General features: G+C 41.7%; 2 protein-coding genes across 10 annotated transcripts; one reads left to right on the top strand and one right to left on the bottom strand.

Annotated features, from left to right (window-relative positions):
* Positions 1 to 1,082: 1,082 nt before the first annotated feature.
* On the bottom strand, positions 1,083 to 40,046 carry LOC127482742 (uncharacterized). 9 transcript variants are annotated; one of them, XM_089304222.1, is made up of 7 exons: positions 39,837 to 39,951; positions 33,797 to 33,902; positions 24,626 to 24,718; positions 15,025 to 15,130; positions 13,001 to 13,092; positions 2,271 to 2,392; positions 1,936 to 2,074 (listed from the first exon to the last, which is right to left on the bottom strand). In XM_089304222.1, exons 2-6 carry the CDS (start codon positions 33,839 to 33,841, stop codon positions 2,297 to 2,299), a joined length of 432 nt encoding a protein of 143 aa, XP_089160348.1. In that variant the 5' UTR covers positions 33,842 to 33,902; positions 39,837 to 39,951; the 3' UTR covers positions 1,936 to 2,074; positions 2,271 to 2,296. The 9 variants fall into 9 exon arrangements, 3 of the variants coding, with proteins under 3 accessions (XP_089160348.1, XP_051687714.1, XP_089160349.1); XR_016213324.1 differs by lacking the exon at positions 13,001 to 13,092 and having other exon boundaries at positions 1,083 to 2,074; XM_051831754.3 differs by lacking the exon at positions 1,936 to 2,074 and having other exon boundaries at positions 2,106 to 2,392.
* Positions 39,964 to 47,909, top strand: LOC103352315 (uncharacterized). Its single transcript, XM_051831752.3, has 3 exons — positions 39,964 to 40,157; positions 40,570 to 40,902; positions 47,775 to 47,909. The coding sequence occupies exons 1-3, from the start codon at positions 40,080 to 40,082 to the stop codon at positions 47,784 to 47,786; spliced, it is 423 nt and encodes a 140-aa protein (XP_051687712.1). The 5' UTR covers positions 39,964 to 40,079; the 3' UTR covers positions 47,787 to 47,909.
* Positions 47,910 to 54,191: the final 6,282 nt, after the last annotated feature.

The following is a 54,191-nucleotide window of genomic DNA, read 5'->3' as shown; positions in this document are numbered from 1 at the left end:
AAGACTGGGAGAAAATATTTCTAAGCTACTTATCCAGCAAGGGCTAGTATCTAAAATAGACCAGCAACTCTAAAAACTCAACAATAAGAAAACAACCAATTCATTGAAGAAATGGGCAGAGGATTTGAATAAACAGTTTTCAAAAAAGTACAAATGGCCAACAAATAAGTGAAAAAATGCTCAACATTACTAGCCATTAGGGAAATGCAAATCAGCACCACAATGAGACATCACCTCACCTCTTTCATAATGGCTGTTATCCAAAAGAAAGAAAACAACAATGTTGGTGATGTTGACAGAAGGGAACTATTTTATGCTGTTGGTGAGAATGTGATTAGTGCAGCCACCGTGAAAAATGTATGGAAATTTCCATAGAAACTAGAAATAGACTTGCCGTAGGAACCAGCAATCCCAACTCCTGGATATATACCTCAAAAACATTAAATCATTTTATCAGAGATACATGTTCCACCATATTTATGGCAGCCCTGTTCACAGTAGCCAAAATATGCAGTCAACCAGGGTGTCCATTATTAGGTGACTGGATATAGAAAATGTGATAAACACACATGCATATACCCACAATGGAATACTATTCCCCTATTAAAAAAAGAATGAAATTCTATCATTTGCAGCAAAATGGTTTGAACTGAAAGACATGTTGATCAAAATCAGCTGGACATAGAAAGATAAATACCACATGTTTGCCCTTATACGTGGGAGCTAAAGTTAAAAAAAAAAAAAAAAAGGATGGAGGAGGAAGGAAAGTAAAGGGAAATGGAAAGGATTAAAAGAAAAATATACCTGTGTGTATTAGTCCAGTTGCAAATACAGTGTTTTGTCAAAGTTTGTATTAAACAGATCGATAAGAATTAAATGCTCCGATAGTATGAATGCTTCTGTGACTTTTAAAATTTGCTTTATATGAGTGAAGTTGGACATCTTTTCACTTGGTTATTGATTATAGATCTCGCCTATTTTTCTGCTGGACTATGGTCTGTCTATTTTTTTATTTTTTGAACTTTTTATTCAGTAGAACATTAAACCTTTGTAATATAAATTTAAAATGTCATCTCAAAAACTTTTAATAAAAATGAATTTTAATAAAAGTACTTTAAGTAACAGCAGTGAAGAAAATGTGATTCCCTGTGGCCACAGGGCTGTCTTCTTTATGGAGTTCCCCAGGCATGGATGAAGCTGGTCTGCGCAGGGCTGATGGATTTTAAAACAATTCCGATTATTCAGTATTTCTTTTGTCTTTTGTGTGCAAAAAGAAGTTACTGATAATTCTTTATTCTCTGTGTTTACCAAGATTCTATTACTCTCCTGCTGTGTGTGTGTGTGTGTGTGTGTGTGTGTGTGTGTAACTGAAGTTTGTCACATAAGCTACCTGTGCAGTGCTTGGAACAGGAGAACAGTGTGTCAGTGCTGGGGACTGGTGTGTGAAACATTTCTCTCCCCTGGGTTTAAATTTTAGTCTTTGCTGCTGAGCTGATGTTTGGTAACAGAGAGTTTGCAGATCAAGTAGAGGAAGAAAATAGAAATTAGCTTTTTGAAAATCTGAAGTTACAAATGTGAAACAAAGCAGTGTTAAATACTTTCCCAAAAACATGTAAGTAAATACATATTGATGAGACAATAAAATCAATCATTTGATATAAGAATTTGGTATCTCAAAGTTATCCAGAATTATAACCTAATGTTCCTTTGCCCTCTGTCCAACATTTATCTCATCATAAGGTGGAAACTTCTCATGAAGTATATTACTTAAAAAGGAAAGAAATAGTCAGCATTGTGGTGAGGCCGGTGAAGCCATTGCTTGTAACTGGTGTCCCCTGTTGGAGTGCAGATTAAGTCCCAGCTGCTCCGCTTCTGATCCACCTTCCTCTTAATGTGCCTGAGAAGGGAATGAAGATGGCTGAAGTGCCTGGACCCCTGCCATCCATGTAGGAGATCTGGAAGGAGTACTGGGCTCCTGGCCTTGGTCCTGTGGCCATTTGAGCAGTGAACCAGTGGATGGAAGATATGCTCTCTCTCCTTTTTTCTTTTGCATACTCACTCACTCTCAGTTGCTCTGTATTTCAAATAAATAAATTAAAAAAAAATCACCATTGACACTTTAATGTTTAATTTCTCAACTGTATACAATTATACACATACACTTACATTGGTATATGTGCCTACAAATAGATAACTTCAGAAAACATGTGTGGTACCAATTAGGAAGCATATGATGTGTGTTATAAGAGGAGGTACACTAAAAAGAGTACCAGGTACAGGATGATTAGCTCATGTCTTATTGCAATACATCTCGACTGCAAAACGTGGGCCGTAGATTTTCCAGGCTTTTCGTTTGTGTGGGTTGTCCAATTCGTTTTGTCTTAGATACAGCCTAGTGGGGGGAAAAGCAAGCACACATTACATTTTATTTTAGGGCTAATAGTCAAGCCCTGCAGTAGGCCTCCCTTGGCCTTCATGAAAAGCCTTGCTCACCACATTTAGAACCTCAGCCTTTTTTTGTGTCTTCCTTGGCTTCCTCCACATCTCTCACAGAATACCTTCATCTTCACTAACAAGTACCTCAGTGACAACATACTACCAAATCTTGTAGTATCTCTTTTTATGGAATTAATGACATCCAAGATTGATAAAGCATCTGTTTGCATAGATGACAAGTCCACCAGAGGCTTGATGTGTAATAAGATCCAATAAGAGTGCCAGCATTGTGGTGTAGTGGATTAAGTTGCCACTTGCAATGCTGGCATCCCATATTGGAGTGCTGGTTTGAGTTCTGGCTGCTCCACTTTTGATCCAACTCCCTGCTGATGACCTGGGAAGGCAGCAGAAGATGGCCCAATGGCTTGGACATTTGTTGCCTACACCATGCCTCTCCCTCTCCCTCTCTGTCTCCCTCTCCCTCTTGCTCTCCCTCTATGTCTCCATCTCCCTCTCCATCCTCTCTCTCCTCTCCCTCTCAATCCCCCCTCTCTCTCCCTTACTCCTCTCTCCCTCTCCCTCCTTTCCATCTCTCCCTCTCCCTCCTTTCCATCTCTCCCTCTCCCTCCGGCTCCTCTCCCTCTCCCTCCTCTCCCTCTCCCTGGCAGAGGCTTTAACCCACTGTGCCACTGTGCTCTCAACTTTCAAATAAATGAATCTTTAAACAATAATAAAATCCAATAATGCTGTGTTTTTTTTTTTAAGAATAACATTGGTGTTTTTGGCTAAACAACATCATGATAGTTATAAAATCTGCTTTGCCAAGTAATGTGTACATGTAAAGCTTACAGAAATCTTTAGAAACTTACATAAAAATGATCTAATGTTGCTTCTCCAATATGAACACATTGTTTCAAAGGACAAAACTGTACACTGTAGTAACAGCCGTTTTTCAGGAGTAGCACCAGGTTTCTCTATTTGAGGGACTTTGCTCATGTAATGAATCAAAGTTTATTGTTTGTTTACATCCAGATATATATGGATAAAAATTATCCATGTAATCCAACATTCACTCTCAAAATCCAATAATTGTGTGTTCATCACAGGAGTGTGTGTGAGATGTTCCCTCTGCTGTCTTCTTATAGGACTTGGGATGCCACTAGAGCCAGTTCAGATTTGCAGCAGAGTAGGGTTGGATGTGATGAATATCAAATTGAGCCACATGCAATTGCAACCACCTTAACTCTAACCTGAATAATTTTCAAAATATCTTTTCCTTTGTGTTGTAGGGTATGTTGATATCATCTTTTCACCCCCACAGAACAAAACCCCCAAATAGAGCACTTATAGATTCAGGAATGAGTTTCCAGATATGGGTAAAAAGTTCTTTGGCATAATAACCTTCAAATCCATTTAATAAATGCTTTTTAATAAAAAGTTTCCTGATTGAGTTGTTAGAGAAATGTGTAATTGGGAGACTATTAAATTATTTCTTGTCTCTCTTATGCTCTCCTCCTCTCTTACCCTCTTTCCCTCTCTCCCCAGCCCATCTGGATCCCCCCCACCCAATAATAAACCTTTCCTCTAACTCTGGTGTCTGGTGTGTTTTGTGGCAGCCTTACATCAGTACCATGACTCGGATCTAGCCTCCCCCATTGAACTTGCTCTCCCTTTGGGAGAGCCTCCAGAAATTGTGCCTTAGATTAGCACAGGTTGATGATTGCTCCTAAGTGGACCAGCACTTATTGGGGACCTGCCATATTTTGAATTCAAGGTACTGTGCATAATCATATTGAATTTCACTGGGAGTACATTATCACCACACTCAGGATCTGATATTAATCCTTTGTAACTTAAAACACAGTCCTCTGGCATGGCCCAGGAGGATTATGCAACAGTTGAATCTCACATAGTTTTTAAATAATCCCATTGAGTAAGTGCAATGAAGAGATTATAACAATTGGCAAAAGAATTGCCATTATACCTTTCACACATGCATTGAAGATTAAGCTGTTTCTATTGGATTTATATTATATCCATGACTGTTATTTTGTATGAAAGATGTATTGAACCAAAAGAAGAATGCACATTTGTTGTAGTATTTGGGGAGATTCTAAAAAGACATGTTTAAAGAAAAAATGGTTATTTTCATAGTAAAATTGATACCAAGAACTAGTTCCAGAGGATATTCCCTTTGGATTCTTTCCTTTATTCTTCTATATGATGCTCTAACAACTGTATCCATTAAGTAGGCAGCACTCTACCCCTGATAATACACCTAGAGACACAAGGAGGAGACTAATAGAATGTTCTTGCTTTGTCTTTTTGTTTCTATCAGGAATTTCAAGGATGGCATGGGCTTTGGGCATAGCAGTGAAGATGCCGCTTGGGACACCCACATCCTACATAAGAGTGCCTGGATTCAAGTCCAGCTCAGCTCCTGACTCCACCCTCCTGTTAGTGCACTCCCTGGAGGCAGCAGGTGATGGGTCCCTGCAACCCACATGGGAGACCAGATTTGAATTCCTGGCTCCCAGCTTCAGTTCTCCCCAGCCATGGCTCTTGTGGGGAATTGAGGCATAAACTAGCTGATGGGCTGTCTCTTCTCTCTGCCTTTTTTGTTTTTAATTTATTTTTTAGGAATACAAATTTCATAAGTACAATGTTAGAAATAGTTATTCTTCCCACCATACCCACCCTTCCACCCATACTCCCACCCATCTCCCGCTCCCCTTGTCAGTCTCATTCTCCATTAAGATTCATTTTCACTTAACTTTGTACGTAGACCTACCATATGACCTATACTTAGTAAATATTTCAACAGTTTGCACACACACACAAACTGAGAACTAGTATTATAGTTAACTCATAATGAAACTCATTGAGGGCAGAGGTCCTACATGGGGTGTTAGTGCACAGTGACTCCTATTGTTAATTTAACAACTAACATGCATATGTATGATATCAATGACCACCTGAAGCTCTTTTTTTTTAAACTATTTTTTATTTTATTTTATTTTTATTTTTTTACAGACAGAGTGGACAGTGAGAGAGAGAGACAGAGAGAAAGGTCTTCCTTTGCCTTTGGTTCACCCTCCAATGGCCACCGTGGCTGGTGCACTGCAGCCGGCGCACCACGCTGATCCGAAGCCAGGAGCCAGGTACTTATCCTGGTATCCCATGGGGTGGCACTTGGGCCATCCTCCACTGCACTCCCAGGCCATAGCAGAGAGCTGGCTTGGAAGAGGGGCAACTGGGACAGAATCTGGCACCCCTACTGGGACTAGAACCTGGTGTGCCAGCGCCGCAAGGTGGAGGATTAGCCTATTGAGCTGTGGCGCTGGCCCACCTGAAGCTCTTGACATGATCTGCCTAGGCTATGGAAACCTTTTAAGTCCACTAACTGTCAGTATTTGGACAAGGGCATAAGCAAAGTGGAAGTTTTCTCCTTCTGTTAGAGAAAAGTACATCCTTTTATGATGGTCAATTCTTTCTTCTGGGGTCTCACTCACTGAGTTCCTTAATGTAGAACATTTTTTGCCAAAGTGTATTAGCTTTCCATGCCTGAAATGCTCTCATGTGCTTTTCAGCCAGACAGGAACCTTAAGGGCTTAATCTGATGTCAGAGTGTTATTCAAGTGATTGTCATTCTGTTAGTCTACTGTGTGGGCTGCATCTCATGTTGGAACATTCTCTCTCTCTCTTTTTTTGACAGTCAGGAGCCAGGTGCTTCCTCCTGGTCTCTCATGCGGGTGCAGGACCCAAGGACTTGGGCCATCCTCCACTGCACTCCCGGGCCACAGCAGAGAGCTGGCCTAGAAGAGGGGCAACTGGGACAGAATCCGGTGCCCCGACCGGGACTAGAATCCAGTGTGCCGGCGCCACAGGCGGAGGATTAACCTATTGAGCTGCGGTGCTGGCCATATTCTCTCTTTTTTAATTCTATCTATTATTATTACTAGGCACTTGATTATATATATATAATCACTTTAACACTTAATATGATTACTTTAACAACTAAGATGGCATTTTTTCCATCAAGCTTAATGGGATTTAGAGTCCCATGACAAGTTTTTAAACTGTACCCTTAGAATTAAGTCCACAGGAATATATGCAGAATTATAGAGCTTTACAGTTACAAACTTCCTCCTCCCTCTGTTATTCCCAATCTTATTTTTTACTGAGATCTATTTTCAAATGACTTTATATATATATATACACACATATATATGTACATATGTGTATATATATATATACATACACACACACACACACACATATATATATGGTTAACTGTTAAGGAAAGAGTTCAAAAAGTAGTATGAAGAAAAAATAACAACAAAAAAACCTGTTCCTCGACATTCAAGATAAGGGGAGCTCAAGACATCCCTTCTTGAAGTGAATGTTGATTTCAGTTCTACAGATTTTGTTTTAGGTGCTCTATCAGTTCTCACAGATGAGAGAGAACACATGGTATTTTTCCTTTTGGGACTAGCTTATTTCACTAAGTATGTTTTCAAGATTCATCCCTTTAGTTGCAAATGAACTGATTTCATTTTTTCTTTACTGCTGTGTAGTATTCCATAGTGTATGTATCCCAATATTTCTCTATCCAGTCTTTGGTTGATGGGTATTTATTTTGATTGTATGCCTTAGCATTGTGAATCAAGCTGCAATGAACATGAAGGTGCAGATAACTCTTTTGTTTACTGATTTCATTTCCCTTGGGTAAATTCCCAGGAGTGGAATGGCTGGGTCAAATGGTAGGTCTATATTCAGATTTTTGAGGTATCTCCAAACTGTCTTCCAGAGCGGCTTTACCAGTTTACATTCCCACCAACAGGGGATTAGGGTACCATTCCCCCCACATCCTTGACAGCATTTGTAGTTTGTAATGTGTATGAAAGCCATTCTAATGGGGCTGAGGTGAAACCTCATTGTGGATTTGATTTGTATTTCCCTGACAGCCTGACCCTTAACAATTTTCATGTGTCTGTTGGCCCTTTGGATTTCTTGTTTTGCAAAGTGACTGTTTAAGTCCTTTCCTATCTCTTAAGTGGGTTGTCTGTTTTGTTGTTGTGGAGTTTCTTGATCACTTTGTAGATTCTGGTTATTACTCCTTTATCAGTTGCATAGTCTGCAAATAATTTCTCCCATTCTGTCAGTTGCCCCTTCACTTTGCTGACTGATTCTTTTGCCAGACAGAAACCTTTAAATTTGGTGTAATCCATTTGTAAATTTTGACTTTGACTGCCTGTGCCTCTGGGGTCTTTTCCAAAAGTCTTTGCCTGGGCTATTGTGAATGGGTTTGATCTTAGACGTTGAATATCAGCTGTGGCACTTTCTGTGTCTACAAAATCTGTTGATTTTTTTGCATTGACTTTATATCCTGCTACTTTATATAAGTTTTAATAGTCTCTTAGTGGAGTCTTTTGGATCCTTTGTTTGTCTACCTCCTTCCCAATTTGTATCCCTTTGATTTCTTTTTCTTGCCTAATTGTTCTGGCTTAACCTTCTAGAACTATATTGAATAGCAATGGTGACAGTGGGCATCCTTGTCGGGTACCTGATCTCAGTAGGAATGCTTCCAACTTTTCCCCATTCAGTAGGACACTGGTCGTGGTTTATTCATAAATCAACTCATTTGTGTTGAGAAATGTTTCTTCTGTTCCCAGTTTCTTAAATGTTGTTGTCATAAATTGCCTTGATTGTGTTGAGGAATGTTACCTCTAAACCAATTTACTTAGAGTTTTTACCATGAAAGGATATTATATATCATCAAATGCTTTCTATGCATCTATTGAGATAATATATGGTTTCTGTTCATCTTTTTATTAATGTGATTAATTGATTTGTGAATGTTGAACCATCCCTGCATAGCAGGGGTGAATCCCACCAGGTCTGGGTGGATGATCTTTCTAATGTGCTGTTGGATTCTATTGGCTAGAATTTTGTTGAGGATTTTTGCATCTATGTTCATTAGTGAAATTGATCTGTAATTTTCTGTTGCATCTTTTTCAGGTTTAGAAATTAAGATGGTGCTGGCTTCATAGAAAAAATTTGGAAGGATTCCCAACCTTTCAATTGTTTCGAATAACTTGAGAAGAATTGGAGTTAGTTCTTCTTTAAATGTCTGGTAGAATTTGGTAGTGAAGCCATGAGGTTCTGGGCTTTTCTCTATTGAGAGGGCCTTTATTACTGATGCCATTTCCATCTTGGTTATGGGTCTGTTGGTTTTCTGTTTTCATGGCTTTATTTAGGTTTCTTGTATGTGTCCAGGAATCTATCCTTCTAGTTTCCCAGTTTGTTGGCATATAGCTCTTTGTAGTAATTTCTGATGATTCTTTTTATTTCTGTGCTGTCTTTTGTTACATTTCCTTTTTCATCTCTAATTTTGTTGATCTTGCTCTACCTATCCTTTTTTTTTTTTTTTTTTTTTGTTAGCTGGGCCAATAGTAGGTCAATTTTGTTTATTTTTTCAAAAATAGCTCTTTAGTTTGCTGATGCTTTGTATTGTTTCTTGAATTCAATTTTGTTGATTTCTTCTCTAATTTTAATTATTTTTCCCTACTAGTTTTGGGTTTGGTTTACTGTAGTTTTTTTAGATCCTTGAGATGCATTAATAGCTCATTTATTTGGTGCCTTTCCAATTTTTGATGTAGGCACCTATTGTTATGAACTTTCCTCTCAACACTGCTTTTGCTGCATCCCATAGGTTTCGATATGTTGTTTTGTCATCTTCATTTGTTTCCAGAAATTTTTTCTATCTCAGTTGATTATTCCATGAGCCATTATTCGTTCAGGAGCATGTTGTTCAGTCTCTAAGAGTTTGCATATGTTCTAGAGGTTCCTGGGTTGCTGACTTCCAGTTTCATTGCATTGTTTTCTGAGAAGATGCATGCTATGATTTATATTTTTTGAATTTACTGAGACTTGATTTATAGTTGTATATGGTGAATCCTAGAGAAAGTTCCATGCACTGCTGAGAAGAATGTGTATTCTCCAAATGTAGGATGAAAAAGTCTGTTGATATCTGTTAGGTCTAGTTGGTCTACAGTGTCCAATAAATCTGCTGTTTCCTTGCTGAGTTTGTGTCTGGTTGATCTGCCCAATGCTGAAAGTAAAGTATTGAAGTCCCCAAATACTACTGTATTGGAATCTAAGTCTCTCTTTAAATCTCATAACATTTCTTTTCCATAGCCAGATGCCCTGTAATTAGGTGCATATACATTTATAATAATCACAGCTTCCTGTTAAATTGATCCCTTAATCATTACATAGTGACCTTCTTTGTCTCTTTTAAAAGTTTTTGTGTTAAAGTCTATTTGGCTGATATTAGGATGGCTTACACCATCTGTTTTTTGGTTTCTTTTGGCATGGAATATCTTTTTCCATCCTTTCAATTTCAGTCTGTGTGCATCTTGTTTGGTGAGATGTGTTTCTTATATGCAGTAAATAGATAGGTTTTGTTTTTCAATGGTTCAGCCAGTCTGTGTTTCCTATCTGGATAGTTAAGGCCATTTACATTCAAGGGGTCTATTTATAAGTAACAACTTTGCTCTGCCATTTTTCCAAAAATATTCCTATTTTTTCCTTTTAATTTCCCATGAACTTTTACTGATTTTCTTTCTTCACCTTCTTTCGTAGTGATGAGCGTGTTTCTGTGTGCAATCCTTAAGCATCTTTTGTAGGGCTGGACGGGTGGTGTCAAATTCTTTCAATTTCTGATTGTTATGAAAAGTCTTTATTTCACCTTCATTCATAAATGAGAGCTTTGGAGGGTATAGTCTTCTATGTTGTCAGTAGTTTTCTCCTAAGACTTGGAATATATCTCGCCATCTTTCCTAGCCTGTAGGGTTTCTGATGAGAAGTCTGCTGTGAGTCTAATTGGAGATACTCTGAAAGTAATCTGGTTTTCTCTGTGCACATTTTAGAATCTTTTCTTTATGTTTTACTGTGGTGAGTTTGATTTACAATATGTTGTGGTGAAGATCTTTTCTGATCATTCTATTAGGTGCTTCAGGTACTTCCTGTACTTGGATGTCCTTTTTTTTCTCCAAATTAGGGAAGTCTTCTGTTATTATTTTACTAATATTTTCTCTATTTTCAAACCTTCATGAACTCCTAGAACCCATGTTCAGCCATTTGATAGTATACTGTAGATTTACAATGTTTTTTTTTTTTTTAAGTTTTTTGATTTCTTTTGTTTTTGTTTGACTGTATAATTTCCTCTGCTTTGTCTTGTAAGTTGATATTCTTTCTTCGGCATTTGTGGAGATAGTCGTTGGTTTCTTCTTCTTTTTTTTTTTTTTTTTTTCCTGTGGTGGCTTTTATCTTTGTACTATGACTCTTTAGGTAAGTGGAGTGTCTGCTTTCAGTGAATATCTGGAGGCTTGTAGTGGGTGTGGTCAGAGAGCTCTTTTAAGTTCTCCAGATCAAAGGGCACACCTAAGGTACATACCCAGGTTTTGCCTGGTAAATCTCTCCCATTTTTTTTAATAAGGGAGGTTTATTCTTCTCAGCTGAGATCCTCTCCTGAAAGGAGACCATTGCCTGAATTCTAGCCCCAGTGGGTATAATATTCATCTGCTCTGCCCCTAAGACCACACAAAGGATCTGTGCAGTCCTCAGTGTAATTTCAGATACCCCTGCAGTGTTCACCAAGTAACCAGGGAGCCCTGAGCTTGTGGAGTCTCCTATAGTGATTGCCCAAGTCCTAGCCACACTGTAATTCCTCCTGCAAAGCCTTAGTTTTTTTTACATAGTCTTTGCACAGAGGCTTCCCACAGTCACAAGCTCCTAACCCCCTGTTAGTTCTCCCCACCAGAATCAGGAGTCTCTACTTGGCTGGTTGCTGGGAGTGGACACAAACTGGTGCATCTGCATGTATGTCCAAATTGGTGCCCACTCTATCTGCTTGTTACGGGATGCCATTGTAAAGTGATTGGCGGAAAATGTGCCCTTCTTTTTTTTTTTTTCTCCTCTAGTTTGGCAGGTACACTATCACCCATGGGGCTCCAAGCCAGGTTCCTTCTAGGCTCTTCCTGCAACTTTATCACCAGTGGATTGGGTTGCTGTGGTCTGGTTCACCCTCCAATGGCTGCCACAGCCAGCGCGCTGCGGCCTGCGCACCGCGCTGATCCGATGGCAGGAGCCAGATTCTTCTCCTGGTCTCCCGTGGGGTGCAGGGCCCAAGTACTTGGGCCATCCTCCACTGCACTCCCTGGCCACAGCAGAGAGCTGGCCTGGAAGAGGGGCAACCAGGACAGAATCTGGCGCCACCACCTGTGGTACTGACATCCCATATGGGTGCCGGTTTGAGTCCTGGTTCTCTACTTCCGATCCAGCACTTTGCGATGCCCTGGGAAAGCAGTGGAGGATGGCTCAAGTCTTTGGGTCCCTGCACTTCATGGGAGACCCAGAGGAAGCTCTTGGCTCCTGGCTTTGGATTGGTGCAGATTGGCATTTACTGTTCCTAGGCTCATGAAAGAAGCTTCTTATTGTTCCACAAAAGTCCTTATATAGTCTTAGACATCACTTAAATATTTTACAAACCATTGACTACTAGGGTCCCATTGCTTTGGGTAAAGAGACTCTTCTTTCATCCATATGCTTCCATAGTTTCTCATAGTGCTAATCCACAGAACCATTGAGTTAGAATCATCTAGAGCATTGCCACATCTACAGATAGCTGAGCCCTATTCCAGATTTCCCGAATCATACCTTGGAGGTACAGATAATGAATTTACACCTTTACAAGCCCCTGGGAGATTTGCTTGTACACTACAATTTGAAATTTCAGTGCTGGACAGTAAAAGGTAAAATGACCAAGAGGAAAAAAATATGACTAAAAATAACTACAATCTGAAATTAAAATCTTGATAGATTGCTGGTTATATGCTCAACATTTGAAACATTTGAACATAAATGGCAAAGCCACAATTTAGAATGATATATATATATATATTTTAGAAAATACCCTGAAAAAAACTTTTTTTAAAGCAATTTGGTTAATTTAGCTCTGGTTTACATCCAAACTCTTGGTTTCCATGTTGGGTAGTAACTATAAAGCAACATAAAATCTCCTTTGTGGTGAGTGATGGTTTGGGGAGGCCAACATGCTGTTTTAAACTTCAGCTTTAAAATAACCTTCAGAATTTTCAATTCGTGTGCTTTCTCTCTCTCTCTCTCTCTCTCTCTCTCTCTTTTTTTTTTTTTGACAGGCAGAGTGGACAGTGAGAGAGAGAGACAGAGAGAAAGGTCTTCCTTTGCCGTTGGTTCACCCTCCAATGGCCGCCGAGGCCGGCGCGCTGCGGCTGGCGCACCGCGCTGATCCAATGGCAGGAGCCAGGTACTTCTCCTGGTCTCCCATGGGGTGCAGGGCCCAGGCACTTGGGTAATCCTCCACTGCACTCCCGGGCCACAGCAGAGAGCTGGCCTGGAAGAGGGGCAACCGGGACAGAATCCGGTGCCCCGACCGGGACTAGAACCCGGAGTGCCGGCGCCGCAAGGTGGAGGATTAGCTTAGTGAGCCACGGCGCCGGCCTCATATGCTTTCTCTTACCTTGCAGTTTTTAGAAGATGAACATGAAAAGACTGTCTGTTGCTTTGTAGCGATTTGAATTTTTATGTCACTTCCATCGCCTTTCCCAACACCTTTATAAAATTGAAAAGATAGGCACACTAATGAGGAAACAGTAAAATATTCTAGCTGGTTCAAAGTACCACACATTGACAGGCAGATAGTAAATGATGCAGTGAACCTACAGCTAGATGTAAATGGGTCAGTAACCAATTGCAATCCACTGAGCATATCCAGGTTTCATTTCTTTGTACAAAAGTTGTTTGCATGATCACTTTTCTACAACTTGCAAGGTAGTTGAAGAGCTCAAAGACAATGAAAGATGAAGATAATCCTAGAAAGCATGTAGTAACAGATAAGACATCACCCATTTCAAAGCCTCTCATTCTTTCTCCTCTCACTCTCCCCAGCTCCTCTCTCTTGTTGTCACAACCATTTGGAAGATTATTTTTATTCCCAAATCACACTGATCCCAGTGGGTCTGGCCTGATTATCTACATGGGTGCAGGACAATTTTAACTTGCCCAACTGGCCTCCCTGATTCGGTCTATAAGCTAAGACTCATGGAAAGCTGAAACCTAGGGTCATGAAACCTCAGATTCCTTTTTTTTTTTTTTTTAAATTATCTGTTTATTTACTGCAAAGGCAGAGTTATAGAGAGATAGCGAGAGACAGAGAAAGATCTTCCATCTACTGGTTCACTTCTTCAAAATGGCTGCAATACTCATGGGTGGGCCATGCTAAGGCTGCACCCAGATCTCCATCTGAGTCTCCCACTTAGCTGTCAGGGACCCAAACACTCAGGCCAACCTCTGCTGTCCTCCCAGGTGCTCCCACAGGGAGCTGGATTTGGACAAGCACTTACATGGATTGCTGACATTGTCGGCAATAGCTTAACCTTCTGTGACACAATGCTGGCCCCTGAGATTGATGTTTTTAAATCCTCTATTTTATGTTAGTCTGAAAGAATGAAATCATGCCCATAAAATTGCACATGACTTCACATCCATTAACTACTATTATAAATCTGGGCTAGTTCTTCTGTTTTCCAGATATCCACCTTACAGTTGTAAGCAATGTCTCTACAGGATTTAAATAAAATCCAAAATAGTATTTTTGAAAGCTTTTATTTAATAAATAAAATATATTTATTTAATAAATATAAATTTCATAGGTACAACTTTTTTATATAGTGGTTCTTCCCCGCATACCTGCCCTCCTACCCTCACTCCCATCCCAGCTCCTACTCCCTCTCCCATCTCATTCTTCATTAAGATTCATTTTAACTATCTTTATATACAGAAGATCAACTCTATACTAAGTAAAGATTTCAACAGTTTGCACCCACACAGACACACAAGGTATAAAATACTGTTTGAAGACCAGTTTTATCGTTAAATCTCACAGTACAACTCATTAACTGCTGAGGTCCTACATGGGGAGCAAATGCACAGTGACTCCTGTGGTTGATTTAACAATTGACACTCTTATTTATGATGTCAGTGATCACCCAAGGCTCTTGTCATGAGCTGCCAAGGCTATGGAAGCCTTTTGAGTGCACAAATTCTGACATTATTTAGACAAGGCCATAATCAAAGTGGAAGTTCTCTCCTCCCTTCAGAGAAAGGTAACTCCTTCTTTCCACTGGGATCTATCACAGAGATCTTTCATGTGGGCCATTTTTTGCCACAGCCTGAAATGCTGTCATGGGCATTTTAGCCAGATCCAAATGCCTTAAGGGCTGATTCTGAGGCCAGAGTGCTGTTTAGAATTCGAGTTTTGAGAAACTATTTTATTCTCATTGTTCCTATGAAAGAAAGGTGTTAAACTTCATTAGACTAAAATAAAATGCCAATTGACTTCCCTGAAATGGTTTAATACTCACCAGGATTTCTTTAGATACCCTAGAGTAAAGCTCATCTGTATATAGCCACAAGCAAATCTTCCCAAAGAATGGGAACACTGTCACTTCTGCCCAGTTTTTCAATTATACGTAAGACACTTACTATGAATTGAATGAATGATAATTTCTTTTGGCCAGAGGATCTTTCTTGGTGGGAGAGTCCAGTGGTGGAGACGCTTCACCTTTTCAAAGTAGCCTACATATCTATGCTGCAAAGCAACAGAAGCTTCAAGTTAGATGGAGATGAAAAGCTGAAAGTCAGAAATTCCTATTGTGAGGGCAGGGCATAGAGCTTTGTAAGGGCAGCAAGATATTAAGGAAACACTTGCTGGATTCTGTTATAAAACAGAGTATTTTTATGTTTGTGGCATTATAACTGCCTTAGGAAACAATATTGAACTAAGTGCTATGGGAGGAAACCAGAAAGGAGTCAGGTCTGGCTTATAGGTTGATTATAATTATGATTGTGTTTTAGACTACAACATTATCCATGTGTGGATAGAAGCAAGGTTGTGACTGAGTTACAGAAAGCTTTGGATTTGGGTGAGGAATTATCACTTGACATAAAGGAACCTCTGCCATGGGGCCTTGCCAACAGAGCTCTCAGACCTGAAATCTGCAACTGAGTCCTTCTATTGCTACCCCAGTGAATCAGAAGATATTCAGGTGTGGCATATGGTGTGCTAGTTCTGGACTAAAGTCTGGGAAACTGTGCATGACTACAGGAGAAATGGAGAAAAGATGTATGGAGAGAGTCAGTGAAGGAGCTACATTTCCCTTGGCTCCTGCCACCAGATTCATGGCATGAGAACACAGTATTAAAAAGCTGAGAAATAGCAAAGGGTCTAACTGTGTTAGAGTATGGGATATGTGACAGCACTTAGTGGAGGAGAACATTTGAAAAATCCAATTGTAGAAGATCTTGAGAGCCAGCTGAGGACATATAGTTGCCATTGGCAGCAGAGAGCCACCATGGATTTTGGGCATGGAAATGGTGTGATTAAAGATGGACTTCAGTAAGTTGGTATATTACTTTCAGCCTATGGTGTGTGTGTATCTTGGTTTTTTTGGCTTAGGTATGGGAGAAAAGCATTAGTGGGTAAGGCTGAATTTTTTATCCACTGGTCACCTTCCAAATGGCTGCAATGGCTAGAGCTAAGCTGATCTGAAGCCAGGAGCCAGGAGGTTCTTCTGGGCCTCCCAAGTGTGTGTAGGGGCCCATGTCCTTGTGCCATCCTCCACTGCTTTACCACGCACAATAGCATGGAGCTGCATCAGAAGTGCAAACGACAGGACTCAATTTGTTGCCCATATGGGATGCCTGCCCTGCAAGCCAGGGCTTTAATGCACTGTACCAGAGCACTGGCCCCAGGATGCATGATTTTAACAAGTTTTTTTCATCTAATCGTTACAGTTATTCTAGATACAAACAGTGTGTCTTATGTAGAATTGCATCTTAGGGAAACAGAAAGTACTCCACAGATCCTACAGTAAAAAGATTTAAAGAGTGTCTAAAAAACTAGCTTTCCAGGGAGAGTAAATTTTACAAATCTCAATCCTACTCTTTCTATCATTATTTTGTGTTTATTTGTGTTTGAAGAGGATTGTGTACTTCTTGATGAAATATGTATGTATGTATATATATACACACACATATATATGTTTGTTGGTCTGTGTAAGTTCCAAAATGTTTCCAATAAAATACTTATATTTTAATTTCATTTATACACAACCTTTCTGAAATACACACACATGCCAAGTGCATGCTCACACACCTATTTATTCAAAATCTTTTCAAAAATATGTACTTATTTATTTAGAAGGCAAAGAGACACAAAAAAACAACAATAACAACCAATCCAGTGAAGAAATGGGAGAGGATCTGAATAGAGAGTTTTCAAAAGAAGAAACATAAATTGTCAAGAAATACATGAAAAAATGCTCAACATCATTAGACATTAGGGAAATGCAAATCAACATCACAATAAGACATCAACTCACCCCTCTCAGAATGGCTGTTACAAAAAAGAACAATAACGTTAGTGGTGATTATGAGAAAGAGGAACTCTTTTATGCTGTCTGAGGGAATGTATTTAGTGCAGCCACTGTGGAAAATGTATGGAAATTTTCTTAGCAACTAGAAATACAGTTGCCCTAAGACCAAGCAATCACACTCCTGGATATATACCTCAAAGACATTAGATACATGTTCCATCATGTTTATGGCAGAATTGTTCACAATAGCCAAATTATGCAATGAACCAAGGTGTTCATTAGCAGATGACTGGAAAAAAAGTGATATACACACACATACCCACACTGGAATATTATTCAGCTATTAAAAAAAGAATGAAATTCTATCATTTGCAACAAAATGGTTTGAACTGAAAACATCATGTAAATTCAAATATGCTAGACATAGAAAGATAAATACACATGTCCTCCTTCTTATGTGGGAGCTTAAATTCAAAAAAAAAAAAAGGAAGGAAGAGGAAGGGAAAGGAAGAGAAATGGAAAGTATTAAAGAAAATATACCTGTGTGAATCAGTTCTGCTGCATATACAGTGTTTTGTCAAACTTTGCTTTAAACATTTGACCAACAGATTGATAAGAATTATATGCTCTAATAGTATTGTTTTTGTGATGTTTAAAATTTGCTATGAGTGAATTTGGACATCTTTTCACTTGGTTATTGTTTAGAGATCTTGCCTATGAAAATGCAATAAATATTAATGAAAGTATTTAAAGTAACAATAGTCAAGAAAACATGATTCCCTGTGGTCACAGGGCTGTCCTCCTTCCAGAGTTCCCCAAGCCTGGATGAAGCTGGTATGATCAGGGCCGATGGATTTTAAAACAATTCAGATTATTCAGTATTTCTTTAGTCTTTTGCACACAAAAAACACAGTTACTGAAAATTCTTTGTCTGTGTTTACCAGGATTCTCTTACCCTCCTGCTGTGTGTGTGTGTGTGTGTGTTTACGTGTGTGTGTGTAACTGAAGTTTGCCACATAAGCTACCTGTGCAGTGCTTGGAACAAGAGAACAGTGTGTCAGTGCTGGGGACTAGTGTGTGTGAAACATTTCTCTCCCCTGCGTTTAAATTTTAGACTTTGCTGCTGAGCTGATGTTTGGTAACAGAGATTTGCAAATCAATAGAGGAAGAAAATAGAAATTAGCTTTCTGAAAATCTGAACTCACAAATGTGAAACAAAGCAGGGTTAAATATCCAAAATATACAAATAAATGGGTATTGATGAGACAAGTTTTTTTTTTAAAGTTTCCAGGTTACTATTTATTGAATTACAAAATGGATTTTCCCATAAATATTGGAGGCCTATGAGAAACAGGACTCCAAAATCTAGAGGGAGGGGGATTTTTCAGGCTTTCCCTCATTTTCTCCAGCAGGCTGTAAACTACAATTTGAAGACTGTTTTCTAAGCCAGCCTTTCCTTCCAAGGATTTCTTGTGAGTTATGTGATTTTATGGAAACTGGAATTACTACTTAGCAAAGTTCCTAGAGTAGACTGTGAGCATTCGCACACACTGTCCATCTATGTATCAGCAGCCAGCTGTTACTATTACAGTAGGCCTGCGGAGGACACACATGGTCTTATTTCTTGAAATGGTGCTTTCATTTGGTTTCAGGCTCACAAGGTGCAATTACATATTGTGTCTTGTGAAATCTTTTCATTTCCACTCCCCGACCACTATTTCCCTCCTTGAAGCCACCTGATGTAGTGTATATCAGTTTCCTCTATGTTGTCAGGTGCTTTGTATACCAAACAGCAAGGATGCATATTTATTATTTCTCCACTTTTAAAACTTTGCACGAACAGACTCATTTATTGCCTCTTTTGCCATTTTTAACTTACAATTTTTTAAAATATTTATTTGAAAGGCAGAGTTACAGAGAGGCGGGGGGTGGTGGTGGCTTCTATCTGCTGGTTAACTGCTGAAATGGCCACAGAGTCAAGGCCAGGAGCCCAGTACTCCATCCCGGTCTCCTACGTGGATGGCAGGAATCCAGGTACTTGGGTCACCGTCACTCCCTTCCCAGGCACATTAGGAGGACGGTGGATCAGAAGTGGAGCAGCAGGGACTTCATCGGTGCTCCAACAAGGGAAGCCAGTGTTGTTGCAAGCACTCACTGCACCACAATGCTGACCTCCGTTTCTTTCCTTTTTGAAGAAATAAACGTGCAGGGCCCAAGACTTGGCCCATCTTCTACTGCTTTCCAGGCATAAGGAGAGAGCTGGATCGGAAGTAGAGCAGCCAGGACTCGAACCGCTGCCCATGTGGAATGCCCGCACTGCTGGCGGAGACTGTAACCAGCTCCGCCACAGCGCCGGCCCCCTTACAAACATCTTGTAAAGTGCTCCTAGGAGGTTTCCGTTTGTTTCCTCTGAAGCAGATGGAAGCCTGGCTCCCTACATTCGCTCTAACCGTCAGCTCTTCCCTCCCTCTAGGATTCCTTTACCCGGCGCGCTGCGTCGGGCTGGTGTTTGGCCGTTTGCACACCCCCCCCCCGCCCCCCTCGCCGCACCGACGCCGGTGCCTCGCGCGGTGTCCTCAGGCGTGGGCAGGCTGGGGCTGACCAGAGGGCAAGGCCCGCTGAGGAGACGCTCAGGGAACCGGCGAGGCGGTGCGGGGCGCTGTGCGCAGCGCCGGGCCCTGGAGAGCGCTTCCTGCACTGGCCCGCAGGGGGCGCGGCGGGCGGCGAGGGCCGGAGACGTCCAGGCCCCGGCCCTTTAAACACTGGGCGCGCGGGAACCGCAGCCCAACCGCCTCAGGAGGCCGCGGCCGGTGGGGCGGAGCCGAGCGGAGCGCGAGCCGCCGGCCAACGACGGCCCAGGCCCGCCCGCTCGGACGCTTTTCCAATCACCCCCTCGCTCACCTTCCTTCCAGAGCGCACCCCGGCAGCCTGCGAGGGTGCTGAAATGGGCGGGGGCCCCGATGGGGTGTCAGGGCGCAAGCGGACGCGGCCCGCTCCACTGAAGTTTCCAACGTGTTTGGTCCTCCAGATGGAGAAAAAAAAAAACTAAGAGCGGCGGCCAATGGCGTGGCAGAAAGGACTCGCGCTCAGGGCCCGGCCCCGCCCCGTTCGCCTAGAGACAAGCCCGGCCATTGGCTGTGGAGATGTCCCTGGCCGCTGTGGCCATCCGACAAGGACCTCGCATTGATTGTTCCGCTCAGACGCAAATCGTAACCCTGGAAAATAACAGCGGGGATTGCGGCTACAGGTTGAGATTTGGGGGGCTGAGCGCCCCGTGTGCTGTTTTGTGAGACTCAAAGGCCAGGCCCTGGGCTGCTCCTGCTTCTGCAGACTGCGCTGGGGCTGTCCAAAGAGCTAAGGGCAGGCTTGACCTGGGGCCCGGCCCTCCCGCTCCCGACCCGCGCCCGGTCGCTCAACTCCTCTGGAGGTAGCCGCGAAGGATTCGGGGAAACCTCCGCGGGCCCGGAGCCGGCGACTCGGAGCGGCGCGGTCGGGTGGCGAGGGCCCAGACCCTGGTTCCCATAGGGCAGCCTGGGCCGCTGGAGCTGCGGATCGCGTTCGGGCGGTGATCCGGGGCCTGGAGGCGTTGATGCCAAACAACCGCCCCAGCCACCACCTGTCATCATCTTCCAGGACTCCCCGCAGCGGTTGCTGGTTTCCGTAGTCAGGACGGCCCCCCATCAAGCCATCGTGCGGCGGCTCAGGGGAGCTGCCGCGGCCGCCGCCCCGCGTCCCCACCAGCCCCAACACCAGCGACTTCAGAGTGCACCCGTGGCGCTGAGGCGAGAATGCGCACAAAGCAACGTTCAGCCCCAGCCCGCGGGCGGCGCCCCTCAGACACCTGCCTGCTGGCGCCTTCCCCCAGGGCTGCGGGGCCAGGGCTCGCCGCCGCCCTCTGCCTTGGCTGCAGCCGCCTCCGGAGGTGAAGAGGAGGTGGAAGAGAGCACCCTGGACAGTGGCCACCTCAAAGTGAGCGGGAGTGGTTGGGGGGCTCGCAGCAGCTATGCACTTTAAGGTCTCGCCAGGACGGCCAGTGGAGCCCGCTGACGCACAGGGGCGAGACGAGTTTTAAAACCAGTCGTTTGATATGTTATCTTAAAGTTATTCAAAATGATACGCTAATGTTCCTTGGCCCTCTGGTCCACATTTATCTCAATACAAGGTGGAAACTTTGCATGAAGTATATTCTTTCAGGAAGGAAACAAATGGAGGACAGCATTGTGGTGCAGTGAGTGCTTGCAACACTGGCATCCCATATTGGAGCACTGATTAAGTCCTGCCTGATCTGCTCCTGATCCACCGTGTTCCTAATGTGCCTGGGAAGGGAGCGAGGATGGCCCAAGTGCCTGGACCCCTGCCATCCACATAGGAGACCTGGATGGAGTACTGGGCTCCTGGCCTTGGCTCTGTGGCCATGTGAGCAGTGAACCAGTGGATGCAAGATATTCCCTCCCTCTGTTTCTCACTCACTCATTCTTGTGTGTTGCTCTCATTTCAAATAAATGAGGTTTAAAAAGGAAAGAAATCACCATTGACATTTTATTAATGTCTCAAGAACTATTCATAGACATTAATTGGTATACATGTACCTCCAAAGACATGGCTTCAGAAAATATAAATGTGTGGCACAGAATAGGAATATGATTGTATGCTGCAAGAGGAGGTACACTTAAATGGGTACCAGCTGCAGGATAATTAGCTCATGTCTTATTGAAATAAATCTCGACTGCAAACTGTGGGCCGTAGATTTTTCCATGTTCTTTCTTTATGAGGATTGTCCAGTTCATTTCTGTATAAGAAAAGCCTAAGGGGGAAAAGCAAGCAAATATTACATTTTATTTTAGGGCTAACAGACAAGTCCTACAGCAGACTCCCTTGGGCTTCATGAAAAGCCTTGCTCACCACATTTAGAACCTCAGCCCTTTTTCGTGCCTTAGTTGGCTTCCTCCACATCTCTCACAGAATACCTTTGTCTTTGCTAGCAAGTACCTCAGTGACAACATGCTACCGAGTTTTTTAACAGCTGCTGTTATGGAATAATGACATCTAGGATTGATAAAACATCTGTTTGCATAGATGACAATTCCACCAGAGGCTAGATATGTAATAAGACCCAATAATGGCACAGGCATTGTGGTGCAGCAGATTAAGTCGCCACTTGCAATGCTGGCATCCCCACAGAACAAAACCCAAAAGTAGAGCACTTCTAGATTCAGAATGAGTTTCCATATATGGGTAAAAGGTTCTTAGGAATAATAACCTTCAAATCCAATTAATATATGTTTTTTAATAAAAAGTTTCCTGATTAGATTTTGTGAAATATGTAAATGGGAGATTATTAAGTTATTTCTTGTCTCTCTTGATCTCTCTTTTATGCTCTCCTGCTTTCTTCTACCCTCTCGCCCTCTCCCCCCAGCCCATGGGGCTTGCCCCACCCAATAATAAAGTTGATTGTTTAAAAAAATATTGCTTTGTAACTTGCCAAACTTATTTTTCAATTTGTTTTAACAGGTTTCCGATGATATAGCAATGGGTAATCAGTACTCCTTATAGTATAGCGCCTAAGTTAGATTTTGCAATCTCTAGTTTAATGTCATTGATTTATAGGTAAAGTTTTATAAAAGGAGTAGAATTCCATATGAATGCATTGTTGGCCTTAATTCAGATAGAGGTATCATATAATGTCAGCATCTTAAGTCATTCAGGGGTAACTGCTAAATGTAAATTGGGTGAAGGCAAATGCCTGGGAAGGCAGCAGAAGATGGTTTAAGGATCTGGGGCCCTGCCATCCATGTGGTTGACCCAGAGGGAATTCCTGGCTCTTATTTTTAGTCTGATCAGCCCTGGCTGTTAAAGCCATTTCTGCCTTTCTCTCTGATGTCCTGCCACCTGTTGGTTTACTGCATATCTCCTGGATACCTGACCCCTTTCTTGTTGACTCTGCAAGGTGTTCTGCTCTCTTCTCTGTAGATATGTAAAAACTATTAGGGTGGCCATTTAGCTTAGTGGTTAAGATGGCTTCATCCCATATAGGAATTTGATATCCATCTCCAGCTCCTGACTCCAGCTAGTACAGACCTTGGCAGACTCAAGTTATTGCATTCCTGTCATACAATAGGAAACCTGGACTGAATTCCTGGTTTCAGGCTTCCACGCAGCCTATTAATAGCGATTGTGGGCATTGGGAGAATGAACCAGCAATTGGGAGCTGTCTGTCTTTCATGTGTCTGCTTCTCAAAGAGTTTTTTTTTTAAACCTGCTTCTGTTGTGTGTGTGTGTGTGTGTGTGTGTGTGTTCCTCCTATGTTCTCTCCTGACCAACAGCCTTTGACCTTACTTACAGTTAGTGTTTTCCTAGGGGGTTGTAATCTTGGTAGGACAAATTGGACAAATCTGACAAGAGCCACAAGAGCACTTGTCAGTGTACCCCATGGAATACTACACAGGAGGAAAAAAAGTGAAATCTTGTCATTGGTAACAAGATGCATGAAACTGGAAAACATCATACTTCGTGAAATAAGTCAGTCCCAAACTATACAAATGCCAAATGTTCTCCCTGATCTGTGATAACTAACAGAGCACCTAAAAGTTAATCTATACAGTGAAAATGACATTCTGAAATGCAATAACTTTGAACTGCCCTTGACTGTTGAGGAACATTTTTTTTCCATACCATTTGTTGATACTAGAGTAGAAACAGGTTACTTATTTCAACACAGTGATCATTTGAATACTTTAAGATATTATTTTTCCAACTGAGAGAAAGCAGGTGATGAAAGAAAGTACAAGAAATAAATTTTAAGAGCCCAACATACTTTCTTATTGGCTGTTCATAGGAGTATGAATTGAAACTATTGAGGATTATAAATTTGATATACAGAAAAATATGCAGACATCACATTTTACGGCTTGTCAATAGAACCCATCACATATTTTCAAAGTAAGGAAAACTGAAGGCATTCTCATTTCTAATAAGGGAAATATAGGCTTAATGAATACTATTTATAAGTATCAATTCAGAGCAAAGCAAAATGCTATTCACTTAATAGCAATGTATTTTAAAGATATAAAAACAAGGCCGGCGCCGTGGTTCAATAGGCTAATCCTCCACCTATGGCGCCGGCACACCAGGTTCTAGTCCCAGTCAGGGCGCCGGATTCTGTCCCGGTTGCTCCTCTTCCAGTCCAGCTCTCTGCTGTGGCCCGGGAGTGCAGTGGAGGATGGCCCAAGTCCTTGGGTTCTACACCTGCATGGGAGACCAGGAGAAGCACCTGGCTCCTGGCTTTGGATCAGCGCAGTGTGCCGGCCATAGCGGCCATTTCTCTCTGTCTCTCTCTCTCTCTCTCTCTCTCTCTCACTATCTACTCTTCCTGTCAAAAAAAAAAAAAAGATATATAACAAAATTGTTTTTTGTGAGTTTTTTGAAGATTTATTTATCTATAAATCATGGAGAATTTAGAAAAACATAACTGAGCTTAGAGCATGTGAATTACATAGAACTTTTTTTTTTAAAAAGAGCTGAACACTGAGATCACATATGTTGATCTTTTTCAGAAATGTGTTAGGGATGTGATACTTACTTACCATCCTTAGTTAAGAATTGACATCGCTCATCTCCCCTCTTGGGAACTGTAGCAACAGCCATCCTAAACCCAAACCATTCAAAAGAGCAAACAAGTACAACAGCAGAAGTAATTTCTGATTACTCACCTGAGAGAGAAATCTCACTTTCACATCATCATATACAATTGGACAGTTGAGAAAATCAATAATAACTCTGTCTGTCTCAACATCATGAAATATCTGTGAATGAACACATGAAATTCAGAGCTGAAAATCTAGCTGCTTATGGGATTTATAAAACTGAAGCTGATTTTCACTTATCCAGCCTTTCTATATTTATCAAGTACTCTTAGTCTCATAACCCACTAACTATATGTATTAATAAATATAAACCGGGGGCGCTGCCATGTGTATTGGTCTAAGCCTCCGTCTGCAGCACCCTATCCTCTATGCTGGTTCTAGTCCCAGCTGCTCCTCTTCTGATCTAGCTCTCTGCTATGGCCTGGGAAAGCAGTGGAAGATGGCCCAAGTCCTTTGGCCCCAGCACCCATGTAAGAGACCCAGAATAAGCCTGGCTCCTGGCTTCCTATGAACTCAGCTTCGGCCTTTGCAGCCATCTGGGGAGTGAACCAGAAGACAGAAGACATTTCTCTCTGTCTTTCTCTCTCACTGTAACTCTACCTCTCAAATAAATAAAATATTTTTAAAAATAAATGAATAGGCCGGCGCCGTGGCTCACTAGGCTAATCCCCCGCCTTGCGGCGCCGGCACACCGGGTTCTAGTCCCGGTCGGGGCGCCAGATTCTTTCCCGGTTGCCCTCTTCCAGGCCAGCTCTCTGCTGTGGCCCGGGAGTGCAGTGGAGGATGGCCCAAGTGCTTGGGCCCTGCACCCCATGGGAGACCAGGAGAAGCACCTGGCTCCTGCCATTGGATCAGCATGGTGCACCGGCCACGGCGGCCATTGGAGGGTGAACCAACGGCAAAGGAAGACCTTTCTCTCTGTCTCTCTCTCTCACTGTCCACTCTGCCTGTCAAAAAAAAAAAAAAAAAAAAAAAGAAGAATAAAAACTGTCTTTTCTGTAAAGTTGCAATTCTATTAATTACTGTAACATTGTTTCCAAATTATAGTGGGACACTATTGAAAGGCCAAGTGTTTGCTTTATTTTAATTAAGTTTCATCACATAAAATTACTGTTTAATGTGTGTTATCTGGTTTCATAAGTTGGACCTCTTTTGATAATACAGTAAGAACTTAAGTTTTAAAGCTGATACTGCCATTCAAGAAGCCATATAGAATGCTTTACCAAAATTATGTCTTGTTGATGGGATCATTGGCAAGCTCCATTGCAGGCTGTTGAGTGAAGTAACCAAAGATAAACTTTCTAGAATGAAGAATTTTGAAATTATACTAGATATTTCTTTGTTACTGATTTATCTTTATAAAGTAAAAACATGAAATAGAAATTGGAATTGTATTCCAAGAACCTAAGGGGATGACACAGTGTACAGGGAATGGCATCTGCAGCTTAAGTTACTGATGGAAATAAGCTCAAGTTGGATACTGTTATATCTTGAGAGTTCAAGAGCCATGGAATTGAGAATGAAATTGCTGAAGAAAATGGGAGGGGTGGGTATTTTATGTGTCAAAGTGTCCTAACTGCTATATGAATTAACATCTACTTAGTAATTTATTGCTGACAACGTAATTTCATATTTATTACCAAACTTAATGCTCATAACACTTAGGATGTGATCTTTATTTTACAGATAAGAATGCTGAAACAAAGATATTAACTGGTTTGGACTATGGACACAGCATGTGTCTTTAGCTTCATTTATATTTGTAGGCATGAACAAGTGAGCAAATCGACCATATAGTGGCAATGAAAAATAAAGGAAAGGAGAGTAAAGAACAGTTTGAAAAGGACAATCAGCAGGAATGGGTGACTCACTGGATTTATGGAGACAAGGCAAAGGGAGAATCAAAGATAATACCATATTTGAAGACCTTAGTGGAAGAATGATGGTGCCATCTGCAGAAGCAGAAGAAATGAGAAAAAGCTCCATTTGACAAATTTGGATTTGAATAATGAGTTTGGATTTTGGGGGTAAAGCCTGTCCATACAGTAGCTCCTGTGTACAGCAACAGTGAGTGCTCATTCATATCTATTCCATGACTTAAAGAACAAATGATAGTGTAAAGAAGAATGGCTGGGAGTAACCAAGAATGGGATACTTGCAGAAATGAAAACAGAATGTCAAGGATCAGCCTCAGGTGAAAGCCCTCATCTAGGAGAAGCAAAGAAAAAAATGGAAGGGGAGAGGGCAGGGAGAATTAGTTTCAGGAATCAAAGAATTTGAGACAAAAGCATGGGAAGGTCTTCTGAAAGTTTACAGTTCCTAGATTCACGAAAGAAGCTTCTTCTTGTTTCACATAGTTTCTCATAGTGCTAATCCACAGAACAGCTGAGTTAGAATTATTTGTTAGAATCAGTTGAGTTGAAAGCATCGCTAAATCTACAGAAAACGGGGCCCCATTCTCAATTTCCTGAATCCTACTTTGGTGGCACAGCTGATGAATTTGCATCTTTAAAAGCCCCTGCGAGATTTTCTTGTACACTACAATTTGAAATTTCAGCACTGTACACTAAAAGATAAAATGATAAGAGGAAAAAATATGGCTAAACCTGACTACAATCTGATATTAAAATCTTGATAGATTTATGGTAGCATGCTCAGCCTTTGTGGGAACCTAAAGCTATAGTTTGAAGTGAAATATATTTTAGAAAATACCCTTAAAAAAGTTATTTTCTTTTAAACAATTTGTTTAGCTTGGATCTGGTTTGCATCCAAACTCAAGGTTTCCATGTCAGATTGTAACTACAAAGCAACATAACATGTCTTTTGTGGTTAGTGATGATTCAGGGAGGCTAACATGCATTTTGACCTGGAGCTTTAAAACAATCTTCAAAGTTTTCAGCTCATGTGCTTTTTTACCTTGCAGTCTTTAGAAGAAGAACACTAAAAGATTGTCTTTTGCTTTGTTACTATTTGAATTTTTAGGTCACTTCAATTGCCTTTTCCAACACCTATATGAAATTAAAAAGATAGGTTCACTAATAAGAAAACAGTAAATTATTCTAGCAGGTTCAAAATACCAAACACTTACAGGCAGATAGTAAATGATGCAGTGAACCTACAGCTAGATGTAAATGGGTCAGTAACCAATTGCATTCCACTTAACATATCCAGGTTGTATTTCTGTGTAGAAAAGTTATTTGGATTATCACTTTTCTACAACTTGCAGAGTAGTTGAAGTGCTCAAAGATAATGAAAGGTAGAGAGTGTGCGGTAACAGACAAAACCTTACCCAATTCAAAGCCTCTCACATTTTTGCCTCCCAATCTCGCCAGCTTCTATCTCTTGTTGTTACAAACTTTTGAAAGATTATTTTTATTCAAAAATAAGACCAATTCCAGTAGGTAGGCCTGATTCTTTACATGGGGGCGAGATGAACTGTAACTTGCCCAACAGTCTTTCCTGAGTTGGTCTACAAGCTAAGACATGTGGAAAGCTGAACACACAGGGTCATGAAATCTCAGATTGCCTTTTAAAAAATTTATATATTTGTTTTTAAAGGCAGAGTTACAGAGGAGACAAAGAAAGATCTTCCATCTACTGGGTCATCTGTGAGACAGTCCCATGCAATGTGGGGAGCAACTCGGACTAGACTGTTACTCGAATTAAGACTTATTCTATGCATCTGCTCTCCCACAATATGGCGCTGGGAGAGGAGTAAACAGCTTCTACACAGCTGCCTCCAGTTCAACCAATAAACTGTAGGACCTGCTTCTGATTGGAGGAGAGCAGTGTACTCGGCGTGTGGGTAGCAGAGTTGGGATTGGTGGAAGAGGACCATAAAGGAGGAGAGAGACAACATGTACCAGGAACATCTATCTGAAGGAACACCTGTGCAGCCCCCGAGAGAGCCGGCCGGCCGGCGGTGTGCCGCTCCCCCGCGGAAGTGGGGAAAGTGGCAGGGGGAACCGCCCTTCCACGGAGGTGGAAGGGTCGGTAGCCAACCCGGGAAGAACCAGCAGCAAACCCGGGGAGGGCCGAGCAGACAAAAGAACAACGCAGGGTCCTGTGTCGTTCCTCCATGAAGAGGGGGAGCGACAATGCAAGTTTTCAGGGATAGAGGTAATGTGATCCGGAGACTGACCCACTGGGAGGGTCAGAATGTGATGGTATCTGGAGAATTATCACTTGACATAAAGGAACCTCTGTCCTGGGGTCTTGCCAACAGAGCTCTCAAATATGAAATCTGCAGTTGAGTTCTTCTATTGCTATCCTAGTGAATTAGAAGACATTCAGATGTAGCATATGGTATGCTAGTTCTGGAGTAAAGTCAGGGAAACTGTGCATGACTACAGGAGAAATGGTTAAAGAGAGATGTATGGGGAGAGTCATTGATGGAGCTACATTTCACATACCCTTGTCTCTTGCCACCAGATTCATAGCATGAGGACAAACAGTGTTGACAAGTTGGGAAGCAGCAAAGGGTCTAACTATGTTAGAGTACAGAATATGTGACAGCACTTAATGAAGAAAACATTTGAAAAATAAAATTGCAGAACATATTGAGAGCCAGGTTAGAAGATATAGTTGTCATTGGCAACATGGAGCTATCATGGATTTTGATCATGGAAATGACATGATTAAAGATGGACTTCAGTAAATTGGTGTATTACTTTTATCCTAGGGTGTATGTATATCTTTTGCTTTTTGTTTGTTTGGCTTGGGTATGGGAGAAAAGTATTAGTGAGTAATGCTGAATTATTTTTCCCTTGCCAAAGGTCTAGGGTGAACAGTTACTGTGTCCTGCTTTCAAAGCACAGGGTATCTATTCAGCTGCCATCACTTCACTCAAAGAAAATCTCTCATTCACAGATACATTCATATGTCCCTAAGAATTCTCAACCAGTTCTCACTTTGGTTTTAGAGGAACACTACAGAAGAGAAGCTGTGTACAGCTGTGTACAAGGCATCAAGAAAGCAACATAGGGAATAAGAAAGGGAGAACACTGTAGATGTTAGAATTGTAAGATTATAATTTGAACAATTTGATGACAAGACATTTCAAATTGTAGATAAAATGGACAAATGCTTGGTAAAATACAACTCACTAAAATAGATATAAAAATAGTTTTAAACAATCCTATATCTAAGAAAATCTGATTTAGAACTTGAAAACATCCACAGAGAAAACTGTAGGCCAATGTGGCTTTACTGGGGAATTCGATCTTACATTTAAGAAAAAAAATAATAATAACCAAGTTACACAGACTAAGAAATAAAAACAGCAAGGAAACACAGCCTAACTCATTTTGTGATGAAAACAGTTAAAATTAACATTAAGAGAAAAAAAAGCATAGCCAATCACACTCATGGCATGGATACAAGAACCATGAACCAAACTCACATGCACCTCCACCATGATTGACAAGTGAACAGGGCTCCAGTACCTGTCGCTCTGTGCTTCAACTTGAAACACACATATACTTGCACATAACAGAGAAATCTCACAAGAGAAATTCTCCAAATTTTTAAATATATATAATGTATATTTACATACACACATGCTGAAAACAAAGCAAAAACATGAAATAAGAATAAGGAAGACAATATGAAGCCCCCAAAGGAACACTACAACTCTTCAATAATAGAAGCTGCAGATGAAAAGATTGAGGATATGCCAGGTAGGGAATTCAGAAAAATAATCATCAGATTAATAAAAAGTTTTCAGAAGCAAATTCATGGTCTAAAAGAAAAGTGCTCCCAAGAAACTGAGATGTTAAAGTGAAATCAGAATGAAATACTAGAAATGAAGAATTCAATAGATGAAATAAAATTGCATTGGAAAGCCTTAACAGAATAAGTGAGACAGAAGAAAGGATATCAGAACTAGAAGACCAATCTCTTGAAATATTACAGTCAGATCATAAAAATGAAGAAGTCAGGAAAATAAAAAAAATGGTTGGAGATTTACCACATGCTATCAAGCAACCCAACATACAGATCCTAGGAGTTCTAGAATCCATGAAAAAAGAGAAAGGATTGTGTCGCTCCCCCTCTTCATGGAGGAACGACACTAAACCCTGCCTAGGCTTCCTATCCAAGTCACGGCACCATTATGTCGCTCCCCCTCTTCATGGAGGAACGACACAGGACCCTGCGCTGTTCTTTTGTCTGCTTGGCCCTCCCTGGGTTTGCTGCTGGTTCTTCCCGGGTTGGCTACCGACCCTTCCACCTCCGTGGAAGGGCGGTTCCCCCTGCCACATTCCCCACTTCCGCGGGGGAGTGGCACACCGCCGGCCGGCTCTCTCGGGGGCTGCACAGGTGTTCCTTCAGATAGATGTTCCCCTTAGATGTTCCTGGTGCATGTTGTCTCTCTCCTCCTTTATAGTCCTCTTCCGCCAATCCCAACGCGGCTGCCCACACGCCGAGTACGCTGCTCTCCTCCAATCAGGAGCAGGTCCTACAGTTTATTGGTTGAACTGGAGGCAGCTGCGTAGAAGCTGTTTCTCCCTTCTCAGCGCCATATTGTGGGAGAGCAGATGCATAGAATAAGTCCTAATTCCAGTAACTTAGTCTAGTCCGAGTTGCTCCCCACAGGATTGGAAGGCCTTTTTAATGAAATAATAACAGAAAACTTCCCCAGTCTGGAGAAAGAGAGAGATATCCAAGTGCAGGAGGTACACGGAACTCCCAACAAACACAACCAGAAAAGTCTTCACCATGACACATTGTAGTAAAACTCTCCACAGTAAAACATAAAGAGATCTTAATGTGCATGAGAGAAATGCAAAACTACATTCATTTATGGGACATCCAATTAGACTCACTCCAGACTTCTAATCAGAAACCCTACAGGCAAGCAGAGAATATATTCAAAGTCTTAAGAGAAAAACTGTCAACCCAGAATACAGTAACTTGCAAAGTTATCATTTATGAATGAAGGAGAAATAAAGATGTTTCACAACAAACAGAAACTGAAATAATTTATAACGACTTGCCTGGCCTTACAAAAGATGCCCAAGGATGTGTTACACACAGGAACACAGGGGCAGGAAAAACACTACAAAAGAAGATGAATGCAGAAAATGACCCAGTAAAATCACAAAGTAAACAGAAAAAATGAAATTATGACTATCCATGGAAACATGGCAACATTAAGTAGGTATTGAACAATAGTCACCATGACTGTAAATGGTCTGAATTCTCTAGTTAAAAGACAGATGGGCTGAATGGATTAAAAAAGAAAACCCATCTATCTGCTGCCTTCAAGAAACACATCTTACCCACAATGATATATGCAGACTGAAAGTGAAAGGATGGAAAAAGATAATCCATGCCAACAGAAAGCAAAAAAAGAGCTGCTGTAGCCATGCTAATGTCAGAAAAAGACAGACTTTAACACCAAAACTATTAAGAGAGACAAAGAAGGGCACTAAATAATGATTAAAGAATCAATTCAACAGGAAGATGTGACTATTATAAAGGTATATACACCTAATTACAGGACACCTGGCTATCTAAAATAAATGTTAGTGGATTTAAAGGGAGAGTCACAATGCAATGGCAGTGGAAATCAGGAACTCAGGAACCTGTAGAACATACACAAACACATGGAGACTGAACAACATGCTCCTGAATGCACAGTGGGTCATAGAAGGAATCAAAAGAGAATTCAAAAAATTTCTGGAAAGAAATGAAGATGACAAAACAACATATCAAAACTTATGGGATACAGCCAAAGCAGTGTTAAGAGAAACGTTGATAGCAATTGGGGCTTACATCAAGAAATTGGAGAGGCACCAAATAAATGAGCTATCAATGCACATCAAGGATCTAGAAAAACAACAACAAACCAAACCCAAAACTAACAGGAGGAAAGAAATAATTAAAATTAGAGAAGAAATCAACAAAATGAAATGAAAAATACAAAAGATCAGCAAAATGCAGAGCTGGGTTTTTGAAAAAATAAACAAAATTGACACACCATTGGCCCAACTAATCAAAAAAAAAAAAAAAGGATAGAGAAGACCCAAATTAATAAAATAAAAGATGAAAAAGGAAATGTAACAGTAGACACCATGGGAGTAAAAATGATAAAGAGCTGTATGCCAACAAACTGAGAATATTAGAAGAAATGGATAGATTCCTGGACACACAGAACCTCCCTAAATTGAGCCATGAACATAGAAAACCTAAAGAGAATCATTGCCAAGACAGAAATTGAGTCAGTAATAAAGATCTTCCCAACAAAGAAAAGCCCAGGACAACACGGCTCCACTGCTGAATTCTACCAGACATTTAAAGAACTAACTCCAATTCTGCTCAAGATATTCGAAACAATCAAAAGAGAGGGAATACTCCCAAATTGCTTCTATGAAACCTTCATCACCTTAATTCCAAACCTGAAAAAGACACAACAGATAGAGAGGACTACAGATAAACCTCCCTGATGAACATAGCTGTAAAAATCTCAACAAAATTCTAGCCAATCAAATTCAACAACACATCAGAAAGATCATTCACCTGGACCAAGTCGGATTTATCCCTGCTATGCAAGGATGACTCAACATTCACAAATCAATCAATGTGATGCATCACAACAACAAATAGAAGTATAAATATATGCTTATCTCAATAGTTGCAGGAAACGCATTTAACAAAATATAACATCCTTTCATGATGAAAACTTTAAGCAAATTGGGTATAGAAGGAACATTTCTCAACACAAAGAAATTTATGACAAACCCATGGCCAATGTGCTATTGAGAAAGAAAATGTTGGAAGCATTCCAGCTGGAATTTGGAAACAAACAAGGATGCCCACGCACACCTTTGCTTTTCAATATAGTTTTGGAAGATTTAGAGCTATTAGAAAAGAAAAAGAAATCAAAGGGATACAAATCAGGAAGGAGTAAGTCAAACTATCCCTATTTGCAGATGTCATGACCCTATATCTAAGGAATCCAAAGACTCCACTAAGAGACTATTAGAACTGATAGAATGGTTTGTTAATGTAGCAAGGTATAAAATCAACACACAAAAATCAACAGCCTTTGTACACACAGCCTTTTGCAATAGATGAGAAAGAACTTCTAGGATCAATCCCATTCACAATAGCTACCAAAAAATTCAAACACCTTGGAATAAACTTAACTATCAATGTCAAACAACTATACTATGAGAATTTCAAAACATTAAAGAAAAAATAGAAGAAGAAACAAAAAAAATGGAAAACTCATACATGTTCATGGATTGGAAGAATCAATATCATCAAAATGTTCATCATACTGAAAGTAATTCACAGATTCCATGTGATACCATCAAAATAGCAGACATTCTTCTCAGATCTGGAAAAAATGATGTTGAAATTCATATGAAAACACAGGAGATCCCGAAGAGCTAAAGCAATCATATATATCAAAAGCATTGCCGGAGGCTTCCTGATACAAGACATACTACTGGGCAGTTATAATCATAACGGTCTGGTACTAGTACAAAAACAGATAGAACAGTGGAATAGAATAGAAACTCCAGAAATCAATCTAAGCATCTATAACCAACTTATCTTTGACAAAGTATCTAAAATCAATCCTGGAGCAAGGACAGTCTCTTTAAAAAATGGTGCTGGGAAAACTGGATTGCCACATGCAAAAGCATGATGAGAGACATCTACATTACACCGTAAACAAAAATCCACTCAACATGGATTAAAGACCTAAATCCATGACTGGACACCATTAAATTATTCGATACATGGAGAAACCTTACCAGAAATCAGCATAGGCAAAGAGTTCTTGGAAAAGACCCCAGAGGCACAGGCAATCAAAGTCAAAATTGCCAAATGGGATTAATCAAATTGAAAAGCTCTGGGCCAGTGCTGTGGTGCAGTGGGTTAAAGCCCTGGCCTGAAGCGCCAGCATCTCATATGGGCGCTGGTTCTAGTCTTGGCCGCTCCTCTTCTGATACAGGTCTCTGTTATGTCCTGGGATAGCAGTGGAGGATGCCCCAAGTCTTTGGGCCCCTGTACCCCAGTGGGAGACCCGAAAGAAGCTCCTGGCTCCTGGCTTCGGATTGGTGGATTTCCAGCCGTTGTGGTCATCTGGGGACTGAGCCAGCAGATGGAAGACCCCTCTCTTTGTCTCTTCCATCTCTCTATAACTCTTTTAAACAAAAAAATAAATATTTTAAACAATAGAAAAGCTTCTATACTGCACAAGAAACAATCAGCAAAGTGAAGAGGCAACTGACAGAATGTGAAAAAATATTTGCAAACTATACAACAGATAAAGAATTAATAACCAGAATATACAAAGAGATCAACACCAAGGAAACAAGCCAGTGAAGAAATGGGCAATGGACTTAGACATTTTTCATGAAAGGACATTCAAATGACCAAGACACATGAAAATATGCTCAGGATTGCAAACCATCAAAGAAATGAAAATCAAAACCACAATTAAGTTTCACCTCACCCCAGTTAGAATTGCTTTCATACAGAATTCAACAACCAACAAATACTGGTGAGGATGTGGAAGAAAGGGTATCCTAATTCACTGTTGGTGGGAATGTAAATTGGTAAAGCCACTAGGAAATCAGTATGGAGACACCTCAGAAATCTGAATATAGACCTACTATATGACTCAGTCATTCCACTCCTGGGAATCTACCCAAGGGAGATGAAAACAGCATATGAAAGTGAAATCTGTACCTCCGTGTTTATCACAACTCAATTCACAATAGAAAAGACATGGAATCAACCCAAATGCCTGTCAACTGAAGACTCAATAAAGAAATTATGGGATACGTACACCATGGAATACTACACAGGAATAAAAAGCATAAATCCTGTCATTTGAAACAAAATGAATGAATTTGAAAATATCATACTTATAGAAATAAGCCAGTCTCATGGGAACAAAATTTTTATGTTCACCCTGAACTGCAATAACTAATAGAGAACATAAAATGCAACCTGTAGAAATGAAATTGACACTTTGAAAGCAATGACGTTGAACAGCCTTTCTCTTTTAATTTTTGTTTTTGTTTTTCTTTTCTTTTATCCTATTGTCCTTACCATTTCTTACTTCATACTAATCATTGAACACTTTATTTAACATAGAATTAATCATATGTGTATAAAGTCAATTGAAAATAGATCTTAGTAAAAATGAGAGTGAGACTAAGAAAGAGAAGAGGAAGAAAGGGTGGGAGGGCAGGCACAATGGGAAGAATTACCAAGATACTGAAGTTGTAAATGTGAAATGTATGAAGTTTGTAACTGCAAGAGTATAGTTCTCCATACATTCCTATGGATTTACTTCAAAGGGTGAAGTTTAAAAACTTGCCATAGAACCCCAAATTCCCTTAAGCTCACTGGTAAAAAGAGCAGCTTAAGTGTGACAGAGATCAAATGGATAAGTTTAAGTGGCAAAGTGACCATATAGATAGGAAAAAGCATTGAAGTGATCATATAAATAGGACTAAGTGTCAGGAAATAATAGATTTAAAAAGGATTGAAGGCCCCAACATGGGAAGCAGTCCATGTAGTAGACTAATAGAATGACTATCACTTTAAGTAGCACTCCGACCTCAGAATCAGCCCTTAAGGCAATCTGACTGGGATGAAAAGCCCAGGGGAGCATTTCAGGCATGGAAAGTCAAGACACTGTGACAAAAAATGTTCTACATAAAAGGCCTCTGTGGGTGAGACCCCAGTGGAAAGAAGCAGCCATAAAAGAAGGATGTACTTTTCTCTGAACAGAGGAGAGGACTTCCACATTGCTTATGGCCTTGTCAAGTTAGTGATCTAAAAGTCTTCCATAGCCTAGGCAGATCATCTCAAGAGACTCAGGTGATCACTGATGGGAAGGAAGGAGGAGAAAAAAGGAAGAAGCCGGCGCCGTGGCTCAATAGGCTAATCCTCCACCTAGCGGCGCCGGCACACCGGGTTCTAGTCCCGGTTGGGGCGCCGGATTCTGTCCCGGTTGCCCCTCTTCCAGGCCAGCTCTCTGCTATGGCCAGGGAGTGCAGTGGAGGATGGCCCAGGTGCTTGGGCCCTGCACCCCATGGGAGACCAGGAAAAGCACCTGGATCCTGGCTCCTGCCATCGGATCAGCGCGGTGCGCCGGCTGCAGCGGCGGCCATTGGAGGGTGAACCAACGGCAAAGGAAGACCTTTCTCTCTCTGTCTCTCTCTCTCACTGTCCACTCTGCCTGTAAAAAAAAAAAAAAAAAAAAAAAAAAAAAAAAAAAAAAAAAGAAAAAAGGAAGAAAAAAAAGCAAAAACATCTTGGAGATGCAATAACTTTGAACAACACTTGTCTGGACTGTAAAGGAACAGAGTTTTTCTTTTTTTTTTTCTTTTTCTTTATCATACTAAGCATTGAAGTCTTTACTTAGCATAGAGTTAACCATCTATATATAAAGTTAAATAAAAATAGATCTCAGTGAAAAACAGGACAGGGAACAGAAGAGGGAAAAGGAAGAGGAGTGCGAGAGTGGGTAAGAGGTGAGTATGGTGGGAAGAATTAATTTGTTCTTTGTAAACATAAGATACATGTGAATTAATTAATTAATTAATTTTAAAAAATTCCTAAGAGGGGAAAAATAAAATGCAGATTACCATAAATGATGAAATTATTTAAAATTTAATACCAAAATAAACGTTTTAATTATTCATAAAATTTTTGAGGTATCCTAAAATATATTAACGTGTGCCTGTCCATGTCTGTATAGATACATATGTATCTCCTAAAACAAGTTCCCTGTATAGCTGAGTCAAAGCCCAGCTAGAAATAGGAGTGATTATAATGATTGTTATCTTTTAATGATTTCCAAAGGAAGACAAGAATGGCAACTTTGGGTTGAGGTAAAAATGCACTAAGCCTTTGCTTGTATTGTAAAAAAAACTCATCCTAAAAATGTAATAAAAATACAATAATATTAATGAAAGTATTTAACAATAGTCAAGAAAACATGATTCCCTGTGGTCACTGGGCTGTCCTCCTTCCAGAGTTCCCCAAGCCTGGATGAAGCTGGTATGAACAGGGCCGATGGATTTTAAAACAATTCAGATTATTCAGTATTTCTTTAGTCTTTTGTACACAAAAAACAGTTACTGAAAATTCTTTATTGTCTGTGTTTACCAGGATTCTCTTACCCTCCTGCTGTGTGTGTGTGTAACTGAAGTTTGCCACATAAGCTACCTGTGCAGTGCTTGGAACAAGAGAACAGTGTGTCAGTGCTGGGGACTGGTGTGTGAAACATTTCTCTCCCCTGCGTTTAAATTTTAGACTTTGCTGCTGAGCTGATGTTTGGTAACAGAGAGTTTGCAAATCAATAGAGGAAGAAAATAGAAATTAGCTTTCTGAAAATCTGAACTCACAAATGTGAAACAAAGCAGGGTTAAATATCCAAAATATGCAATGAGACAAGTTCTTTTTTAAAAAGGTTTCCAGGTTACTATTTATTGTGGAGACCTATAAGAAATAGGACTCCAAAATCTAGAGGGAGGGGGATTTTTCAGGCTTTCCCTCATTTTCTTTAGCAGGCTGTTTGAAGGCAGTTTTCTGAGAATTACTACTTAGCAAAGTTCCGCGGGTAGACTGTGAGCATTTGCACACACATTACAATAGGCCTGTGGAGGCCACACATGGTCTTATGGTCTTATTTCTTGAAATGGTGCTTTATTTGGTTCCCAGATCACAGGGTGTAATTACATATTGTGTCTTGTGAAATCTTTTCATTTCCACTCCCCGGCCACTTCTCCCTTGAAGTCACCTGAGGTAGTGTATACTTTTTTTTTTTTTTTGACAGGCAGAGTGGACAGTGAGGGGTGGGGGGAGAGAAAGGTCTTCCTTTTGCGGTTGGTTCACCCTCCAATGGCCGAGGCAGCCGGCACACCGCGCTAATCCGAAGGCAGGAGCTTCTCCTGGTCTCCCATGGGGTGCAGGGCCCAAGGACTTGGGCCATTCTCCACAGCACTCCCTGGCCACAGCAGCAAGCTGGCCTGGAAGAGGGCAACCGGGACAGAATCCGGCGCCCCGACCGGGACTAGAACCCGGTGTGCCTGCGCCGCAGGCGGAGAATTAGCCTATTGAGCCGCGGCGCCGGCCACTTTCCTGTCTCTTGTTAGTACTTTGTATATCAAACAGCAAGGATGCATATTTATTATTTCTCCACTTTTAAAACTTTGCACGAACAGACTCATTTATTGCCTCTTTTGCCATTTTTAACTTACAATTTTTTAAAAATATTTGTTTATTTGAAAGGCAGTTACAGAGAGGAAGGGAGAGAGAGAGAGAGAAAGAGAAGAGAGCGCTTCTATCTGCTGATTAACTGCTGAAATGGCCACAGAGTCAAGGCCAGGAGCCCAGTACTCCATCCCGGTCTCCTACGTGGATGGCAGGAATCCAGGTACTTGGGTCACCGTCACTCCCTTCCCAGGCACATTAGGAGGACGGTGGATCAGAAGTGGAGCAGCAGGGACTTCATCGGTGCTCCAACAAGGGAAGCCAGTGTTGTTGCAAGCACTCACTGCACCACAATGCTGACCTCCGTTTCTTTCCTTTTTGAAGAAATAAACGTGCAGGGCCCAAGACTTGGCCCATCTTCTACTGCTTTCCAGGCATAAGGAGAGAGCTGGATCGGAAGTAGAGCAGCCAGGACTCGAACCGCTGCCCATGTGGAATGCCCGCACTGCTGGCGGAGACTGTAACCAGCTCCGCCACAGCGCCGGCCCCCTTACAAACATCTTGTAAAGTGCTCCTAGGAGGTTTCCGTTTGTTTCCTCTGAAGCAGATGGAAGCCTGGCTCCCTACATTCGCTCTAACCGTCAGCTCTTCCCTCCCTCTAGGATTCCTTTACCCGGCGCGCTGCGTCGGGCTGGTGTTTGGCCGTTTGCACACCCCCCCCCCGCCCCCCTCGCCGCACCGACGCCGGTGCCTCGCGCGGTGTCCTCAGGCGTGGGCAGGCTGGGGCTGACCAGAGGGCAAGGCCCGCTGAGGAGACGCTCAGGGAACCGGCGAGGCGGTGCGGGGCGCTGTGCGCAGCGCCGGGCCCTGGAGAGCGCTTCCTGCACTGGCCCGCAGGGGGCGCGGCGGGCGGCGAGGGCCGGAGACGTCCAGGCCCCGGCCCTTTAAACACTGGGCGCGCGGGAACCGCAGCCCAACCGCCTCAGGAGGCCGCGGCCGGTGGGGCGGAGCCGAGCGGAGCGCGAGCCGCCGGCCAACGACGGCCCAGGCCCGCCCGCTCGGACGCTTTTCCAATCACCCCCTCGCTCACCTTCCTTCCAGAGCGCACCCCGGCAGCCTGCGAGGGTGCTGAAATGGGCGGGGGCCCCGATGGGGTGTCAGGGCGCAAGCGGACGCGGCCCGCTCCACTGAAGTTTCCAACGTGTTTGGTCCTCCAGATGGAGAAAAAAAAAAAACTAAGAGCGGCGGCCAATGGCGTGGCAGAAAGGACTCGCGCTCAGGGCCCGGCCCCGCCCCGTTCGCCTAGAGACAAGCCCGGCCATTGGCTGTGGAGATGTCCCTGGCCGCTGTGGCCATCCGACGAGGACCTCGCATTGATTGTTCCGCCCAGGCGCGAATTGTAACCTGGGAGGTAATAGCGAGGATTGCGGCTACAGGTTGAGATTTGGGGGGCTGAGCGCCCCGTGTGCTGTTTTGTGAGACTCAAAGGCCAGGCCCTGGGCTGCTCCTGCTTCTGCAGACTGCGCTGGGGCTGTCCAAAGAGCTAAGGGCAGGCTTGACCTGGGGCCCGGCCCTCCCGCTCCCGACCCGCGCCCGGTCGCTCAACTCCTCTGGAGGTAGCCGCGAAGGATTCGGGGAAACCTCCGCGGGCCCGGAGCCGGCGACTCGGAGCGGCGCGGTCGGGTGGCGAAGGCCCAGACCCAGGCTCCCGTAGGGCAGCCTGGGGCCGCTGGAGCTGCGGATCGCGTTCGGGCGGTGATCCGGGGCCTGGAGGCGTTGATGCCAAACAACCGCCCCAGCCACCACCTGTCATCATCTTCCAGGACTCCCCGCAGCGGTTGCTGGTTTCCGTAGTCAGGACGGCCCCCCATCAAGCCATCGTGCGGCGGCTCAGGGGAGCTGCCGCGGCCGCCGCTCCGCGTCCCCACCAGCCCCGACATCAGCGACTTCAGGGTGCACCCGTGGCGCTGAGGCGAGAATGCGCACAAAGCAACGTTCAGCCCCAGCCCGCGGGCGGCGCCCCTCAGACACCTGCCTGCTGCCGCCTTCCCCCAGGGCTGCGGGGCCAGGGCTCGCCGCCGCCCTCTGTCTTGGCTGCGGCCGCCTCCGGAGGTGAGGAGGTGATAGAAAGCACCCTGGACAGCGGTCACCTCAAGGTGAGTGGGAGTGGTTTCTGGGCATGGGGTAGCTGCACTGGTTAATGTCTCACCGCCCGTTTAAGGTCGCGCCTGGAAAGCTGGTGGAGCCCGCAGACGCGCTGGGCGTGTGGAGAAAAGTTTTAAAATCAGTCATTTGATAGGAACGTTTCCTTATCTCAAGTTATTCAAAATGAAACACCAATGCTCCTTTACCCCCTGTTCCACATTTATCTCAATACAGGGTGGAAACAGCATGAAGTATATTCCTTCAAAAAAGAAGGAAACTGAGCTCTGCATTGTGGTGCAGTGGGTGCTTGCAACACTGGCATCCCATGTTGGAGCGTTGATTAAGTCCCGAATACTCCACTTCTGATCCACCGTCCTCCTAATGTGCCTAGGAAGAGAGTGAAGATGACCCAAGTGCCCGGACCCCTGCCATCCACGTAGGAATCTGGATGGAGTACTGAGCTCCTGGCCTTGGCTCTCTGGCCATTTGAGCAGTGAACTAGTGGATGGAAGATATTCCCTCCCTCTCTTTCTCTTTCCCTCATTTCTTTCTGTGTTGCTCTGCATTTCAAATAAATGAGGTTAAAAAGGGAAAGAAATCACCATTGACAAAGAACTATGTACAACTATATACATAGACATAAGTTGGCTTACGTGTACCTACAAAGACATGGCTTAGGAAAATATAAATGTGTGGCTCAGATTAGGAAGAATATGATTGTATGCTACAAGAGAAGGTACACTTAAATGGGTACCAGCTACAACATAACTCATGTCTTATTTATATAAATCTCAACTGCAAACTGTGGGCCGTAGATTCTCCATGTTCTTTGTTTATGAGGATTGTCCAGTTAATTTCTTCATAGGTAAAGCCTAAGGGGGAAAAGCATGCACACATTACATTTTATTTTAGGGCCAATAGACAAGCCCTGCAGTAGGCCCCCTTGGCCTTCATGAAAAGCCTTGCTCACCACATTTAGAACCTCAGCCTTTTTTGTGTTTCAGTTGGCTTCCTCCACAACTCTGGCAGAATACTTTTTTTTAAGATTTATTTTTATTTATTTGAAAGATAGAGTTACAGAGAGAGATAGATACAGAGAGAGAGAGAGGTCTTCCATCCGCTGATTCACTCCCCAGATGGCTGCAACAGCTGGAGCTGCACTGATCTGAAGCAAGGAGCCAGGAGCTTCTTCTGGGTCTCCCACATGGGTGCAGGGGCCCAAGGACTTGGGCCATCTTCTACTCTTTTCCCCAGGCCATAGCAGAGAGCTGGATTGGAAGAGGAGCACCACATTGCCGGCCCCCAAGGCAGAATACTTTCATATTCACTAACAAGTACCTCAGGGACAACATGCTACCGACTCTTTTTTTTTTTTAAATATTTTATTTATTTATTTGAAAGTCAGAGTTACATAGAGAAGGAGAGGCAGAGAGTCTTCCAACCCTTGTTCAATCCCCAGATGGCCATAATGGCTGGAGCTACGCCAGTCCAAAGGCAGGAGACAGGAGCTTCTTCTGGGTCTCCCACATGGATTCAGGGGCCCAAGGACTTAAGCCATCTTCCTCTGCTTTCCCAGGCCATAGCAGAGAGTTCAATTGGAAGCGGAGTACCCGGGACTCGAACCGGCGCCCATATAGGATTCTGGCACTGCAGGCAGCAGCTTTAACCATTATGCCACAGCCCATACTGACTTTTTTAGCATCTCCTTTTATGGAATTAATGATATCCAAGATTGATAAAGCATCTGTTTGCATAGATGACAATTCCACCAGATGCTAGATGTGTAATAAGATCCAATAATGGCACAGGCATTGTGGTGCAGCAGAAAAGTCGCCACTTGCAATGCTGGCATCCTATACTGGAGTGCTGGTTTGAGTCCTGGCTGCTCCACTTTTGCTCCAACTCCCTGCTGATGGCCTGGGAAGGCAGCAGAAAGTGGCCCAGTGGCTTGGGCATCTGTTGCCTACATGACCTGGATGGAGTTCCTGATTCCTGCCTTCAGCCTGGACCAGCCCTGGCCATTGCAGCCATTTGAGAAGTGAACTAGGGATGAAAGATGCACCTCTCTCTTCTATCTCCCCTCCCTCTCCTCTGGCAGGGGCTTTAACTCACTGCACCATAGTGCTGTCTCTCAACTTTCAAATAAATGAAATCTTTAATAAAACCTAATAATAAGATACTGTGTTTTTAAGGATGCAGTTGATGTTTTTGGCTAAACATCCTGATAACTGTAAAAACTGCTTTGCCAAGTAGTATGTAAATGTAAAGGTTACAGAAATGTTGAGAAACTTACACAAAAATGATCTAACATTTCTTCTCCAGTACGAATACAGTGTTTCAAAGGACAAAGCTGTACATTTTAGTAAGAGCCACTTTTCAGGATCACTAACGTCTCTATATTTGAGGGACTTTGCTTATGTAATGAATCAAAGATTATTGTTTGTTTACATCGAGACACAAATGTATAAACATTCTGCATGAAATCCAACATTTGCCCTCAAAATCCATTAAATGTGCGTGCATCACAGGAGTCTATGTCAGATGTTTCCTCTGCTGTCTTCTTATAGGACTTGGGATGCCACTCGAGCCAGTACAGATTTGCAGCAGAGTAGGGTTGGATGTGATGAATATCAACTCATGCCACATGCAGTTGTAACCACCTTAATTCTAACCTGAATAATTTTCAAAATATATTCTCCTTTTGGGTTGTAAAGTATGTTGATAACATTTTTTCACCCCCACAGAACAAAACTCCAAAGTAGAACAGTTCTAGATTCAGAATGAGTTTCCATATATGGGTAAAAGATCCTTTGAAATAATAACCTTCAAATAGAAGTAATAAATGCCTTTTTTATAAAAGATTTCCTGATTGAGTTAGAGACATGTAGATGGGAGACAAGTTATTTCTTAGCTGTCTTCATTAACACTTACTGAATCTAATTTCTTCTCGGCCTTTTGGCTAAGATCAAGTGCATTAACACTTACTGAATCTTATAACTTCTGTCTTACATATAACTGTGTCAATCAACTTTAAAGTAGCTGAGCCTTCAGAAATTGTGTCTTATATTCACACAGGTTGATGATTATTCCTAAGTAGATCACAACTTATGAAAAACCTGCCATATCTTGATTCAAGGTACTGATCATACTCATATTAAACACCACAGGGAGTACATTATCATCACACTCCGGATCTATTTTTAATTCTTTATAACTTAGAACACAGTCCTCTGGCATGGACCTTGAGCATCATGCAGCAGTTGAGTCTCACGCAGTTTTAAAATAAGCACATTGAGTAAGGGCAATTAAGAATGGTGACTTAGGATTATCCGGTTTATTATAAAGTGAGCTAATAAGAGTTGGCAAAAGAATTGCCATTACACATTACAGAGGATAATCCCTGTGGATTCCTCCCTTTATTCCTCAATATGTTGTTCTAACAACTGTACCCATTAAATAGGCAGCACTCTTCTCCTGATAATACACTTAGAGATACAAGGAGGAGACTTTAATAGAATGTTGTTTTTTGTCTTTTTTTTTCTCTCTCAGAAATTACAAGGATGGCATGGGCTTTGGGAATAATGCCACTTGGGACACCCACATCCTATAAGAGTGCCTGGATTCGAGTCCTAGCTCAGCTTCTGATCCAGATTCCTGCTAGTGCACACCAGGGAGGCAGCAGGTGATGGGTCCCTGCAACCCACTTGGGAAACCAGATTTGAATTTCTGGCTCCCAGCTTCAGCTTTCCCCAGCCATGTCTGTTCTGAGAAGTAGAGGCATGAACTAGCAGATGGGCAATCTCTTGTATCTATGCTTTTAAATAAACAACTTTAAAATTTTAGGGCATGCTGTTGTGGTGCAGCACATTAAGCCACAACTTGAAGTGCCACCATCTCATATTGGAGTGCTGGTTCAAGTTCTTGCTATACCTTTTCCTATCCAGCTTCCTACTAATGTGCCTGGGAAGGCAGCAGAAGATGGTCCAAAGATCTGGGGCCCTGCCACCCATGTTGTTGACCCAGAGGGAATTCCTGGCTCTTATTTTTAGACCTGCCCAGCCCTGGCTGTTAGAGCCACTTCTGCCTTTCTCTCTGATGCTCTGCCACCAGCTGGTTGACTGCACATCTCCTGGATGCCTGACCCCTTTCCTGTCGACCCTGCAAGGTGTAATGCCCTCATCTCAATGGATCTGTAAATAATCAAAACAACTTTTGGGGTGAGCATTTAGCTTAGTGGTGAAGATGGCTTCATCCCATATTGTATTACCTGGGTTTGATACCCATCTCCAGCTCCTGACTACGGCTAGTAAAGACCCTGGGAGGCTCAAGTGATTCTGTTCCTGTCATACAATAGGAGACCTGGACTGACTTCCTGGTTCCAGGCTTCCACTCAGCTTCATCATAGCCACTGTGAGCACTGGGAGAGTGAACCAGCAAATGGGAGCTGTTTCTCTTTCATGTGTCTCTGCTTCTCAAATAGTTTTTTTAGAATCCAGTTTTGTATATGTGTGTTATGTGTATGTGTGTGTGTGTGCATGCCCCTCCTCTGTTCTACACCTGATCAATAGCCCTGGACCTTACTTTAGTGTTCTCTTTAGTTAGTGTTCTCTTTGCCATCTTGGTAGGATAAATTAGACAAAGTTCAACAATAGCCACAAGGGCACTTGTGAATTTCTCTTGTTTGCAAAAAAAAAAAAAAAAAAAAAAAAAAAGGATGAAACTGGAAAACATCATACTTAATGTAAATAAGCCAGTCCCCAATATACAAATGCCTTATGTTCTCCCTGACCTGTGATAACTAACACAGCACCTAAAAATAAATCTGTAATAGTGAAATTGACACTTTGCGATGCAACAACTTTGAACAGCCCTTGACTTGACTGTTGAGGAACACTTTTTTTTCATACTTTGTTAACTCTTTTTATTTTATTTTATTTTTGACAGGCAGAGTGGACAGTGAGAGAAAGAAACAGAGAGAAAGGTCTTCCTTTGCCGTTGGTTCACCCTCCAATGGCCGCTACGGCTGGTATGCTGCAGCCAGCACACCGCGCTGATCCGAGGCCAGGAGCCAGGTGCTTCTCCTGGTCTCCCATGTGGGTGTAGGACCCAAGGACTTGGGCCATCCTCCACTGCACTCCCGGGCCACAGCAGAGAGCTGGACTGGAAGAGGAGCAACCGGGACAGAATCCGGCGCCCCAACTGGGACTAGAACCTGGGGTGCCAGTGCTGCAGGCAGAGGATTAGCCTATTGAGCCATGGCGCCAGCCTCTGTTAACTCTTTACATTGTATAGAGTTAACCATATGTGTATAAAGTGAATTCAAAATAAATCTTAGTAAAAAATTAGAATTGGAATAGGAGAGGGAGGAGGAAGAGTGGTCGGAATGTGGGTGGCCGGGCAGGTATGGTGGCAAGAATCACTGTGTTCATGAAGTTTCACTTATGAAATGCATGGGGGCTGGTGTTGTGGCTTAGCAGGTAAAGCTGCTGCCTGCAGTACCAGCATCCCATATGGGCACCAGGTCAAGTCCCAGCTGCTCCACTTCTAACCAGCTCTCTGCTCTGGCCTGGGAAAGCAGTAAAAGATGTCCCAAGTCCTTGGGCCTCTGCACCCACGTGGGAAACCTGGAAGAAGCTCCTGGCATCAGATCACCAAGATATGGCCAGTGTGGCCAATTGGGAAGTGAACCAGTGGATGGAAGACCTCTCTCTCTCTCTCCCTCTCCCTCTCCCTCTCCCTCTCCCTCTCCCTTTCCCTCTCCTTTTCTAACTCTTTCAAAAAAAATCTTAAAAAGGCAAAAGAAATGCATGAAGTTTCTATTCCTTAATTAAAAGATTCTTGGAAGAAAAACAGGTTTCCTGGAAGAATGACAGCTGCTGCTTACAGTTAGGCACTTGGGCATCAGGCCATCTGCCAGGATAATAAAGCATCCTGTGAAAAGCACAGTGTAAACCTCCATGACCACCTTACCTGCAGTCTTGTCAGGGCGGGCTACAGTTTACAGCCACCCTCCAGAGAGCCCTCAAGACCAAATTACTGGCATGTATAACACATATCACCCAAGTTGATAAGGAACAGCTACATTGAATACTTAGCCATACTTATTGGGGATGATATAAATATCTGACATTTTGAGTGCTTTCATAATCTTAGGCTGGATGTTACCCAAATCCCATGGGCCAAAGACCTTTATAGCATTACTTCTACTTAGAAACCACTGTTTCAGCAAAAATTTAGAGCAGCTCCATTAGGTAGGAGGCTGCCAGCCAGTGTGGTAACTACCCAGGTGACTTGTTTCAACACAGTGACCATCTTAATACTTAAGAGATTCTTTTCCAACAGGCAGCAATTGGGTAGAAGAAACAAATTTTAAGTTGCCCAACATACTTATTCATTGGCAGTTTTGAATGATGATTTCATAGGAATATAAATTGAAACTATTGAGGATTATAATATATAGAATAATATGCAGATATCATTTTATGGCTGGTCAAAAGAAATTATGCACATGTGTCAAAGTAATGGAAATTGAAGGCATTCTGATTTCTCATATGGTAAATATAGACTTAATGAATAGCATTTATAATAAGTACCGATTTAGAGGAAAGCAATAGTCTATTCACTTTATAGCAATGTATTTCAAATATATAAAACAAAAATGTTACCACTGCTATGTAATAAAACACTCTTTTTTATCACTTTGGTTTTTATGAGTTTTTTAATAGTAATAATATATATATCATTTAGAATTTACAAAAACACAAATGAGCTTAATACATGTGCATTACATAGAACTTTTTTAAAAAGAGCAAAAAATCTGAGATTAAATATGTTTTTCTTTTTAGAAAGTGTGTTAATGATATGATGTTTCTGCCCATTCCAGGTTAAGGACTGACTTCTTGCATCTCTGCTCTTGGGAATTGTAGCAACAGACATCCTAAACCAAAATTAATCAAAACAGCAAATAAGTGCAACAGCAGAAGTAAATTCTTGATTATTCACCCAAGAGAAATCTCACTTTCACATCATCATATACAATGGGACAGTTGAGCAAATCAATAACTCTGTCTCAATGTCATGAAATATCTGTGAACCCATGAAATTCAGAGCTAAAAATCTAGCTGCTGATGGGATCTGTAAAACTGAATTTGATTTTTACTTATCCAGCCTTTCTATATTTATCAAGTACTGTTAGCCTCATAGCCTATTCACTACATGTATTAATAAATATAAACTGTCTTTTCTGTAAAGTTGCAAGTCTATAAATTTCTATAACATTTTTTCAAAATTATAGTGGGACACTTTTGAAAAGCAAAGTGTTTGATTTATTTTTAAATTTAGTTACATAAAATTACTGTTTAATGTGTGTCATCTGGTTTTCATAAGTTGGACCTATTTTGATAATGCAGTAAGAACTTTAAAGTTGACACTGCCATTCAAGAAGCAATATAGAATGCTTTATTCAAAATTGTGTGTTGTTGATGGGATCATTGGCAAGCTCCATTGCAGGCTGTTAAGTGAAGTGATTAAAGATAAATTTTCTAGGATGAACAAATTTAAAATTATACTAAATATTTCTTTGTTACTGATTTAACTTTATATAATAATGGTACCCAAAATGAGAAAGACTTATGCTGGGATCTGTGAAAAAGAGAATAAGGTATAGACCCAGTCAATCCCTTTAGGGATCTGTGCATATAAGGAATAATAGTATAATTAGTGTCAGGCTACATGGTGAAGACTGAGTGTGCTGTTGTGATGAAATGCACTGGGGGTGGTATTATTAGGAGATACAGAGACTCTTCCAGGAGATAGCTACTGAGTTGAGCATGGAAGGGTATGGATAAATAAGAGAGCACTGAAAATATAATTTAGTGCAAAAATGGGGACCAGTGGCTGGTAAAGGAGAGGGAGAAGACAAGCAAAAACATGAAGTAGACATTAGAATTCTATTCCAAGAGCCAGGAGGGATGACCCGGTGTACAGGTAATGGTGTCTGCAGCTTAAGTTCCTGAGCTCAGGTTGGATACGGTTATTGTATCTTGACAGTTCAAGATCTATGGAAATAAGAGTGAAGTTGCTGAAGGACATGGGGTAGAGGGGTATTTTATGTGTCAAAGTGTCCTAACTGCTGTCATGAATTAATATCTACTTAGTAATTCACTGTTGACAAAGTAATTTCATATTTATTACTGAACTTAATGCTCGACAACACTGGGGATGTTACAGAGAAGAATGCTGAAGCAAAGATGTTAACTGGTTTTGACTATGGACACAGCATGTGTCTTCTGCCCTATGTACAGTTCTTCACATTGAGAGCAGTAATTCAGGATGCATATTGTAGGACTCTACACGCTGCAATGTATAAGAAGAAAGACAAGGTAAGGAGACTACTGTGCAGCAACCTAGGCATGAGCAAATGAGCAAATGGACTAAATAGTGGCAGAGGAAACATAAAGGAAAGGATAGTAAAGAACAATTTCAAAGGGATAATCAGCAGGAATGGGTGACTCACTGGATTTATGGGGACAAGGCAAAGGGAGGATTAAAGATAATACCATATTTGAGTATTGAATGGAAGAATGATGGTGCCATCTGTAGAAGCAGAGGAAAAGAGGAAAAGCTCCATTTGACAAACTTGGATTTGACTAATGTGTTTTGATTGTTGGGGAAAATACCGTCCATACTGCAGCTTTTTTTTTTTTTGACAGGCAGAGTGGACAGTGAGAGAGAGAGACAGAGAGAAAGGTCTTCCTTTGCCGTTGGTTCACCCTCCAATGGCCGCCGCGGCCAGCGCACTGCAGACGGCGCACCGCGCCTATCCGACAGCAGGAGCCAGGTGCTTTTCCTGGTCTCTCATGGGGTGCAGGGCCCAAGTACTTGGGCCATCCTCCACTGCACTCCCGGGCCACAGCAGAGAGCTGGCCTGGAAGAGGGGCAACCGGGACAGAATCCGGCACCCCAACTGGGACTAGAACCCGCTGTGCCGGCGCCACAAGGCGGAAGATTAGCCTACTGAGCCATGGCGCCGGCCAATATACTCTAGCTCTTGAATGCAGCAACTGTAAGTACTCATAAATATCTGTTTCAAGACACAAGACAAATGATAGTGTAAAGAAGGGGAATGGCTGAGGGTAACCAAGAATGGAATTTTTGCAAATTGTCCATTCTAGGCTTACCTAAATATCCTCAACAGAAACAGTCTGAGGCAGTGGGAGGAAGGCCTGGAGATCTCAGTCAGGAAAATTTTTCTCATTCTATTTTTGAATTCATGTTTCAATTTATACCATTTTAGATCTGTAGTCCAAAGAAAAATATTGTTTAAAGAAATGTGTTTTTAAAAATTTGAGTGTTCTATCCTTAAATTATTTACCTACTACTTGAGTCAAAGATTATGTTTGTTTATGTGCTTTGTATCCATACTGAGAACCAACAGTCAGGAATAGTCAAGAGTGATATACAGTAATGTTTCCAGGTGGTAGTTTTATTGCAAGAAGCATTTCACTTACTGCAAGAATTCCTCATGTAAATAATCTCACCATAGGTGACAAAAGTGTGTGTGTGTGTACACTGCAGTTAAGAATCTTGCCCCAGTAGAATTACTCTCCACATCTCTCTCCATGTTTCTGAAATGGTCAACATGCTTGCTATTAACATTTGGATAATCCTATTCCAAGTTAGTAGATTCTGTTTAAGAAAACTAGTATCACCGAAGTTTCTCATGTTGCTCAAAGAATTGTTCACTTTGGACCATGTGAACACAGTATCCCGAGAGATCTAAACAAGTGTGCTCTACACAAGCAAACCCAGACTAGTGTGGTGACTCACAACTGCCAGACACTTTGATGAATCTCAGAGGGTTGGGGAAGAGAAACCTCTGCTGTAATCTATTTTAAAATCATAATTCTTGGGGCTGGCATTGTGGCATAAAAGGTTCATCCTCAGCCTGCAGTGCTGGTATCCCATATGGGTGCCAGTTTGATTCCTGGCTGCCTCGGTTTCAATCCAGCTCCCTTTTAAGGCCTTGGAAATCAGTGGAAGATTGCCCAAGTGCTTGGACCCCTGCACCCACATGGGAGACCCAGAAGAAGCTCGTGGCTCCTGGCTCCAATTGAAACAGCTCTAGCCATTGCAGACTTTTGGGGAGTGAACCAGAGGTTTGGAGCTCTCTGTCTCTCCCTCTGTCTGTAACTGCATTTCAAATAAATAAGTGCTTAAAAAAATCCCTAAAAGTTGGAGTTTCCTTCCCTCTTTTTTTCTTTTTAAGTATTTGCATTGGTGCAATTTCAGCACCCATGGCCCTTCCTGAAAGTAGTAGTGTATTTCCACCAAGAAAGCTAGTGTGGCATTCTCCACTTGTTCTGATGTCCACTTTCATCACTCTCATTTAATATACTATTGGAAGTTTGAGGCAAAATTCGGGAAGAGAAATTGAAATTTGAAATTGCTATGGAAGAAGTTAAAATATCTATGTTGATATGCATGACAGGATGTACATGGAAAAGACTAAACATGCTAGCAAAAAGCATTTGAACTGATATATTAGAAGGCCAACATACAAAAAGAGTAATTTTTTTGTATATCAATAATGAACTGCCATTTTTTGTTGTTAATTTAAGGAATACAAATTTCATAAGGACAATGTTAGAAATATATTCTTTCCACCATACCCACCCTCCCACCCCTACCTCCTTCTCTCTCTCCCCTTGCCAGTCTCCATTAAGATTCATTTTCAATTAACTTTGTACACCTAAGAGCAACTCTATACTAAGTAAAGATTTCACAGCTTGCACACACACACACACACACACACACACAGAAACTTTTTGAGAACTAGTTTTACAGTTAATTCTCCTAATAAAACTCATTGAAGGGAGAGGTCCTACATGTGGTGTTAGTGTACAGTTACTCCTGTTGTTAATTTAACAATTAATAGTCTTATGTGTGACATCAGTGACCACCTAAATCTCTTGACATGAGCTACCTAGGCTATGGAAGAATTTTAAGTCCACTAACTCTGTTAGTATTTGAACAAGGTCATAAGCACAGTGAAAGCTCTTTCCTCCCTTTAGAGAAAAGTATATCCTTCTTTGATATCCACTTCATTCTGCTGGAGTCTCACTTACAGAGATCCTTCATGTAGAACATTTTTTGCTGCAGTGTCTTGGCTTTCCACGCCTGAAATGCTCTCATGTGCTTTTCAGCCAGACCAGGAAGCCTTAAGGGATGAATCTGAGGTCAGAGTGTTATTAAAGTGATTGTCATTCTGTTAGTCAGCTGTCTGGACTGCTTCCCATGTTGGAACATTCTCTATTTTAAATTCTATTATTATTACCAGCCACTAGATCCTATATATTTGATCACTTTAACACTTAACATGATGACATTAACAACTAAGATGGCATTTTCACCATCAAGCTTAATGGGATTTGGAGTCCCATGACAAGTTTTTAAACTGTACCCTTAGAATTAAGTCCACAGGAATGTATGAAGAATTATAGATCTTTACAGTTGTAAACTTCCTCCTCCCTCTTTTATTCCCATTCTTATTTCTACCGAGATATATTTTTAATTGACTATATATATATATATATATACATATATAGTTAACTGTAAGTAAAGAGGTAAAAAAAGTGTATGACAATAAAATATAACAAAAAAAACTGTTCCTCAACAGTCAAAATAAGGGCAGCTCAAGTCATCCCTTGTAGAAGTGTCAATTTCACTTAAACAAATTTTGTTTTAGGTGCTCTATTTGCACAGATCAGAGAGAACATATGGTATTTGTCCCTTTGAGATTGGCTTTTTCACTAAGTATGATGTTTTCCAGATTCATCCATATTGTTTCAAATGACTTGATTTCATTTTTTCTTTACTGCTGTGTAGTATTCCATAATGTGTGAATCCCATTATTTCTTTATCCAGTTTTTGGTTGATGAGCATTTATGTTGATTCCATGCCTTAGCTATTGTGAATTGAGCTGCAATAAAAATAGAGGTGCAGATAACTCTTTTGTTTACTGATTTCATTTCCCTTGGGTAAATTCCCAGGAGTGGGATGGCTGGGTCAAATGGCAGGTCTATATTCAGATTTTTGAGGTATCTCCAAACTGTCTTCCAGAGAAGCTTTACCAGTTTACATTCCCACCAAGAGGGGATTAGGGTACCATTCCCCAAACATCCTTGACATCATTTGTAGCTTGTTGATTTCTGTATGAAAGCCATTCTAATGGGGCTGAGGTGAAACCTCATTGTGGATTTGATTTGTATTTCCCTGACAGCCTGATCCTTAACAATTTTCATGTGTCTGTTGGCCCTTTGGATTTCCTGTTTTGCAAAGTGACTGTTTAAGTCCTTTTCCTGTCTCTTAAGTGGGTTGTCTGTTTTGTTGTTGTGGAGTTTCTTGATCACTTTGTAGATTCTGGTTATTACTCCTCTATCAGTTGCATAGTCTGCAAATTATTTCTCCCATTCTGTCAGTTGCCTCTTCACTTTGCTGAGTGATTCTTTTGCCTTACAGAAACTTCAATTTGGTGTAATCCATTTGTAAATTTTGACTTTGACTGCCTGTGCCTCTGAGGTCTTTTCCAAGAAGTCTTTTCCTATGCTATTGTGAATGGGTTTGATCTTAGAAGTTGAATATCAGCTGTGGCACTTTCTGTGTCTACAAAATCTGTTGATTTTTTTGCATTGACTTTATATCCTGCTACTTTATATAAGTTTTAATAGTCTCTAAGTGTAGTCTTTTGGATCCCCTAGATGTAGAATCATGTCACCTGAAAATAGGGATTTTTTAACTTCCTCCTTCCCAATTTGTATCCCTTTGATTTCTTTTTCTTGCCTAAATGTTCTGGCTTAACCTTCTAGGACTGTATTGAATAGCAATGGTGACAGTGGGCATCCTTGTCGGGTACCTGATCTCAGTAGGAATGCTTCCAACTTTTCCCCATTCAGTAGGACACTGGTCGTGGTTTATTAATAAATTAACTCATTTGTGTTGAGAAATGTTTCTTCTGCTCCTAGTTTCTTAAGTGTTGTTGTCATAAATTGCCTTGATTGTGTTGAGGAATGTTACCTCTAAACCAATTTACTTAGAGTTTTCACCATGAAAGGATATTATGCTTTCTCTGCATCTATTGAGATAATATATGGTTTCTGTTCATCCTTTTGTTGATGTTATGTGTCAAATTAATTGATTTGTGAAAGTTGAACCATCCATCTCACCTGGTCTGGGTGGATGATCTTTCTAATATGCTGTTAGATTCTATTGGCTAGAATTTTGTTGAGGATTTTTGCATCTA

The sequence above is a fragment of the Oryctolagus cuniculus genome, chromosome 9, assembly GCF_051225735.1.
Source record: "Oryctolagus cuniculus isolate XC-2025 breed Fujian yellow rabbit chromosome 9, ASM5122573v1, whole genome shotgun sequence".
NCBI classification, from domain to species: Eukaryota; Metazoa; Chordata; class Mammalia; order Lagomorpha; family Leporidae; genus Oryctolagus; species Oryctolagus cuniculus.
This window is presented reverse-complemented; position numbering and strand designations above follow the sequence as displayed.

Coding starts and splice junctions, on each gene's coding strand:
- LOC127482742 (XM_089304222.1), bottom strand. CDS start 33,841: ATGATGAACATTTTGATGATATTGATTCTTCCAATCCATGAACAT. Junction 15,131..24,625: donor AAGTGAGATTTCTCTCTCAG/GTGAGTAATCAG, acceptor GTTGCTTTGCAG/CATAGATATGTAGGCTACTT. Junction 2,393..13,000: donor CATCTTCTAAAAACTGCAAG/GTAAGAGAAAGC, acceptor TCCCCCCACTAG/GCTGTATCTAAGACAAAACG.
- LOC103352315 (XM_051831752.3), top strand. CDS start 40,080: ATGTCCCTGGCCGCTGTGGCCATCCGACGAGGACCTCGCATTGATTGT. Junction 40,158..40,569: donor CGCGAATTGTAACCTGGGAG/GTAATAGCGAGG, acceptor ATCATCTTCCAG/GACTCCCCGCAGCGGTTGCT.